General features: G+C 43.5%; 1 pseudogene; it reads right to left on the bottom strand.

The window, feature by feature from the left end:
- Positions 1-32,201: 32,201 nt before the first annotated feature.
- On the bottom strand, positions 32,202-45,150 carry LOC138637668 (piggyBac transposable element-derived protein 4-like; annotated as a pseudogene).
- Positions 45,151-72,089: the final 26,939 nt, after the last annotated feature.

Here is a 72,089-nt window from a genome sequence, read left to right as displayed (position 1 = left end):
TATTAAAACTTTTACAGCTTTCCTACAGCTTATTAAGCAAAGCAGCTGGATATAATTGGATTTTAATGAAGGCAGACGATAGGAAAGGGGGAACAGGGGTGAATATTGGGTAATTGCTAAGGGCCCCATCCACAAAGTGGTCCAAGGCAAATACTTACACAGTTGCAAGATTTATGTGTAACATACAATATGTGTGTGTAATGGTGTGTGTGTGTGTAGCATGGTGTGTGTGTGTGTGTGTAGCATGGTGTGTGTGTCACATACGCTATGTGTACAGTGCCTAGATTTAAAATTGCTGGCAGCACAGACAGCAAGTATTTGACTATTTATTGGATAATACCAATAGAATACAAAGTATAAGAATAATTATCAACGCATATAGCAAAAAAAAAAATTAAATAAAGGAGTTGAAGAGCCAGCAGGAGAAGGGAAACCCTGTGTATATCTAGTTATGTTATATTATAGTGTGTCCACTTATTATTAGCATGGTCTTACTTGTGAGGCATTAGTTTTACAGAAGTTTCCCATCTTGTTTTTGCCCTTCTCCTTTGTTTAATTTTTTTGCTATATTATTTTTGCACTTTTGTATTTTATTGGTGATATTCAATAAAGTATATACAGGTGTTTATCACAAAATAAGAATATCATCAAAAGGTTAATTTATTTCAGTGCTTCATCTTCAATACAAAAAGTGAAACTCATATATTATATAGTCATTACAAGCTGAATGATCTATTTCAAGAGTTTATTTCTGTTAATGTTGATGATTATGGCTTACAGTCAATAAAAACCCAAAAGTCATTATCTCAGTAAATTAGAATAATTATCAAAAATCACCTGCAAAGGCTTCCTAAGCATTTAAAAAGGTCCCTTCGTCTGTTTTGGTAGGCTCCACAATCATGGGGAAGACTGCTGACTTGACAGATGTCCGGAAGGCAGTCATTGACACACTCTACAAGGAGGGTAAGCCACAAAAGGTCATTGCTACAGAAGCTGGCTGTTCATAGAGTTCTGTATCCAAGCATATTAATGGAAAGTTGAGTGGAAGAAAAAAGTGTGGTAGAAAAAGGTGCAGAAGCAACCGGGATAGCCGCAGTCTTGAAAGGATTGTTTAGAAAAGACCATTCAAAAATTTTGGGAGAGTTTCACAAGGAGTAGACTGCTGCTGGAGTCATTGCTTTAAGAGCCACCGCACAATGCCTGGTAACAACAGTATCACTGTGCTTGATTGGCCATCAACTCACCTGACCGTAGCCCCATAGAGAACCTATGGAGCATTGTGAAGAGGAAGATGAGAGACACCAGACCCAATAGTGCAGACTAGCTGAAAGCTGCTATCAAAACTACCTGGGCTTCCATAACACCTCAGCAGTGACACAGGCTGATCGCCTCCATGCCACGCCGCATTGATGCAGTAATTGATGCAGAAGGAGCCCTGACCAAGTATTGAGTGCATTTATTGAACATACATTTCAGTAGGCCAACATTTCAGATTTTAAAATCATTTTACAAACTGGTGTTATAAAGTATTCTAATTTACTGAGACAATGACTTTTGGGTTTTGCTTGGCTGTAAGCCATAATCATCAACGTTAGTAGAATGAAAAAAACAGTCAGATAAGCGCTAGGAACTCAAGGACACAGGTGTATTAGATGATTCCAGAACGCGTTTCGACGAGACCCCATCTTCATCCGGTGGAGATAATGAATTTTGGGTTTTCACTGGCTGCAAGCCATAATCATCAACATTAACAGAAATAAACACTTGAAATAGATCACTCTGTTTGTAATGACTCTATATAATATATGAGTTTCACTTTTTGTACTGAAGAATTGAAATAAATAACTTTTTGATGATATTATAATTTTGTGGGAGGCACTGTAGGTTTGCATATCATAGATAGTCTGCATATTCTTGATAATCTTTGTAGGTTTATAGATATGCATGTTCCTCGAGTAGCAGATATTTTTCATTGTTATGAGGTTGTATTGTTTCAATAAGCATTTGACTATGTAAATATGTCAGCAATTGCTCAGTGAATGATCAAAACATTAATTAATCGTGTGATTGCTGAGGTGTAAATAGGTATTAACCACAAGGAAGGCAAAGCACATCTGAATGGACCACTAACCTAGGTAATCATGTTTCCAACTATAGTGACACACTTTACTCGTAGTCGGTAAATGGGAACCTCTGCAGGTGACCATGCTGATATGGAAAAAAAAAATCATAATGCAAAGATCAAGACCAATATTACTACCATAAAATGTCAGTATAGTTGTAGATAACAGTCCTATAGGACATATTGAAATGTTACAGCCGACATAGACTGGCCCCAGGATAGCAGGTGAATCTCTAAGAGGGTCGCTGTGAAGGAGAGGGTTCCTCACCAACCAATATGAGCAGTACACAATACACTTGATTCACTATCTATAGATCAAGGCAGCATATTAAGAGTCATTTAACAAGTTGCCTAATTTATTGTTACTGTATATAGAAACATAGGGAAATTTGTGAATGAGGGTAATACTGAATAATATTTGCATGAAACTGAACAATGGTATCCCAGAATCAATGTTACTGGTGGGTTCTTGGCATGGCGGTACGACGCTAGATTACAATTATACAGTAGATAGTGACTGGCAGGTGAGTTGGGATGGCTTTTACGCTTTTTTGGTCAAAACAATGTTAATTAATTACCCTTTGTTATTTACATGTACTATTACATGACCTCCTTGGTCAGGCTAGTGTATAGGTAACAAAAAAAAACAAATTTATCAGCACAGTGTGTTGAACCCCAAACAAATGTGATCTTAAAAAGTAGATATTATCTTTAGGTTGTTCGGAATTTCCAGAAATAACTGTGCCTATTCTGCATCTTCAAGAAAAAAATTTCTTGATTTTCTTTTACAGTATCTCACATTTATCCAGGATATTAAGGGTTATTTAATAGTGTCGGTATAACCAGCCCTGTGGAGCACAGTTTGACTTTTTGCTTTTTTTCTGTGCAGGTAAGAGTTGATTTCCGGAAACAGGTTCAAAACAGTATTGATCGTTCTCTCCGAGGGAGGGATGTGCAATGCAGTACAGCAAAAAAAGTGTATGACTGAGAGGCTTGTCGAAAGATTCACGCCATAGAAAAACTTGACACTCTAGTACTATTAGTATATACTATTACCTGGATTATAAATATGAAGGAACATTAGAATAATGTACTCTAGATTGTGAATAACAGTCAATGGATTGATTAAGAAGAATACGAATTTATAATACTCTGACCACAGTCCTTGTGTGAAGAGCAGTCTTAGAGCAGTGAGCACTTTAAGGTTATGTGCACATGATGGCATTATCAGGCACATTTTACCTGGAACCCAACGGAAAAATTGTTAAAAAAAATGCCGTAAAGAATGAACATGTACACAGTAATATCAAAACGACTTGCTGTGCATATGTTATTATTATTATTATTTATTGTTATAGCGCCATTTATTCCATGGCGCTTTACATGTGAGGAGGGGTATACATAATAAAAACAAGTACAATAATCTTAAGCAATACAAGTCATAACTGGTACAGGAGGAGTGAGGACCCTGCCCGCGAGGGCTCACAATCTACAAGGGATGGGTGAGAATACAGCAGGCGAGGATAGAGCTTGTCATGCAGCGGTTTGGTCGATAGGTGGTCACTGCAGGTTGTTCCATGTTTTGTCACTTCTTTTAACGAAAGTCATGAAGCAGCTAAAACAAATGACTGGTCCATTTTTCTTGTGGCTTGGAAGTCATTACCATGTTACATACACATAGACAATTGAAAAGTTGTCAGAAAAGAAGCTTCAGGGAAAACAATGCAGGTGTTTTTCTTAAGTGACTTCTGCTTCAGAAAACAATGATGGTACAACAGCGTCTAAAAGATACCATGTGCACATGACCTTAGCTCAGAGAGTTTTTCAGAAATAACTAGTCCTGGATTTAAACAATAGATATTATAAATGCAACTTTAGTTTTGGGTAGGATTAGTTCCGGTTCCGTGCATTTGAAAACTGTACAATGTAATTGTGTAATTTCACATATTCAGGAAGTAATGGATTTGCTATATTCTATTTCTTATAACATTTTATGTCATAGCTGTAGAAGAAAAGACGTGGACCATTCATTTACTTGGTGTTGGTGCTGTGTAGTGGTCATTTCCGCTGTGATTATGTGCCTGTGGGGTGGTGTGGCTTGGAGCCATGGTGGCTTTGCCTTACAGCATGGATGCTATCGGGTCCTGGATCACTCTCCCTGATGGTGCCTTGTCGTATCGGCAGTCGTGAGCGCATGGCACTGCACCATTTGGGCTAGGAACCTACTGACAGTTTCACCGTGACTTGGTAGTGGGCTTCAGACAGTCTGATCAGAATATTAAACTAAGAACCTCATGTTCAGCTTTGCAAATTTTTGCAGAACAGTATGTACGAATATAGCACATGTAAGTAAGATGAGGTGTTCCCCACCCCCCTTTGAAGATAAGTGATCTAAAACAGTATGATGTTTGTATGCTTAATTTCTATTGCTAGTGATAGAATTGTGCTCTGCCCTGCCACAGTTAATTGACAGAGATAGCTAGAGTTAATAACTGGGACTAGCCCAGAGGGGTGGAGCTAAGTAGGGCACAACAGAGAGCTTCCAAGAAGGATGACAGATAGAGATAGAGTCGGCAGTAGTAGCATAGTAGCTTACCTCAGTTCTGACTAGTCAGCAGTGCTGCATGCAGTGGGTGTTTTTGTGGCAAGACGGAGACCGACAGAACCAGGTAGTACACTCCTACCAGAGAAGCGACAATGAGAAGGAATTGAGTAGTGTCTGGAGTAGGTCCAGAGGAAAAGAAAGAAAAGGAAGAAGTATCAGGGCCTGGGGCTAAAAGACTAGCAGAATGGTACAGAGTACAGTTGAGCGACCTTGACCTTTTTAGAGTCGAGCCGGGTTTTGCGAAACCCGACTATGTCCAAAGTCGGGTCGAGTGAAATCGGCCGATTATGACGTAAAGTCGGGATCGACCGAAACACGAAACCCAATGCAAGTCAATGGGGCAGCATAGTCGGCAGTGAGTGGGGGCCAGGAAAACACCTAGAGTGCCCATTTTAATGTCAAAACCATCCATTCTTCTTAATGAAGCTTGTCAAGCGTAATTTACCTTAAAATAATTGGAAGGCATTTGAAATTGGGGGTCATTTGGCTAAAGTTGTGGGGGGTAGGGCTGGTTCAAGTAATTAGTGGGCCCAGTAAATCTGGACCACGTCACGGCAGTGGAGCAGGGAGAGGTAAGTATTTCAACTTTGCAAGTGCTGTGATCCTGAGCAAGCAGGGGGGGCCCACTCGTTGGCATTGGCACTGGCACAGGGCCCCTCAAAGTACAGCGGTGTGTTTGCACGGCGGGGGCGCCTCCCACCGGCAGCAACACTTTTGCGTACTATGAGAGGCCCTGTGCCAGTGACGTCGCCAACTAGTATTCCTCCCCCCACCTGATGAAGGAACCTGCACTTTCATCTGCACCTTCCTCTTTGTCCCCGTGTAAGGTGGTATGGTATGCGGGAAGAGCAACCTGACTTTCAGCAGGGTCACAATGTTGTTGTGTAGCGTGCACGGGGAATGTTGCGTTATGGGTCAATGTACCAGCAGACTCATCTATCACTGGCTGGGCAATGGGCACGATGAAGTGGAAACACAGATATAGGCCCAAAGAAGAAAGTGGGCTAAATGCAGTTCAAAATTGGTAACACAGGAATAACCAGGGGGCATTGCAGTGGAGGACAACTGGAATGAGAGGCTGACACAGAGAGTAGGGCCAAATCAGTAAGTAGTCGAAATGCAGTTCAAAATTGGCAACCGTAGTAAACAGGCGGCACAGCTTTGTTCAGTGGAGGAGAACAGCAAGGAGTGGCAGACACCGATAGTAGGCCCCAACCCAACTAGTAGGCCAAATGCAGTCTAACATTAACAACTACTTAACGAGAGGCTGAAAATGGAATTTCAGGACAGGAAACCAGGAGAACAGCAAGGAGTGGCAGACACCGATAGTAGGCCCCAAACCAACTAGTACGCCAAATGCAGTTGTTCCATTTAACCACAATTTAATGAGAGCCTGAAGATAGAAGCTCAGGAAAGGCAACCTGGGGAACACCTTGGAGTGTAACACACCATCTCTCTCCACCCCATACCCATTTTGTAGGCCTAATGCTGTGTACTTTTCTACAACTACTAAACGAGAGTCGGAAGACCGAAGCAATGGCAAGGAAACCTGGGGAACACCTTGGAGTGTAACACACCATCTCTCTCCACCCCATTCCCCATTTTTTAGGCCTAATGCAGCCTACTTTCCGACACCTACTAAACGAGAGCATGAAGATCGAAGCTCAGGAAAGGCAACCTGGGGAACACCTTGGAGTATAACACACCATCTCTCTCCACCCCATACCCATTTTGTAGGCCTAATGCTGTGTACTTTTCTACAACTACTAAACGAGAGTCGGAAGACCGAAGCAATGGCAAGGAAACCTGGGGAACACCTTGGAGTGTAACACACCATCTCTCTCCACCCCATACCCAATTTGTAGGCCTAATGCAGCCTACTTTCCGACACCTACTAAACGAGAGCATGAAGATCGAAGCTCAGGAAAGGCAACCTGGTGAAAACCTTGGAGTGTAACACAACCTGTCTCTACACCCCATACACAATTAGTAGGCCTAATGCAGCGTAGTTTCCAACAGCTACTAAACGAGAGCCGGAAGATCGAAGCTCAGGAAAGGCAACCTGGGGAACACCTTGGAGTGTAACACAACCTCTCTCTACACCACGGAAGGGCTGATTCTTAGGAAGGAAGGCTGTTGTAAATAAGCATTGCGCGTCCGAGGGTGATTATATTCTTATTCGGTATCTACTCACCCTCGGACGCGCCATGCTTCTTGATTTGTAATTAATGTTTATTTGCAATGTGCTTTTGACTTACTCAATTATTTTTTTAATTATTGATTTTATTAAATTAATAGTTTAACATCTTATTGGAAATAATTTAAAGGAGACGCGACAGGACAACACTCGGTGGATGCCATATCTGTGTTAACAACTCCAAAAAACTTTCAGTTAACTTCTTGCAGGAGAAAGAAATTGTAGCTGTTGGACCTTTGTAGTACAGTTCCAGATATTTGTTGTGTGTTTGTTTTGATTGTTAAAATGTCTGCATTTGAGATCTCAACACGATCTTATTTTTTATAATCAAATTAATTTTTTAAATATTTTATTAGGTTGGTTCAAGGGGTACACGGGCCGCAGTAGACAGGTCAGTGGAGGCCTAGTGGAAGGAGGGACCGCAGATGCGCCACTGTTTCACCCATACACAATTAGTAGGCCTAATGCAGCGTAGTTTCCAACAGCTACTAAACGAGAGCCGGAAGATCGAAGCTCAGGAAAGGCAACCTGGGGAACACCTTGGAGTGTAACAACAACCTCTCTCTACACCACGGAAGGGCTGATTCTTAGGAAGGAAGGCTGTTGTAAATAAGCATTGCGCGTCCGAGGGTGATTATATTCTTATTCGGTATCTACTCACCCTCGGACGCGCCATGCTTCTTGATTTGTAATTAATGTTTATTTGCAATGTGCTTTTGACTTACTCAATTATTTTTTTAATTATTGATTTTATTAAATTAATAGTTTAACATCTTATTGGAAATAATTTAAAGGAGACGCGACAGGACAACACTCGGTGGATGCCATATCTGTGTTAACAACTCCAAAAAACTTTCAGTTAACTTCTTGCAGGAGAAAGAAATTGTAGCTGTTGGACCTTTGTAGTACAGTTCCAGATATTTGTTGTGTGTTTGTTTTGATTGTTAAAATGTCTGCATTTGAGATCTCAACACGATCTTATTTTTTATAATCAAATTAATTTTTTAAATATTTTATTAGGTTGGTTCAAGGGGTACACGGGCCGCAGTAGACAGGTCAGTGGAGGCCTAGTGGAAGGAGGGACCACAGACAGGCATCGAAGGCATAAAATAATAACACATGGCTGTAGGCAATTTTAAATTGGTTCCAGGGGTACACGGGCAGCAGTGCCCTGGTCAGTGTAGTAGTAGTTGAAAGAATGGACCGCAGACAGGCATCGAAGGCCTAAAATAAAAAAATTGGGCTGGCTGTAGGCAATTTTAAATTGGTTCCAGGGGTACACGGGCAGCAGTGGTGTGGTCAGTGGAGGCCTAGTGGAAGGAGTGACCGCAGACAGGCATCGAAGGCCTAAAATATTAACACATGGCTGTAGTCAATTTTAAATTGGTTCCAGGGGTACTTGGGCAGCAGTGCCCTGGTCAGTGTAGTAGTAGTTGAAAGAATGGACCGCAGACAGGCATCGAAGGCCTAAAATAAAAAAATTGGGCTGGCTGTAGGCAATTTTAAATTGGTTCCAGGGGTACACGGGCAGCAGTGGTGTGGTCAGTGGAGGCCTAGTGGAAGGAGTGACCGCAGACAGGCATCGAAGGCCTAAAATAATCACACATGGCTGTAGGCAATTTTAAATTGGTTCCAGGGGTACACGGGCAGCAGTGGTGTGGTCAGTGGAGGCCTAGTGGAAGAAGTGACCGCAGACAGGCATCGAAGGCCTAAAATAATAACACATGGCTGTAGGCAATTTTAAATTGGTTCCAGGGGTACACGGGCAGCAGTGGTGTGGTCAGTGGAGGCCTAGTGGAAGGAGTGACCGCAGACAGGCATCGAAGGCCTAAAATAATAACACATGGCTGTAGGCAATTTTAAATTGGTTCCAGGGGTACACGGGCAGCAGTGCCCTGGTCAGTGTAATAGTAGTTGAAAGAATGGACCGCAGACAGGCATCGAAGGCCTAAAATAAAAAAATTGGGCTGGCTGTAGGCAATTTTAAATTGGTTCCAGGGGTACACGGGCAGCAGTGGTGTGGTCAGTGGAGGCCTAGTGGAAGGAGTGACCGCAGACAGGCATCAAAGGCCTAAAATAATAACACATGGCTGTAGGCAATTTTAAATTGGTTCCAGGGTTACACGGGCAGCAGTGGTGTGGTCAGTGGAGGCCTAGTGGAAGGAGTGACCGCAGACAGGCATCGAAGGCCTAAAATAATCACACATGGCTGTAGGCAATTTTAAATTGGTTCCAGGGGTACACGGGCAGCAGTGGTGTGGTCAGTGGAGGCCTAGTGGAAGGAGTGACCACAGACAGGCATCGAAGGCCTAAAATATTAACACATGGCTGTAGTCAATTTTAAATTGGTTCCAGGGGTACTTGGGCAGCAGTGCCCTGGTCAGTGTAGTAGTAGTTGAAAGAATGGACCGCAGACAGGCATCGAAGGCCTAAAATAAAAAAATTGGGCTGGCTGTAGGCAATTTTAAATTGGTTCCAGGGGTACACGGGCAGCAGTGGTGTGGTCAGTGGAGGCCTAGTGGAAGGAGTGACCGCAGACAGGCATCGAAGGCCTAAAATAATAACACATGGCTGTAGGCAATTTTAAATTGGTTCCAGGGTTACACGGGCAGCAGTGGTGTGGTCAGTGGAGGCCTAGTGGAAGGAGTGACCGCAGACAGGCATCGAAGGCCTAAAATAATCACACATGGCTGTAGGCAATTTTAAATTGGTTCCAGGGGTACACGGGCAGCAGTGGTGTGGTCAGTGGAGGCCTAGTGGAAGGAGTGACCACAGACAGGCATCGAAGGCCTAAAATATTAACACATGGCTGTAGTCAATTTTAAATTGGTTCCAGGGGTACTTGGGCAGCAGTGCCCTGGTCAGTGTAGTAGTAGTTGAAAGAATGGACTGCAGACAGGCATCGAAGGCCTAAAATAAAAAAATTGGGCTGGCTGTAGGCAATTTTAAATTGGTTCCAGGGGTACACGGGCAGCAGTGGTGTGGTCAGTGGAGGCCTAGTGGAAGGAGTGACCGCAGACAGGCATCGAAGGCCTAAAATAATAAAACATGGCTGTAGGCAATTTTAAATTGGTTCCAGGGGTACACGGGCAGCAGTGGTGTGGTCAGTGGAGGCCTAGTGGAAGGAGTGACCACAGACAGGCATCGAAGGCCTAAAATATTAACACATGGCTGTAGTCAATTTTAAATTGGTTCCAGGGGTACTTGGGCAGCAGTGCCCTGGTCAGTGTAGTAGTAGTTGAAAGAATGGACCGCAGACAGGCATCGAAGGCCTAAAATAAAAAAATTGGGCTGGCTGTAGGCAATTTTAAATTGGTTCCAGGGGTACACGGGCAGCAGTGGTGTGGTCAGTGGAGGCCTAGTGGAAGGAGTGACCGCAGACAGGCATCGAAGGCCTAAAATAATCACACATGGCTGTAGGCAATTTTAAATTGGTTCCAGGGGTACACGGGCAGCAGTGGTGTGGTCAGTGGAGGCCTAGTGGAAGGAGTGACCGCAGACAGGCTTCGAAGGCCTAACATAATAACATAGGGCTGGCTGTAGGCACTTTTAAATTGGTTCCAGGGGTACACGGGCAGCAGTGGTCTGGTCAGTGGAAGTCTAGTGGAAGGAGTGACCGCAGACAGGCTTCCAAGGCCTAACATAACAAACTTGGGCTGGCTGTAGGCACTTTTAAATTGGTTCCAGGGGTACACGGGCAGCAGTGGTCTGGTCAGTGGAAGTCTAGTGGAAGGAGTGACCGCAGACAGGCTTCGAAGGCCTAACATAACAAACTTGGGCTGGCTGTAGGCACTTTTAAATTGGTTCCAGGGGTACATGGGCAGCAGTGTATGGTCAGTGGAAGTCTAGTGGAAGGAGTGACCGCAGACAGGCTTCCAAGGCCTAACATAACAAACTTGGGCTGGCTGTAGGCACTTTTAAATTGGTTCCAGGGGTACACGGGCAGCAGTGGTCTGGTCAGTGGAAGTCTAGTGGAAGGAGTGACCGCAGACAGGCTTCCAAGGCCTAACATAACAAACTTGGGCTGGCTGTAGGCACTTTTAAATTGGTTCCAGGGGTACACGGGCAGCAGTGGTCTGGTCAGTGGAAGTCTAGTGGAAGGAGTGACCGCAGACAGGCTTCCAAGGCCTAACATAACAAAATTGGGCTGGCTGTAGGCACTTTAAATTGGTTCCAGGGGTACATGGGCAGCAGTGTATGGTCAGTGGAAGTCTAGTGGAAGGAGTGACGGCAGACAGTCTTCGAAGGCCTAACATAACAAAATTGGGCTGACTGTAGGCACTTTTAAATTGGTTCCAGGGTAACACGGCCAGCAGTGGCCTGGTCAGTGTAGTAGTTGTAGAAAGAAGGGACCGCAGACAGGCTTCGAAGGCCTAACATAACAAAAATGTCAAAACAATGGTATTGTCAGTGCCAGGCATTGAAGGATGTCAGCGCCTAGACTACACATTGGTGAAGCTGTGAGAGATAATTTTGCTAGTGGTAGAGCACTGTTTGAGCTGGGGGGGGGAACTGGCTTGTGGCCGGCGGTACAGGCACAGGGCCCCTCATATTACAACGGTGTGTCTGACGTTGGGTGCGCACCACCACCGCCAGAGACACTTTATTGTACTATGAGGGACCCAGTGGCAGTGCCGTCGACCAAAAGCGGCCACACCCACCTCTTCAGACAAACAGCACTCTCAAGGGTCAAAGCGCAAAGTGGCGATAGCACGGCCCCGTGTGGGGAGTTTGGCCATTTCGTGAGGTGGAAACATGTCGTATGCTGGACAATCAGGTGAAGAAAATTACGAGATTGGAAAAGTCATTCAGAATAGTCCACAGGCAAGACCTTTTCATAGGAAAGCTAGGTGTCAGCCGGGCAGGGTGGGGCAAAAGATTTTGAAATCCAGTTGTGGTTCATTTTAATGAAGGTTAGATCATCTACATTTTGGGTAGCCAGACGAGTCCTTTTTTCTGTTAGTATTGAACCTGCAGCACTGAATACTCTTTCTGATAGGACACTAGCTGCCGGGCAAGCAAGCTCCTGCAATGCATATTCTGCCAATTCTGGCCAGGTGTCTAATTTGGATGCCCAGTAATCAAATGGGAATGACGGTTGAGGGAGAACGTCGATAAGGGATGAAAAATAGTTTGTAACCATACTGGACAAATGTTGTCTCCTGTCACTTTGAATTGATGCTGCAGTACCTGTCCTGTCTGCGGTCATAGAAAAATCACTCCACAACCTGGTCAGAAAACCCCTCTGGCCAACGCCACTTCTGATTTCTGCCCCTCTAACACCTCTGGTCTGCTGGCCCCTGGAGCTCGTGTGAGAACGATCACGGGCGCTGTGTGCAGGGAATGCCAGAAGCAAACGGTCAACAAGAGTTGATTGTTTTGTTGCTAATATTAGTTCGAAGTTCTCATGTGGCATAATATTTTGCAATTTGCCTTTATAGCGAGGATCAAGGAGGCAGGCCAACCAGTAATCGTCATCGTTCATCATTTTTGTAATGCGTGTGTCCCTTTTGAGGATACGCAAGGCATAATCCGCCATGTGGGCCAAAGTTCCCGTTGTCAAATCTGCGGTTGTGCTTGGTTGAGGGGCAGTTGCAGGCAAATCTACGTCACTTGTGTCCCTCAAAAAACCAGAACCCGGCCTTGCCACGCCACCAATTTCCCGTGCCCCCGGGAAAGCTTCCTCATTAAAAATATACTCATCCCCATCATCCTCCTCATCCTCCACCTCCTCTTCGCCCGGTACCTCGTCATGTACACTGCCCTGACCAGACAATCGCTGACTGTCATCAAGGCTTTCCTCTTCCTCTGGTGCAGACGCCTGATCCTTTATGTGCGTCAAACTTTGCATCAGCAGACGCATTAGGGGGATGCTCATGCTTATTATGGCGTTGTCTGCACTAACCAGCCGTGTGCATTCCTCAAAACACTGAAGGACTTGACACATGTCTTGAATCTTCGACCACTGCACACCTGACAACTCCATGTCTGCCATCCTACTGCCTGCCCGTGTATGTGTATCCTCCCACAAAAACATAACAGCCCGCCTCTGTTCGCACAGTCTCTGAAGCATGTGCAGTGTTGAGTTCCACCTTGTTGCAACGTCTATGATTAGGCGATGCTGGGGAAGGTTCAAAGAACGCTGATAGGTCTGCATACGGCTGGAGTGTACAGGCGAACGGCGGATATGTGCGCAAAGTCCACGCACTTTGAGGAGCAGGTCGGATAACCCCGGATAACTTTTCAGGAAGCACTGCACCACCAGGTTTAAGGTGTGAGCCAGGCAAGGAATGTGTTTCAGTTGGGAAAGGGAGATGGCAGCCATGAAATTCCTTCCGTTATCACTCACTACCTTGCCTGCCTCAAGATCTACAGTGCCCAGCCACGACTGCGTTTCTTGCTGCAAGAACTCGGACAGAACTTCCGCGGTGTGTCTATTGTCGCCCAAACACTTCATAGCCAATACAGCCTGCTGACGTATGCCAGTAGCTGCCCCATAATGGGAGACCTGGTGTGCAACAGTGGCAGGTGCGGATGGAGTGTTTGTGCGACTGCGGTCTGTGGACGAGCTCTTGCTTCTGCAGGAGGACGAGGAGGAGGAGGAGGGGGTGCGAACGGCTACAGACAACTGTTTACTAGACCGTGGGCTAGGCAGAACTGTCCCAAACTTGCTGTCCCCTGTGGACCCTGAATCCACCACATTTACCCAGTGTGCCGTGATGGACACGTAACGTCCCTGGCCATGCCTACTGGTCCATGCATCTGTTGTCAGGTGCACCTTTGTGCTCACAGATTGCCTGAGTGCATGGACGATGCGCTCTTTAACATGCTGGTGGAGGGCTGGGATGGCTTTTCTGGAAAAAAAGTGTCGACTGGGTAGCTCGTAGCGTGGTACAGCGTAGTCCATCAGGTCTTTGAAAGCTTCGCTTTCAACTAACCGGTAGGGCATCATCTCTAACGAGATTAGTCTAGCTATGTGGGCGTTCAAACCCTGTGTACGCGGATGCGAGGCTAAGTACTTCCTTTTTCTAACCATAGTCTCATGTAGGGTGAGCTGGACTGGAGAGATGGAGATCGTGGAACTAGCGGGGGTGCCGGTGGACATGGCAGACTGAGAGACGGTGGGAGATGGTATTGTTGCCGCCGGTGCCCTAGATGCAGTGTTTCCTACTACGAAACTGGTGATTCCCTGACCCTGACTGCTTTGGCCTGGCAAAGATACCTGCACAGATACAGCAGGTGGTGCGCTAAATGGTGGTCCTACACTGCCGGAAGGGATGTTGCGTTGATGACTAGCTTCATTGGCCGAGGGTGCAACAACCTTAAGGGACGTTTGGTAGTTAGTCCAAGCTTTCAAATGCATGGTGGTTAAATGTCTATGCATGCAACTAGTATTGAGACTTTTCAGATTCTGACCTCTGCTTAAGGAAGTAGAACATTTTTGACAGATGACTTTGCGCTGATCAATTGGATGTTGTTTAAAAAAATGCCAGACTGCACTCTTTCTAGCATCGGATACCTTTTCAGGCATTGCAGACTGAGCTTTAACCGGATGGCCACGCTGTCCTCCACCAGGTTTTGGCTTTGCCACGCGTTTTGGGCAAGATACGGGCCCGGCAGATGGAACCTGTGGCGATGTTGATGCCTGCTGCGGCCCCTCCTCCTCCTCTGCTTCAGAACTGCTGCCGCCTGCACCCTGTTCCCCCAATGGCTGCCAATCGGGGTCAAGAACTGGGTCATCTAATAACTCTTTTTGTACCTCCTGCGCAACTTCGTCTGTGTCACCGTGTCGTTCGGTGGTATAGCGTTCGTGATGGGGCAACATAGTCTCATCAGGGTCTGATTCTTGATCAGCACCCTGCGAGGGCAATGTTGTGGTCTGAGTCAAAGGACCAGCATAGTAGTCTGGCTGTGGCTGTGCATCAGTGCACTCCATGTCAGATTCAATTTGTAATGGGCATGGACTGTTAACTGCTTCACTTTCTAAGCCAGGGACGGTATGTGTAAAGAGCTCCATGGAGTAACCCGTTGTGTCGCCTGCTGCATTCTTCTCTGTTGTTGTTTTTGCTGAAGAGGACAAGGAAGTGACTTGTCCCTGACCGTGAACATCCACTAACGACGCGCTGCTTTTACTTTTACCAGTTTCACGAGAGGAGGCAAAAGAGCTAGAGGCTGAGTCAGCAAGATAAGCCAAAACTTGCTCTTGCTGCTCCGGCTTTAAAAGCGGTTTTCCTAATCCCAGAAAAGGGAGCGTTCGAGGCCTTGTGTAGCCGGACGACGAACCTGGCTCCACAGCTCCAGACTTAGGTGCAATATTTTTTTCCCCACGACCACCTGATGCTCCACCACTACCACTACCCTCATTACCAGCTGACAATGAACGCCCCCGGCCACGACCTCTTCCACTAGACTTCCTCATTGTTTTAAAAACGTAACCAAACTAACGTTATTTGTTGCAGTCACACAACTTACACGGTGAGCTATAACTTCAGTATGATTTAGCTACCCCTTTACAGGTTGGTGAGACCACAGCGAAAATCAGGCCCAATGTTACACACTCTTTTTTTGGTGGCTGCAAATTAGAGAGATGCCCCACACGCAGGACTGTCACTGAAGCACAAATGTTAATATTAATGTCACACTATTATTTTTTTTTTTTTTTTTTTTTTTTCAGCAACACTTTAGAAACCCCCCCAAAAAAAAAACATTGATTTTTGCAGGGAGAATTTAGAAAACAAATGTAACAAACTATATGCTTTCTATGGGCCACTGAGTGAGAGATGACGCACACAGGAATCAGGAGTGGCACACAAGCCCAGAGGCCAATATTTTTCTACCAATGATTGATGGAGTTATTTTCTCTGGTAGATTTTGGAACCCAAATCAAGGAAAAAAAATATAGGCTTTCTATGGACCACAATTGGAGAGAGAGAGAGAGAGAGAGAGATGGCACACCCAGGAGTCAAGACTGGCACACAAGCAGAAAGGCCAATATTAATCTCCCACTGTTTTTTTTTTTTTTTTTTTTTTTTCAGGGAGACTTTAGAAAAAAAAATAATAAAAAAAATATGATTTTATCAGGAAGAATTTAGAAACCAAATAAAATAAAATGATTTTTTCAGGGAGAATTTATAAAACAAATAAAACCAAAAATAGGCGTTCTATGGCCCACTGACTGAGAGATGACGCACCCAGGAGTCAAGACTGGCACACAAGCAGAAAGGCCAATATTAATCTCCCACTGTTTTTTTTTTTTTTTTTTTTTTTTTCAGGGAGACTTTAGAAAAAAAAATAATAAAAAAAATATGATTTTATCAGGAAGAATTTAGAAACCAAATAAAATAAAATGATTTTTTCAGGGAGAATTTATAAAACAAATAAAACCAAAAATAGGCGTTCTATGGCCCACTGACTGAGAGATGACGCACACAGGAATCAGGAGTGGCACACAAGCCCAGAGGCCAATATTTTTCTACCAATGATTGATGGAGTTATTTTCTCTGGTAGATTTTGGAACCCAAATCAAGGAAAAAAAATATAGGCTTTCTATGGACCACAATTGGAGAGAGAGAGAGAGAGAGAGAGAGAGAGAGAGAGATGGCACACCCAGGAGTCAAGACTGGCACACAAGCAGAAAGGCCAATATTAATCTCCCACTGTTTTTTTTGGTTGATTTTTTTTTTTTTTTTTCAGGGAGACTTTAGAAAAAAAAATAATAAAAAAAATATGATTTTATCAGGAAGAATTTAGAAACCAAATAAAATAAAATGATTTTTTCAGGGAGAATTTATAAAACAAATAAAACCAAAAATAGGCGTTCTATGGCCCACTGACTGAGATGACGCACACAGGAATCAGGAGTGGCACACAAGCCCAGAGGCCAATATTTTTCTACCAATGATTGATGGAGTTATTTTCTCTGGTAGATTTTGGAACCCAAATCAAGGAAAAAAAATATAGGCTTTCTATGGACCACAATTGGAGAGAGAGAGAGAGAGAGAGAGAGAGATGGCACACCCAGGAGTCAAGACTGGCACACAAGCAGAAAGGCCAATATTAATCTCCCACTGTTTTTTTTGGTTGTTTTTTTTTTTTTTTTTTCAGGGAGACTTTAGAAAAAAAAATAATAAAAAAAATATGATTTTATCAGGAAGAATTTAGAAACCAAATAAAATAAAATGATTTTTTCAGGGAGAATTTATAAAACAAATAAAACCAAAAATAGGCGTTCTATGGCCCACTGACTGAGAGATGACGCACCCAGGAGTCAAGACTGGCACACAAGCAGAAAGGCCAATATTAATCTCCCACTGTTTTTTTTTTTTTTTTTTTTTTTTTTCAGGGAGACTTTAGAAAAAAAAATAATAAAAAAAATATGATTTTATCAGGAAGAATTTAGAAACCAAATAAAATAAAATGATTTTTTCAGGGAGAATTTAGAAAACAAATAAAACCAAAAATAGGCGTTCTATGGCCCACTGACTAAGAGAGAGAGAGAGAGATGGAACGCTTAGTACTGGCACACAAGCCCAAAGGGCAATATTAATCTCCCTTTTTTTTTCCAGGGAGAATTTCTAAAACCCCCAAAAAAAAAAAATTAGGCTTTCTATGGCCCACTATTTGTGAGAGAGATGGGACGCTCAGGACTGGCACAGATGGCACGCTCAGGACTGGCACAGAAGCCCAGAGGCCAATATTAATCTCCCTTTTTTTCTGGGAGAATTTATAAAACCAAAAAAATATTTAAATAGGCTTTCTATGGGCCACTATTTGTGAGAGAGATGGCACGCTCAGGACTGGCACAGATGGCACGCTCACAACTGGCACACAAGCCCAGAGGCCAATATTAATCTCCCTTTTTTCAGGGAAAATTTATAAAACCAAAAAAAAAATTAAATAGGCTTTCTATGGCCCACTATTTGTGAGAGAGATGGCACGCTCAGGACTGGCACAGATGGCACGCTCACAACTGGCACACAAGCCCAGAGGCCAATATTAATCTCCCTTTTTTCAGGGAAAATTTATAAAACCAAAAAAAAAATTAAATAGGCTTTCTATGGCCCACTATTTGTGAGAGAGATGGCACGCTCAGGACTGGCACAGATGGCACGCTCACAACTGGCACACAAGCCCAGAGGCCAATATTAATCTCCCTTTTTTTCAGGGAGAATTTATAAAACCAAAAAAAAAATTAAATAGGCTTTCTATGGCCCACTATTTGTGAGAGAGATGGCACGCTCAGGGCTGGCACAGATGGCACGCTCAGGACTGGCACACAAGCCCAGAGGCCAATATTAATCTCCCTTTTTTTCAGGGAGAATTTATAAAACCCAAAAAAAAATAAAATAGGCTTTCTATGGCCCACTATTTGTGAGAGAGATGGCACACTCAGGACTGGCACACAAGCCCAAAGGCCAATATTAATCTCCCACTGTATTTTTATCAGGGAGAATTTATACACCCCACAAAAAAAAATACAGAAAAATGAAAAGGCTTTCTATGGCCCACTATGTGAGAGAGATGGCACACACAGGGATGGCACTCTAGCAGAAATGCCAAATTGCCAATCTTAATCTCCCACCAAAAAAAAAAAAAAAAAAACAGGGAATGTCCTACAATTACTATCTCCCTGCCTGCAGTAATCTCAGCCAGGTATGGCAGGCAGCTACTATCTCCCTGCCTGCAGTAATCTCAGCCAGGTATGGCAGGCAGCAATAAGGAGTGGACTGATGCACAAATGAAATAAAAAGTGTGGACAAACAAAAAAGATAGCTGTGCAGAAAGGAAGGAACAAGAGGATTTGTGCTTTGAAAAAAGCAGTTGGTTTGCACAGCGGCGTACACACAGCAATGCAGCTATCAGGGAGCCTTCTAGGGCAGCCCAATGAGCTACAGCGCTGAGGGGAAAAAAAAAAAAAAAAAACTTCCACTGTCCCTGCACACCGAGGGTGGTGTTGGACAGTGCAAATCGCTGCAGCACAAGCGGTTTTGTGGTTAATGGACCCTGCCTAACGCTATCCCTGCTTCTGACAAAGCGGCAGCAACCTCTCCCTAAGCTCAGATCAGCAGCAGTAAGATGGCGGTCGGCGGGAACGCCTCTTTATAGCCCCTGTGACGTCGCAGACAGCAAGCCAATCACTGCAATGCCCTTCTCTAAGATGGTGGGGACCAGGACCTATGTCATCACGCTGCCCACACTCTGCGTTTACCTTCATTGGCTGAGAAATGGCGCTTTTCGCGTCATTGAAACGCGACTTTGGCGCGAAAGTCGCGTACCGCATGGCCGACCCCGCACAGGGGTCGGATCGGGTTTCATGAAACCCCGACTTAGCCAAAAGTCGGCGACTTTTGAAAATGTTCGACCCGTTTCGCTCAACCCTAGTACAGAGTTGTCTGTCAGTTGGGTAACGGCACAAAGTAGGAATAATAAGCAAGTCAAAGTGGAAAGCTAAGTAGCTGGCATATTGGTAGAGAAAATTCACCTAAGGGGAGAAGTACGTGAAACCGCGATGGAAGTGTAGGACTCTTGCTTGCTGGACTGTAGTGCCGTTATTGTGGACGAAGAATCTCACGGAATAGTGTCTTGGGCTGTGTTGAGGCAGATGAGCTAAGTGGAGTAGAAAATGAAGGTGACTCAAGGAAAAAGAAGGTAAAGTGTGTGATGCTTTCCATGTCAAAACAGAAATATCCATAAAGTTGAATGCCTACTATCTGCTGTACATAGTTCCTCATAAATTATTCTTCAGTAAAAAATATTTTTATATATGAACTATGGTCTCCCTCATGGAATTTGGTAAGATCAGGTCCTCACCAGTTGAATGCAATGACATCATGCGGTCTGCAAGGGTACATCGCCATCAAAGCTAAAGTCCACACACCTAGTCAGGACCCCCATTTCCATGCAGCATGTTGGGGCATGGAGCATGAGTACTTTGCCCACGGTTATCGCCTCACATCACATTACACACACACAACACACGCTGGCCATACTGTATGCAACACATGGCACACCACTGGACATACTATATAACACACATAGCACACACACTGGCCATAATGTATATTGTATACAACACTCACACACTGGCCATATACCATACATGGCACACACCCACACTAGACATACTGTAAACCACACACACTGTCAATAGTGGATGCCGCACTTGGCACACACACACACACACCAGGCATGCTATATACTGCACATGACAAACACACTGAACATACTGTATATCCCACATAGCACTCACACTCTGGACATACATGGCACACACTGAACATACTGTATACCGCATATGACACTCACACACCGCACATGGCTATGTACCATACACGGCACACTGGACATACTGTATACTGCACACGGCACTCACGCACTTACCACATGCCACACAAAGCACCCACACACTTGCCATATACCCCACACAGCCTATACACACTGGACATTTACCACACATCGCACTCACACACTAGCCATGTACTACAAATCCCTCTCGCGCATTAGCTGTATACCCCACCCAGCACTCATCACATAACATGCACTCCACTCACATACTGGCCATATCATGCACACAGCACACACTGGCTGAATACCATACATGGCACTCACACTTTGGCTGTATACTGTACTGCACTTGACACCTTATAACTGGCAATATACTGCTCACAGCACTCACACACTGACAGGACACTTTACACAGCCCTCGCACACTGGACATACTGTATACCAAACACAGCCCTCACACACTGACTGTTTTCTGCACACAGCCCTCACACACTGGACATACTGTATACCACACACAGCCCTCACACACTGACTGTGAGTCACCCACCAGGGCCTTGAAATACTCGTTACCGGGTCCGGTATTTAAAGGGGATGTCACGGTGGCTGTGACCCGGTCCGCGGCCCTGGTCACCCAAGTAAAAGGGGAAAGGCCTTTAAAGGGTTTTTAGGAATAAATTTTGTGTTCGTGACACCACCTGTGGTTCTTGGTCAGAGAGGACCGGCGCTGCTTAAAGGGGTCCTCTGGGGCGATGTTACTGCAGCAAAGATGGTGACGCTTCCCACCGGTGAAGCGGGGTCTCCAGGGCTCCCGAGGTGCTGGGCAGGGATGGTGTATGCCAGCAAATAAATGGAGGACACAGAGTTGTAACGTCTTTATCTGGTTTACTGGTTGTAAGCAGCCACAGTCCAGGGTACCAGGAACAGGTGGTGATATGGTCCGGCTGGCCTGGAGGCAATGGTGGATCCCTCTTCCAGGTGAGGTCCATAAGCCTTCCTACTAGAATGCGAGCTCCTTGCTGCTTTTGGCTTGCTGATAAAGTCCTCTGTCTCCTGTCCTGGGACAGTTACCAGTATGATGGACAGTGCAAGTCTTTTTATAGGGTCTCTATCATGACCCGGGCTCCTAGTGTACTGCTTCACCTCCAGGTGTGTGTGCGAACAAATTACATAAAGTCCTTTGCCCACTGGTTCTTCTGTGCAACCTGGAGTACAACATAGCCTTGGGCTCCCGGTGCCCGGTCCTGCGCTTCAGCTCAGAGGGTGCCCGGTCATAGTTCCCCTCCAAGCCCCTTTCCTTCTCCTGTGCTCCTTTCCTCAGATGCTCACTAGCATGCAAACCTTCAGGTTATCTTCCTTTCCTGGAGCTGCAGCTCACACGTGGCTGCACGGCCCCACTGTCTTCTCTCAGTTCTCACTCCTCCACTGCTCTCCAGACTGATATCTGGTCTCCTTGGACCAACTGACCAACTCCTCCTCCAGACCAGAATACATAAAGTTGGGGAAGCTCCCCTGAATCTGGGTTCCGAGCTCCCCCTTCTGGCCTGGATTCAGAATGTGTTGTATGTAGTAGGTGCTTTACCTGGTGAAGGGAATCCTCCTTGCCTCCAAGCATGATATCACCCTCCCCAAAAGGAAGGCAACATCACTGTAACAACCGGTTACCTGGGGTGTTACAACTGTATTCCGCACACAGCCCTCACACTCTGGACATACTGTATTCCGCACACAGCCCTCACACACTGGACATACTGTATACCACACACAGATCTCCCACACTGACTGTATTCCGCACACAGCCCTCACACACTGGACATACTGTATTCTGCACACAGCTCTCACACACTGGACATACTGTATACCACACACAGATATCCCACACTGACTGTATTCCGCACACAGCCCTCACACACTGGACATACTGTATTCCGCACACAGCCATCACACACTGGATATACTGTATACTACACACAGACCTCTCACACTGACTATTTTCCGCACACAGACCTCACACACTGGACATACTGTAACCACACCCAGCAATCACACACTGACTGTATACAGTGTATACAGTTTATACTGACAACAATATAATCATGATCATTGCAATCACCATATTCTGATAAGTCACTCTTTTGTTTTAAAGGGAATGTATGACCAGGTTTCTGCTAGCCCATCTGAGAGCAGCATGATGTAGGTGCAGAGAGAAAGAGCACATGAGACAAAAGAAGACCAAACGGAAATGGAAAATGAGGAGGAATTGATGGTATAATTTTATTGTGAATTTATTTATTCAGTGTTCTTTTTATCAATTTTTACAAATTAACACAAAATAGTGTGACAAATAATTTCAAATTCTAACTGCTCTTATAGTAAAGATCCTCTTCTATGATGATATAGAAACCAGAGATGATTGGAGTGATCAATGGATGATCAATTTTGAGTAGAATTTCCTAAAATTTGCTGGTTCAGGCAAATTTGAACACTTTAAGGATTCAACTTCGGTTCACAATAAAAAAAAAACTTATTTGGCACCATTTCACACACTGCTGAAGGGTTGGAGAGCAGGCAACGGCAACGTGAGTCCTCCTATAAAATGAACATCCAGCAGATTATCACACCTTGTACAGTGGTGGTCATTACCTGGGCCATTACAAATCAGCAGTTCTCAGTTTGTACAGCAGTCATTTTCCATCTCCAAAGTCACTCTCTCCTGTAGAGTGTAAATGCTCATGATCAGTGGGGTCCTTTCTCTCCTTTACAGTGTAAACTCATGGGTTTTTCGCTCTCTCTCCCTCACATGCAATTACAAGCTTTTCAGTATTGAGGTTCATGCAAATTATTTCTGTACAAATCAAATTTTGGGGAAATTCCACAAAGTTAGCAAATTCAAATTTCACAATATCTGTTCATCTCTATTAGAAAACTTATATCCTCTAAATGTAGACAATACTTCCTTAAATGTAGTAGACTACTCTTTTGCCTAGCTGAAAATAAGTACGGTAGGTTTTCTAGGTGTATGTACCAAATATCCTCCACAATTTTTGTAAGAAAATTTTAAAAATTAAAGCTTATTTATAAATGAAAGCTAATATATGAACTTGTCTTGTTTCCTTAACCTTCGTCAGGCTGCATAATTTTACAACATTAACAGGCTGCAGAGGTACAATTGTACCTTCATATATATTTTATTGAAATTTGGCCAATATATTCTGGACCAAAACTGCAGAGATGTCACGAAATGTCAGCCCTCTACGGCTTTTCGGAAAAAAAAGTTATTGCAGCCGGACGAAGGTTAAGCAGCTAATCAGATGGTCCAAACTGGGCCCATAAATGAGTATTATGATGTTGAGTAACATCTGGCACTTTTTTTGCTGTGCGACGTCTGTGGGAAATGCCTTTATTTTTTTATTTTATGATTTTCCATTTAGCTTTTAACAAAATTATCATGATACTTGAGTTCGATGAATGTCCATATTAACAGCTAAACGCCTTTTAAATACAATAGAGGGAGATATCAAATGGAGACAAGTGTTGCATTTTTGGGCTACAGCACTCAAGCTGAAAACTACAATGAATTATGATGAAAATAGCCTGGAAACAATTTATAAAATATATAGCAGAGAAGCCGTTCTTTATAATACATTTTTAATGTACTTAAAAGGAGTCTTGAAACTGTGAAGCAGACTACATAATAACATGATAGCATAACATAATCCAATTGAAAGGCAGACATTTGCATTTTAATGTTTTCCTTTTTTCTTGTGTCTGGGTCTTCAAGATGCATTTACGTGTTTGAATATTATTCTCTTGTCAACAGGTAATTACTTATTTACAATCTCGCTGTAATGCTATGTGCAGACCAGATGACAGCAAAGATCAGTCTGGAATCAGCTCTATGGATAAATTACTCTTTATCCTTGTAAGCAACATCCATCTTCTATTTACAACTTGCTGGACAATTTCACAAATGCTCAAAAATGTTTTAGCTATCAACAGAGGGGCATCTAAAAACCTTTGGGCACCAATGCAAAATCTATATTAGGAACCCTCATGAAACATCTGTAACAGGTCAACCTACTGTATTCAATAAATTTGGAATTTTAAAAAATAATTTTATTTTGCGCCAACCACAGTATTTTTGCTGCGAAACTAGTCTGGTTTACCAGACACGACCCAACATCAAAAGTAACACTGCTCTAAAAATAAATATAAATATATATATATATAGATATATATATATATATCTATATATATATATACTGTAGATTGCAGAAAGGAAGGTGGTCTCAGAGATATGTCTCAGTTGTTTTGAAGCCGCTCCTTTGTAATTTTAGCTGTGTGCTTAGGGTCATTGTCTTGTTGGAAGGTGTACCTTCGGCCAAGTCTGAGGTCGAGAGCACTCTGAAAGAGGTTTTCATCCAGGATATCTCAGTACTTGGCCACATTCATGTTTCCTTCAATGACAATCAGTCGTCCTGTCCCTGCATCTGAAAAACACTGCTGCCACCACCATGTTTCACTGTTGGGATTGTATTGGGCAGGTGATGAGCAGTACATGGTTTTCTCCACACATACCGCTTAGAATTATTATCAAAAAGGTCTATCTTCGTCTCATCAGACCAGAGAATCTTATTTCTCATAGTATGGGGGTCCTTCATATGTTTTTTAGCAAACTCTATGCAGGCTTTCATATGTCTTGCACTGAAAAGAGGCTTCCGTTGGGCCACTCTGCCATAAACTCATATTGATTGTTTAATCACTGCTGTTACACTTTATTTGACCCAAAAATTACTCAACTTTTTCCATTTGAAGGCAATAAAATTCATAAACTGCATTGTGTAACAGTGTGTCACATTTTTGCTGCAGTTCTATTCACAAAGCATCAATTCTTTTCTTCATTACTTTACCTATAGTATATTCCATTGCAAGTAATATCCTTAAAGTTAATATTCTCTATTGGCAGCCACCCAGCATCAGACACAAAAATGGCGCTGTATGTTTCCCTTTTATTGCATATAGACAATAAGAGAAGCTTCCTTGTCATATTTCTTATCTTGTATATACTATACAATATATAAAATCTGCCCAGCGCCATTACACATTTTAATTTACAAACACTTCAGGTTTTGGTGCAAAATATGCATTATTTTGCTAGAAAGTTTTGTATTAAATGTCCTGTTCGTAGTTTAGTTTGATTTTATTTCACAGCAGGGAACAGTAAAGAGAGTTGCATTAAATAGCATTGCTGTGAAGGAAAAATCACTGGGTACATGCTGAGTGATATTTGAGCTCCATTTATCACTTAAATAGTAATAACAGTGTCAGTTCTATGCCAATAGAGTTTTTTTTCACCCCAGTAGAGTGACAATATTCTCGGTGATGGAAACCTTGGGAAAAATAACGACATGTCGAAGGCAAGATGTCATTAGCAGGAGATACATTTTGACAGTACGATCATTGTTCTTATGCAAATAAATCTGACATTGTTTATGGATTATTTACATATTGATTTTTATAATATTAAAATATGCTGTCATTCAATGATGAAGAACATTTGGCGTAGACCTATTGCGCAATAAAATACTTGACATTCAATGAATTAATCAGGTCATTTACATAAAACGTCTTGAAGCCCACCTAAAACCTTGTTTTTAGCTGCTTTTTAAAAAGAGTTAGACATTATATGCCCAAGAGACTTCTGAAAAGAAGAAGACCTGAAAGAATAGGCTTTCTATTCAGGTATATTGGTGCTTTATTGACAGCAGCAGGTAACTTGTCCGCATTGGTAAATTGGCACCTGCTACTGTGTAACATAAAGGGATAAACACCAATTCCTATTTCCCACAATGGACCACAAGCAAGAATATGGCCACCCCAATGAGTGCGCTGCAGTTCTCATTAGCTTGAGGACCCTTTGATGGCATTTTACGGGGACAGTTTTATGGCATCATTGTGGATGGCATAAATATTAATTCACAAATTTTTAACTGTAGCACAAATATTTATGCAAGCGCCTATACAGATTGTGAGGAGATAGACCGGACCTCGGGTACCTGCATGCCGGGTCAGGAACTAGAAATGCTGCATTCTCTGTTCCCAGGGGGAAGTCTGAGTGGGGCGGACCTTCCCCTGCTGCATGAGGAAAGCATGAGAGAGAGACAGGGCTTACTGGTGACAGGAGGGGGAGGAGAGTGCCAGAAAAGGGTGCGCAGCAACAGGGAGATAAAAAGAGAGAGCGCGAAGCAGAGAAGTTTGGCGCAAGAATAGAGAAGCGCGCAGAATGGTGAGTGGCACGCTCTGCTTCTCTTGCCCCCTGCACAGAGTACCGATGCTGCGAGGAGTAGAAAGAGCCCCATCGCCTGCAGAGCCAAGCGTGTACAGTAGCACACTAGAGAGAGCGACCGTTGCGAAGCAGTGCTATGCGGAGCGAAGCTGTGTACATTGAGCTGAAACATGCAGAGTAGAGCTGAGCCAGCCATTCACACATAGAGAGAGAAGTGCCAGGCCCTGAGAACATTGGCAGGTTGCAAGCTAGTTCCAGATGTCGCCCGTCCTCAACAGCGCGGACCAGAGAGAAAGGGATGTACAGTGTGAGTCCAGTGGCTGTCAGAAAGCAAGGCACAGAATGCTTTGTCTCTGTGAGTATAACACATGTTCCCCATACGAGTGACCGAGTACAGGACAGACCCTTGCACCCTGACCCTGCCGTTAAACAGCTTCTGAGCCACGTGGGGCCTGTACCAGATTGTGATCCCTTTTACCATCATTCACTTTGGGCTCGCTTGACTGAGACTGTGAGGAGAGTTGTGCAGGAGTCTTGTCGAGCTTAGACAGTACTCGTGGCCCTTACCTTTGTAGGAAACTACAGTATATGGACTAGGGGCAGTGGAAGGTACTAGAGACCAACCACTGTCACCAGAAGATAGGGTATTGTTGTCTGCTTGACCCCATTAAAAAGGACACTGCGTTGGCTGTTGCTGGCACCATTGAGTTTGCAGCAGGAGCTGCAGTATTGACTTCCTCATATGTTTGGTAATATTTGAACCGTTGTATTGTACTGTGCCATTAATACTGTTTAACGCTTTACCTCCCTGCGTGGAGTATTCCCCTGTAAATAAACCTGTTAACCCTTGCTCTGCCTCCTGTCCGTCACTGCATCTCGCATTCCTGCTTCATATCTTACACTGATGTACCCAACAAATAAATACAACAGACCCCAAGGTACTTTGTGTGAAGCCATGCGGTGCATGTTTGAGCCACAATTTTCCCACTTAATGTAGCATTGATTGTTAAATGGTACCATTTTTTTCTTATGAATGATGTCAGAATCTGTCCCAACCACCTCCTTGAGTTTATTGGGCATACTTGGCAATTTTTCTGGAATGTTCAGAAGGTTTCCAGTAAAAGTTTTCACTTCTCTTTCAGATGTGGCCTTGTTTAACACATGGAGATGTAGAAAATTTAGTGGTTAGGGGCCATCAATATTTAGGTACACTCTGACGTGGTTGGATGGCTTTATTTCATTTTTTAAGCAATTTTAGAGTTCATGTATCCATTAATCACAATGTGCTCACCCATCGTGTATGTATATGTTTGTATATTAACCACAAAGCATTTTTGTGCACCTGTACATTAATTTAATACTAAAATGTGTGCGGGCCCTAATTTATTTTTTTATTTTTTATTTTTCTTACGCATGTCTTATCTACTTGGGATTTTATAAGCGTAAAGATCCAGAACAATTTACATCTGAAAATTTTCATATCAATTTAATATATGTGAATACCTTGTTGACACAGTGATTGCAAGAGACTGAACTAGTGACACTCCTGCCATTTATATATTACTTTTTTCAAAATGAGATCCATATATTTAAGTATTTCTGCCATTTTTATATTTTATTAGAATTTATCTTTCAACATGCCGGTATCTTAAAATTGTTTTAAAATTCAAGCAATCGCATACTTAGGATTATTGAAAAAAAAAATTTAATATAAGTTTGAGAATAAAAATGTAAAGTTTAAACTTTTGTGGTTTCATTGACATCATTTTACAGCAGGCGATAAACAGCAAAAGAGAAAAGTTGTTCTCATCTCTGATCCTGTTTGTTTATGTGCTTTGATATCATTGCTGGTCACTGAACCTGTACCAATCCGATATCTAATACCATGGCAACTATGAGCTCAATCTCTTTAAATATAAATATGCAGGGAAATATGCTCACCTCTTGATAATTTCAGTATATTTTGCTGGAAATAAAAGTGAATATCATGAATATCAACTGTAATCATTTAATTTTGCTGTTTTTAGAAAAAAAAGTTACATTCGGATTGATAAAAGTGTCAACTTTAACACCAGAAAAAAAATATTATACCCAGATTGTTAGGTGTCGAGTTCCCACCGCTGCACAGAGGGAATCTCAAACCATGTCTGCTGCGGTCTCCCATTCTCCTCCAGCCGCAGTGTAGCCTGCTCAGCAGAAACATTGATCCCAGCGTCTGGCTCAAGCTGATACCGTGCAGCTGGTTACTAATGTCCTTCCAGGCTCAGCCATCGTAACCAGTACTGATCAACGGCGAGCAGGCGTTCCTGGGACTAAGTCCTGCTTTTCTTCTTCCGAGCATGCCCAAGGGATGACCTCTCATTGGAGGTCTGGGGTCACGTGCTCAGGTCCTGTAACGGTTCCTATTGGACCACTAGGAAGATCCTGGAGAACTTCCACTATGAAAAGTTTGCATGGCCACACGGCCATGCGCTAGTATAAATCAGTTATTGTGTGTGTGTGTGTGGATGTATGCCTGTTCTGGTGAAAGCTCCGAATCATACCCATCCCTAGTGTTGTTGAATGCTCACGAATGTTGGAGCCAGTTAGTGCAATCCAGCACCAGGCACAATCTAATAGCAGCTATTTGCAGCGTTAGCCAGTGCAGCACCGTGCGCAACCAGTGCGCTTACCTTTCACTAGTTTGGGCGGTTATTGGTGTCCACCAGAGCGGTGCTGCGTGCACCCAGTGCGCTAAATCTATTTTGTGTTTATTTTCCCTGGCACAGCAGGTCCGGTGCTGAGCGCAAGTGGTCTAGAGGGACTCTAACCTCGCGTCTTGGGGCAGAATTCTGTGACTCTATACTTGCGCTTCGTCTGTGGAATTGTGATCCTGTGACGCAACAGGGTTCGCTTCTTTCATACCAGGTGTAGCTAACCTGTGTGTGTTTTCATTATGCCACCATTTACTGTCCGCCATTACGTAACAGCAGGTGTTATCTCTGCACAGTGGACCGCGTGCTGCGAAAGCACCTTATTCCATCTTTATAATTATTTGGTGCGTTCTGCCAGCCCTAACACAGATATATATATATATATATATATATATATATATATATAATGGATCCTAAAAAGATATTTAAAAAGTGGAATTTTCATTTTTTTATAGAGTTTAAAGCAACATCATGATAAAATGTGTAAAACTAAGAAATTTCTCTTTTTTCATGTAGATGGATCGCCCCCAGACACCGGGCCACAGGATACTCGGTACCGGTCCTCTCTATCTCAGTTCTGGGGTTGTCACGGTGGCTGGACCCAGTCCATGACCCTGCTAAGGGGCATCCAATAAAGGGTGATAGGAGTTTGTCAAGGTTTCGTGACACCACCTGTGGCGCTTGGCCAGGATGACCGACGCTGCTTGGGGTCCGCTGGGGTGATGGAATGGCAGCTAGATGGTACACATTCCCACAGATGAAGTACGTCCCCAGGGCATCCCAGTGATGTAGATGGCGATGGTGTGAGGTGCAGACAATAACGAGGACACAAGGTTGCAGTCTCTTTACCTCTTTACTGAAGACTTCAGGATCCGCAATCCAGAGCACGTTTAACAGGGCTTTCTGAGACCGGCCAGTCCGATGGGCACATCCAGAGTTCCCTTTGCAGGTGGAAATCAGTGCCTACCACTAGCGCCTGTGTGTTCTAGTGCTACCCTGCTGAGCATTCGGAATAGTCCTCACAACTTCTGTTCTCGTTCATTCGTTCTTTCTAATTCTCTCTCTCTCTTGTTCTAGATGTTACTAGTTTCTCATCCCCCAGGTATGTTATGGCTAGGACGCACCCGTATGACGGGAAGGCTCGGAGGTCTTCCGGAACCCTAGAGATGCTCCTCTCCACGCGTTGCCCCCTATGTCTTCGTAGGAAATTTAAGGTAGACAGCCAACCTATAATTAACTGTCCTGCAGAGTTCGAAGTAAGGCCTAGAGTCAGTTACTTCTGCGGTGGTCCGGCCACCGGCTACGCGCCTCAGTAGGATGTTGCCTCGGTCTCACAGCACGACTCCTACTGGCTCTCCTTTGTGCTTGATCTCGTTTCTCACTGTTCCACAATGTTCTTCCCTTCGTGTCTCTTTCTTAGGATACCGCCGCAAGGTAGTGCAGGTGCGGTTCCGTAACGTTCTGCTCTGTTCGCTAGGTACCTGCCAGGTTCCCACGCCCGACAGGGACCCCCCTGTGTCTTCTCCCTGCAACACCCCCTGCCATGGGATGTTGCCTGAATCCAACCCAGTCAGCTTCTGACTAATTTCCTACCCAACCCCTAGTTTTACCAGTGTGAGGAGTGGCCCAATAAATAAAGCCTATTTCTCCCCCTAGTGGCCGGAGTGTGAAGTGTAATGTGTGCTGGTGATACCTGGTCAGTAGAATTCCTTCAGTGCCATCAGACGTACCATCACTCCCCTTAGTGGCAGAGTGTCATACTGCAACGACCAGATCTCTGGGGCGCTGCATAGACGATTTGAGCAATTTCACTCAATTTATTTTTAAAATTCTGTAATTTTTCTGTAGGAACACTGATAGACCCGAAGGATCACATAAATCTTCTAAAGCTTTTCTTTTGATATTAAGTTGTAATAAAAAGTGCTTGTATAAGATTAGAAAAATTGGGTGTTTTTTATTTCCACAAATCTATATATATAATTGTCTAAGGGGTAATTCCGTCTTTCTGTCTGAAACTTCTGTAACGGAAATCCCACGTCGCTGATTGGTCTCGCTAGCTGCCTGTCATGGCTGCCATGACCAATCAGCGACAGGCACAGTCCGATTAGTTCGTCCCTACTCCCCTTCGGTCAGTACCCGGTGCCCGCATGCTCCCCTCCAGTCACCGCAGTCAGTGCCTGGCACCCGCTCCATACTCCCTGCAGTCAGTGCCGGCGCCCACTCCATACTCTCTGCAGTCAGTGCCCAGCACCCGCTCCATACTCCCTGCAGTCAGTGCCCGGCGCCCGCTCCATACTACCCTCCAGTCTCCGCTCACACAGGGTTAATGCCAGCAGTAACGGACCGAGTTATGCGTGGGTCATGCATTCCGTAACCGCTGCTATTAACCCTATGTGTCTCCAACTTTTTACTATTGATGCTGCCTATGCAGCATCTAGAGTATCAAGATGTAATGTTAAAAATAATAAAAAAACAAAAAATATATACTCACCCTCCATAGTCCGTCGAGCAGCACGTGGCCTCCGCCATCTTCCGTTCCCAGAGATACATTGCGAAATTACCCAGAAGACTTAGCAATCTCGCGAGACCGCTAAGTCATCTGGGTAATTTCACAATGCATCCTGGGAATGGAAGATGGCGGAGGCCGCGCGCTCATCGCCTGCACAACAGCTTCACTAGATTGGATCCCAGCAGGTGAGTATATAACTATTTTTTATTTTAATTATTATTATTATTATTAACAAGGATATGGTGTCCACACTTAGCAATAATAATAAAAAGTAGCTTTTCTAAGTCAAACAAACAAACAACAATCAATCAAGCAAATCAAATCAAATCAACAGAAATCAAGTACTAGTTTTTGGATGCATTAGTATTTAGATGCATGTGTGACAAAAAGTGACACTTTTTGTGTGTTCTTTGCAGAGGTATTTTTTGCAGGCGAAGCACGATGTGTTTGTCTTTCTGTCCTTATTACTAGGGCAGACCTGACACCTATTTCTTTTAGAATCAGGTGGTCACACTGGGGTTGTGGCTGTTGTGGTTGATGTTGAGGCAGGCCTGGTTGAGGAGGATGCTGGTGATGATGCTCTTTGTGTTGCTGTGGGTGTGGATGAAGCACTTGTTGAGCTCTGAAGTTGTCGGACCAAGGCTGCAGTGGCTGGGTCTTGGGGCACTCGTTCCCTTTGGTCAATGTGCGCCTTGACAAGGGATCTTCCTAGTTCCTCAAGAAACATCCTCCGCTTGTTTTTTTTCTTTGAATTCCATCCTTGGTGAATGTGGGTCCATAACACAAATGAATTGCATGCTGACACATCAAGGATGTTGTAAAATACAACCATTGGCCATCTTCTAGTCATTCGCTGGCAAGTGTAGGTGGCAGTCAGCTTGTCCAGGTTGTCCACTCCTCCTTTGTTAGTCCAGGGCTTTTTGTAACTTCCTGATGACACAGCTGCATCTTTGTGAAGTGTGGATATCAGTACCACATTCTGTCGTTTTTGGGGGCAGTATGAAACAGCAGTGGTGTCTGTAAAAACAAACTTTGAGGAAAGTGGAGCCCTGTCCATCATCTGCAACAATTCAGCGGGCAGCTCAGGTTTGTTTTTTTCACTGTGCCCACCATGATGATTTTCCTCCTGAGAAGTTCTTGTCCAAGGTCATAGCTGGTGAAAAGTAATGTTGTGACCCTGCAGTCCAGTAGTCATATCGAGGACTACACGTTTTCCTTGTTTTTTTTCAGGGATGCCGCTTGCAGACTTGCCTGTGTAAATCTGTAGATTCCATGCATAGCTAGTTTTTACATCACAGGCTGCCCAGATTTTTATGCCGTATTTGCCTGGCTTACTTGGCATGTATTGCTGGAAGGGGCATTTTCCACGGAAAGGGAGAAAATGTTCGTCTACTGTCACCTCTGGCCCTGGGTTGAACATCAGTGGAAGGAGCTGCACCCATTTCTCCCAAACATCCCTGATGGGAGCAAGTATGTCAGATTTTGTTCTGTTGTCAAATTTGAGGACTCTTGATATCATTTGAAACTTTTGAAGTGACATTGTTGCCCGGAAAATATTCCTGCCTGTAGATGCGTCCCAGAGATCAGTGGCCTCATTGCAGAATTTGTACACTCCAGCAAGGAGAAGAACACCAATGTAGGCATCCAGGACATCATAATGAAAGTCATTCCACATGTTGCCGTGGACTTTTTTTATTTCAAGGTTTGTCATAGCAATAGTGACTTCTTTTATTGACAATGGCATAAACAGATCAAAACATGCCTTGATGTCACTTACTCTTGTCACAGTAAACCTTGTGATCCCAGGTGTCTTTTTTATGACATTTGCAGCATCTGCCCTGCCATGTACATCTGGAGGTACTGAGCTCCAACTGATCTTGCCACTTTTGGATTTGAATCTTTCAGCGGGAGCAGCTTCAGCACCAGTGACCTCCTCATCAGACTGATCAGAACTGTCTGTGTTTTCCGGTTGATACTCCACATTATCTTCCTCCTCAGAAACCTGTTCATCTGTATCAGTTTGCTGCTGTGTGTCCTCTGATTCATTATCATATAAGATATAATCCAGAATTTGGCTTACATCAAATCTTCTCCTCATTGTTGCATGTGTAAACTGGAGATGTATACTCTGCAAAGTACCAACTCTAAGCTGATTTGGCCATACATGCCTGGACATGTCCTTAAGGCCGGAGTCACACTACAGCGAGATACGTCCGAGTCTCGCAGGTTAAAAACAAGCTCTGGCATCGGCACTCCGGAGCGGAGCGTGCGGCTCCATGTATTGATATGCAGCTGCACGGCCGCTCTGGAGTGCCGGTGCCAGAGCTTGGTTTTAACCTGCGAGACTCGGCCGTATCTCGCTGTGTGTGATCCCGGCCTTACTCAAGTTGTTGGAGGCAGAGCTGGCTGTGGGCTGTTGTTTGTTTTTTGTTTATGAGTTTTGTTTATGAGTTTTGTTTATGAGTTTTGTTTGTGTTTATGAGTTCAGTTTTGGGACTTATTATTGTTTTTTTACTCTTTTATTAGACCTGGGTCGAAATTGACCCCAAAAACACAAATGTTATAATTTTAATAAGAGCATTTTACAATTTAGCAAAATAGTTTTATTTTATTGTATTTTGTTTAACAATAAGTTCCTGAAAAAGTAAAAAAATTTTGATGCAATAAACAAATGTTTGTAGAATTTGTATGCATTTCAAACCTAAAACGGGTTGGTCACGACCCTAACACTAGAGGAAGGTTAAAACCAAGCACATCATTGTTTTTCTTGTGAAATTCTCAATACATTTAATGTGTCACATGACCCTCTTCCCATTGAAAAAAATAAAGTTGGATCCAAAATGGCTGACTTCAAAATGGCCACCATGGTCAAAACCCATCTTGAAAGTTTCCCCACTCCCATATACTAATGTGCCACAAATAGGAAGTTGATATAACCAACCATTCCCATTTTATTCAGGTGTATCCATATAAATGCCCCACCCTGTAGATGAGCATCACTGTACACTGTGATAGATCTCACTGCGCACTATCAGATGTACAAGATCCTATGTCCAAAAGTTATATAATAACGTGCTAGTGCATCACGTCGTGGATACGTATGTTATAGAAGTAAATGTGCATCACTGCACATGGTGTAGTGGCTGATCTGTTTCAGAACTATGTTAGTGCATCATTTTATATGGAGTGCAAATCATACATAATATTCTTTGTTAGTCGGAAGCATAAAGTGCTAGTGCAGCATCTTATGTAGGTGCAAATTATACTCACTATTGTTAGTATATGGATTCCCACTCCTGAATGGCAACCGCCCCTGTTTAATGTGTGTGTTTAGGGTTGAGCGACCTTTACTTTTATAGGATCGGGTCGGGTTTCACGAAACCCGACTTTTTCAAAAGTCGGGTCAAGTGAAATCGGCCGATCCTATAAAAAAGTCGGGGTCGGGGTCGGCCAAAACTCGAAACCCAATGCAGTGCATTGGGTTTTCAATGGTTCCCAGGGTCTGAAGGAGCAGAAACTCTCCTTCAGGCCCTGGGATCCATATTTAAGTGTAAAATAAAGAATTAAAATAAAAAATATCGCTATACTTACCCTCTGACGCGCCCTGGTACTAACCGGGAACCTTCCTTCCTTCGAATCAGCGCTTCCAGGACCTTGTGTGACGTCGCGGTGACGTCGCGGCTTGTGATTGGTCGCGCGGCCGCCCATGTGACCGCTCGCGCGACCAATCACAAGCCGCGACGTCACCGCGAAGTCACGCAAAGTCCTGCAAGCGCTGATTCTTAGGAAGGAAGGCTGCCGGAAAGAAGCAGGGCGCGTCTGAGGGTGAGTATATTCCTATTAGGCATATACTCACCCTCGGACGCGCCCTGCTTCTTTCCGGCAGACTTCCTTCCTAAGAATCAGCGCTTGCAGGACCTTGCGTGATGTCGCGGTGACGTCGCGGCTTGTGATTGGTCGCGCGAGCGGTCACATGGGCGGCCGCACGACCAATCACAAGCCGCGACGTCACCGCGACGTCACGCAAGGTCCTGGAAGCGCTGATTCGAAGGAAGGAAGGTTCCCGGTTAGTACCAGGGCGCGTCAGAGGGTAAGTATAGCAATAGTTTTTATTTTAATTCTTTATTTTACATTAAATATGGATTCCGATACCGATTTCCGATATTGCAAACATATCGGAAATCAGGATCGGAATTCCGATACCACATTCAGAAGATCGCCGACTTCATGGCCGACCCCACACAGGGGTCGGGTCGGGTTTCATGAAACCCGACTTTGCCAAAAGTCGGCGACTTCTGAAAGTGGCCAACCCGTTTCGCTCAACCCTATGTGTTTTCCCTGTTTTGACCTTGGCTTGTTTTTTGACTTGGGCCCTCTTGGTTTTAACCCTGCTACAAGACCACTCTCTTGTCCTAGTTTGCTCTTCCTGACAGCAACCCTCCTGTGTAGAAATCCTGTGGACCACATTATAAGACCAAATCCCTGTACAAGGGTTAAAGAGTGAAGGCCATGGATTCCTCTGATATCTGTCAGACGGAGTGGCTTACATCTAGTCTGTCCAAGGCAGCCTTTTTGACACTGTGACCTTTGAAAGATGTTACAATTAGTGTTGTGCATCCCTACTCTAGTTTTTGGTAATAAGGGCACAACATATTTTATGTTTGGCTGAAAGGGATATGACAAGGATAATTTTGGTTTAAGACAGCACATTTTATTGAAGCCTCTGGGAAACCAGAAGATACCTTTTTAACACAGTGAGTACAAAATTTAATTTTCTCCTTATATCTGTGCCTCCATCATTCCAAGCTTATTGTGTTCTCACAATACAAGAACCACAGCAAAATTGATTATTTGAGGAGAAGCAAAAAAGGAAATCGGTACAAAATAAATGAAGACTTATGGCGTCCTATGCAGAATAAAGATGTTTTCAAATATTTCTAAAATATGATATTGTTGATGTTTCATAGAATTGAGCCATATATGTTATTCTTATCCTCTGCATGACTGGAGAAAAAGTAGAACTGTGCTATACTCTAAATGTCACATATAATTCCCTTTGCTGCTAGATAACGTCAGCTCTGCTGGAGAATTTATCTTTAGAATTAAAATAAAAGTTTGCTCCGTCTGGAAAATAGATATGACTTCCAGTAAATTAATGTGGTAAATGGGAAATCTTTCCAAGTAGATAGTAATACCTGGCAAATCCCATTAAAACTGGGGTATTATTACAGTTTTATAGTTATTATAGTTCTATCTATATAAAATATCAGCATATCAGATGTATATGTTCATTACTTTTCCATTTGCTTTGATATCATATTCCTTTCAAGGATTTTGTGAAAGTAAAAAAAATATATTTTATGATGCATATAAGAATATGTAACCCCAAATAGGTCATCCCGAATGAGATTCCGACAAACAGCAATGATCAGTTGTCATAGCAACTTATGGAAAGTATTAACAGTGGAACTGGATTGAAGTAGATCAATGATGTCAAAAACATCTGAAGATGCAAAAACAATGGAATTAAAAAATGAGCCTAGTGATGCAAATATCAAAACAGAAATGAAGCAATTTTGCAAATATTCCTATTTTTTACAGTATACAGCTCCTACTCAGAAAACTACTGTATGTATATCCATGCTAAGAGGCAAAAAAATTAAATATTGTAGGTAGATCCTGCAGCCCAGCAGTCATAATTATTTTTGTGTCTACACATGATTTTCTGACTACACATGATTTGTTTGTAGTCTGTTACCATGGAGAAATACGTTGCATTGGAGCATAGCAATAATAAAATATTAGTGACATTTTTGCAAAGTTTATTCATTGGATGCATTGGAGCAACAGAATATAATTAATTTTGCTGCCGCCTCAGGGAAACAACCACCGGTATTTTGGGGGAAAACTCAGTGCTGGTGTCTAAATGACACCTTATGCATGTAACTCAAAAATGAAGCCACATGAGTTTTCTTGTACTGTAAGGCTGTGTGCACACGTTGCTGATTTTTCGTGTTTTTTTTCGTGTTTTTTCATGATAAAAATACTTTAAAACCGCAAAAAAAAAAGCATACAATATGCATCCCATCACTTTGAATGAATTTTGCATTTTTTGTGAACCTGATGCGTATTTTTCCGCGAAAAAAACCCATCGCGATAAAAATGCAGCATGTTCATTAGTTTTGCAGTTTTTTGGCGGATTTCTCACTATTAAATGCATTGGGAAATGTCCGGAAAAAAACGCATCAAAAACGCACCAAAAACGCATCAAAAACGTGGCAAAAATGTGCAAAAAATGCATGCAGATTTCTTGCAGAAAATTTCAGGAATTTTCTGCAAGAATTCCTGAATGTGTGCACATAGCCTTAAACTACTTGGAGGATTTTGAGGAAATTTAAATTTTTTTAAAGCAGATGAGGGTAAAAAAAATCCACAAAAATCACCAAAAATGTCTCCAAGCTACTGTGCTATTTATAAGAGTAGTTCTCTGAGCATTTTTTTCAACTTCAGGTTTTCAAATGTCTGGTGGAAAAAAAAAGAGTGCATGTCACTTCTTTGAAGAATATGAAATCCAAATTAAGCTCTGTCAAATCAAAAGACTTAAATGTTTCCAAAACAGTTAAAAACTCTTGAAAACTGCTGCAGGAAATAGTTCAGTAAAAGAAAAATTTCTCCAAAAACTTCCCGAAAAAAGGAGCATTGCCTAAAATGGATTTCGCTTGAAAAGCTTGCCTCCAAAATCTCTGCCAGAACATAGCCTTACCATGTTTGTGTTACTTTTCTCTGGATACTGTTGCTTTCTCTAAAACTTCCAAAATGTATAGGTTTTTATTAAATTGGCACTGGTGTGTGAGATAATAAAATTAGATTAGTCCAAAGTAGCTAGCATATGACATGGACAGCTATCATTTTTATTTTATTAAAGTGCACATAGGAATTACTGCTTTGTAGAGATGACCGAATCGATTGAATGCAAATCGAAATCATGTTGGAAGCCCTACAGTATTGCAACTCACAGTGGATCGATTCTGAACAAATTTTGCAGAAAAGTTCGTCAAACTTGACAAATTTAAATTTTGAAAGATTTAATCATTTCTTCTGACACTGACTTTTTGGGGATGCAGTATTTGAATGTTAACTTTTATAGGAGAAGGTTTGAGATGCTTGGGGAATCTAATAGGCATCCAAAAATGATATGTGAATCCAAAAATGCATTTTTAGTCCAACCACATGGAAAGAGACTAAAATCTTCTTTATTGTAACATTATAAAATGAGGTGCAGAGACTACGCATTTCTAGCAGTTAACCTATTAATCATGGCACCATTTTATGATGTTACTATGTTACAATAAAAAAAGATTTTATGCTCGGATGTGGCTGGATTAGAGATCAATTTTTGGATTTTCATCGGAATGCTACACTCGAGCATATTCTGTGCCTTTTATTAAGCCTATCTACACTTAGTGAAGAAGGTACACTTTTTGCTTTTTTTGCTTTTTAGACTAAATAAATATGTGCCTTACTTTAGAGAAATTCCTAACACATTACAAAAATAAAAGTAAGTCTACATGACAGCGTATAATTTCCCGTGGAAATTAGCACTTAAACTTTGCAGTTACCCATACAGTTAGACATCCAGAAATGTTATCAGTTCATAAATTATCCCTGAAATCTGTTTTCGGAACACCAACGGTATATAACCATACACACACACTAGTAATCAAAATGTTTCAACTTTAATTGCAAATTAGATTTATTAGCTAAATTTACAATAAAAAAATAAATAAAATAGCTAAAAATAAGTAATCTAACAAGTGGTTTCTCAAAAATTCAACACATAATACAAAGAAAAGGACATTGTATCAGAAAAACATATCTCTGACCCATGTAAAAAAAAAGTTTCCTTCCTTTTAGATTAATTAAATATAAGTACATTTTCCTGCTAAAAACTATTTTTTTACCCATGCACCTTCCTAAATCTCCAAAAATGTCTATTTCCATCTACCCTGGTTTTGCCCTCTTAAATGTGGAAACCAAATTTTATAAATTTTATTTCATTTATTTTCCCCTGTGAATCACATTTTTTTCTAGTCTTTATCTTATTGTTTCTTGGATATTTTTTTTCTTTCTGAATTAGTTGTTGATACTTTCTTGATGTAATTTCAACAAGCCTATTACTCTTAGGCAGCCGTCACACTAGCAGTATTTGGTCAGTATTTTACATCAGTATTTGTAAGCCAAAACCAGGAGTGGGTGATAAATGCAGAAGTGGTGCAGATGTTTCTATTATACTTTTCCTCTAATTGTTCCACTCCTGGTTTTGGCTTACAAATACTGATGTAAAATACTGACCAAATACTTCTAGTGTGACAGCAGCCTTAGAAATATTCCATGTTGTTTCAGGTCTTCTCAATTTTCTAATAATAATGATAAGCAAATTGATTTGATACAAATTTTTGGAAAGTTGTTGGACCAGATAAAGTTGAACATGTTTATTTGTTTTCACAAAAATTGCCAAAATGTCCACCTCCACTTTATACAACAAAGAAGATTGCATGAACCAGAGAAGTCATAGATGGCCTTGGGCATGGCTATGTGGGGTTCCTCATAATACCTTACTGTCATCACATTATATGTTTTGTAGCACAGCTAATCAGGAGAGACTGTGATATCCTGTATAAAAGCAGAGGAAGGGAATGCAGCAGCCTTTTGGGGTTGAATCTGGTTAGTGAGAGGATGCCACAGATCACAGTTTAAAAAAAAGATATAGGGAGAGAAAGCCATAAAATAGTGAACAAATTGTACAGATTGTGTGTGACAGCACAGCAATAAAGAGTGACTACCATCTGTACCATAGCCATATATTTTAAGGTCACTCTGATATTACTTCGGTTGTGAAGAGAAGAGATGAGCGAACCTTTCAAGGTTTGGTTTGGATCCGTGAACATCCCAGTGTTCGCCGAAAAGCTCACCGAACGGTTCGGCAAACATATCCAAACCCCATTGACTTCAATGGGAGGCAAAACCAAACACATAGAAAACACCTTTAGAGGGTTGCAAAAAGCTACCAAAACAACCCAAATTAGGGGCAGACAGCAGGAAAAATGGCATTGATTGACCCAGAATAGAAATAGTATAATTATGCAGCATGGATGCATGGAAAAGGGCCTGGGACAGGGCTTGGATCAGCATTTCCAGCTTAAACATTGATCAGTAACAGGTGGATGAGTGACAGGTGCAGGCCTGGTGCTCTGAGAGCCCTGCCAAATTCAGGCAACACACATGAAAGAGATCCAACTTGGAGTCCAAACATCTCACCAGGAAAAGTGGCGTCAATTGACCCATAGTGGAAATTTGATAATTGCACAGCAGCAGTCAGCCATGGGCCATGCTTGAGGTATCATCAACAGCATTTACAGCATTGAAATTAAGTTTAAATTAAAATGAGGTGGGTGAGTGACTGGTGTAGGTCTGCTGTGCTGGCAGCCCTGATACCTCATGCAACAGCTCAAATTGTTTTTTTGCTCAGCCACACTCAGCAGGCACAAAAATCAGCTTGGTAGACCACTAGTGTTACGTGTCAAGATCCCATGTCTGCACAGGTGGAATCTCAAACCATCTCTGCTGCGGTCTCCCATTCTTCTCCAGCCGCAGTGAAGTCTGCTCATCGGAGACATCAGTCCCAGCATATAGCTCAGGCTGATACTGGACAACTGGTTATTGCTGCCTTTCCAGCTTCTACCATTGCAGCCAGTACTGGGCAGCGGCGAGCAGACGTGTTTGGGACTAAGTCCTGCTCTTCCCTTTCTGAGCATGCCCAGGGCAAGATCTCTAGTTGGAGATCAAGGGTCACATGCTTAGATACTGCAGCAAATCCCATTGGTCCTTTAGGAAGGTCCTGAAGGTGTTCTTCTTCTGTGGCTGACTCCCATTGGTACTTCTGGGAAGGTCTTGTTCTTGCTGCAGCTATAAAAGGTTTGCATGGCCGCACGGTCATGCGCTAGTGTACATTTGGAATCATGTATGTGTTGATGAGTGCAAGTCGTTCTTTAAAATCTCCTCCCTTGTGTATGACTGTTCGCAAAAGGTGGATGCTTGCTGTCTAGTGCCCAACTAGGCTGTCAACTTAAAGACACATGCCAGTGCGGCGCCATGCGCTTTCCTATCCCAAGTCTGGGTGGTTAGTGCTGTCCGCCAAAGCGGCACAGTATGCACTCTTGTGCTTTAAGTTATATTTTCTGTTACTTTGACACCCCAGTTGCGGTGTCGAGCGCAAGTGGTCTGATCGTACTCTAATCCTGTGTCTTGGGATAGAGTCCTGAGACTCCTTGATTGCGCTCTTGGTACCGCGGCCCTGTGATGCAACAGGGCTTGCTACCTTCACACAGGGTGAAGTTAACCCGTGTGTATCCACATTGTACCGCCATATAGTCCTTCATTACTCAGCAGCAGGTTCCATCTCTGCACGGTGGACCCCGGGCTCTGAACGCACCTTATACCATCTCTCTTATAAATTGGTGCGATCTGCTAGCCCTAACAACTAGCATTTGAAAAAATTAAGGATAGTAAGGACTCATTCCCATTTGCAATGAAATCTTTTCAATTTCTGAGCAAGCATGCTTGGGTGGTCTCTGAGTATTTTCGGTGCGCTTGGAGATTATGTTTGAGTCACCACAGCTGTATTATTTGCGGTTTCTATACAGCCTGAATACATGTGGGGATTCCTTCACAAGCAGGCAACCTCCCACATGTATTCAGGCTGTCTAGCAGCCATAAATCATGCAGCTACGGCACCTCAAACATAATATCTGAGCATTTCCAAAATACTCAGACCCCACCCGAGCATTCTCGGAAAACCTGAGTACCTAGCACACTCACGCATCACTAATTCAGACCAATGTTATTCTATCATCGTGTGTTCATCTGCATTTTTTTTCCAGCTGGGATCGGATCACGATCGGATTAGAAAATAATTGCCGCATGGTGTGATTGTAATAAAAAATCAGATCATATTCAGCAATAGAAGTCAAAGGGTGAAAGAAATAAATAGCACAGCACTCAGAGCATTGAGTTACATTCGATTTTTACACACTGATATCCATTGAAAGCAGGCAATTCATCTGCCGCTTACAGTAAAATTGCAGCATGAATCGACTGTAGAATATATACACATAGAATAGATAGGCATAAAAATGTCAGTCACAAAAATGTCAGTCACATATATAATTAGTACAGTGCTTGTGTAGCTTATTGTATATATTTTTTTACGTACTAAAATATTTTCTGAAAAAATGGCATGGGATCCCCCAATATTTTATTAGGCTGGGTTCCCATTGCGTTATGGGACCGCGTTAAACGGACAGTGTTGCACGGCGAAATTAATGCCGTGCAACGCGGCCGTTAACGCGCCCATTGAAGGCAATGGGAACGAGCTTCACTAGCGCGTGCCATGTTCGGCACGCGCTAGCGACGCGCCAGTGATTCCTGGCGTGCCGTGGACGCTGCTTGCAGCGTCCGAGGTGCACCCGCGGTCCGTTCCCCGCTCTCGCAGATCGGGGATCTGCGAGAGCGGGGACGTTACCGCGACCCCGACCGCAGCCCCATAGAAAACATTGCGTTAGCGCAATCCGCTAGCGCTAGCGCTAAACGGATTGCACTAACGCAATGTGACCCTAGCCTTAACCAGCAGAGGGAAAGCTGACAGCATGGGGCGGATGTTTATAGCCTTGGAAGGGGCTAATAGCCATAGAGCTTCCTATGCTATTAATGTCAGCTCACAAATGTATACTTAGCCTCTTCTGATTATTAAAATGGGGGAACCCCAAAAATGTATGTGGGAGTGCTCCCCTATAATTAATTACCAGCAAAGGCTAGGTATTCAGTTGAGGTCTGATTTTAATAACCTATGAAAGAGCTAAGGTTTTTGGCCCCCTCCCAGAGCAAAAAAAAGCTTTCAGCCTCCCCAGAAATGGAGCATCCATAAGATGCACCAAATCTGGCACTTAACCTTACTCTTCCCACTTGCCCTGGTGCAGTGGCAGGTGTGGTGAAAGTTATGGAAGTTGATGTCACCTTTGTATTGTCAGGTGACATCAAGCCCAGAGGTTAATAATAGAGAGGCATTTAGAAGACACCCCTCTTACCCCATGTCATAATGCATAAAAAAAACACACACCTGGAATAAAGTCCTTTAATTAAAACAATGACACAGACTCCTTTAATGAATCCGAATTAAACATTGCTCACATAATCGCTCAGTCCACTGAAGCCAAGGTCCCATGTAACAGAATTGAAATAATAAACAACAATATTCCTCACATGTTCACCGAGAAGATAAAAATCAGTTTGTCCCACAATGTGTTTGGATCTGCTACATCTAGATGACATGCTGCATTGTTGTAAGATGTGACTATACAGTCTGCCATCCAGTATAGACACTGAGCTGTGCATGCCTGCTCAGCTCAGTACCTCACGGTGAACTCCTGTCACCTCACTGACATCACCACGAGCATGAGAAAGTTCGCATGCTCACAATGCTGTCCTGGGAGTTCACAGCCAATGAACTAAGTTCAACACATTGACATCTGTGCAAGCAAAAGTTAAAAGTTATAATGGCTAAAAGTAAGTGCAAGCCTGCTGGGCTGGGAGCCCAACTGCCACACACATGAAGGAGACCAAACTTGGAATCCAAACATTTCCAAAAGTTATTGCCACACACTACGAATGTGGTATCAATTTTCCCACAGTAGAAATATTATAATGGGGCTCTGACACCCCCCTCCACTACAGGCAACCCACCAGATGAAGACCTAACTTGGAGTCTTCACATTTCAAAAAATTGTTTGTAACATCAGCAACAGTAGCAACATCAGGCAAAAGGTGTCACAGACTGCAATAACATGAGATCAATGCAGCACACAAAAAACTACACCATCGCCTAGTCTGCCCAGTCTGTGATTGGGGTGAAAACGTAATTTGTGGACTGTTTATTTTAATGAAATTTAGGCGGTCTACACTTTCAGGGGACAGCCAGATGCGCTTATCCTGCAGGACACTGCAGCGCTGATGACACATTCTGAGAAATGCTGGCTGCTGGGCATGAATAAAACTCCAAGGCATGACAGGCAAGCTCAGGCCACTCTTTCATTTTTGAAGACCAAAATGCAATAGGATCCAAACCCCCTGCTGGCATTGATATTGAGCTTGAGATGCTCCTTCACCATCCTTTCTAGTCATTCACAATGTGTCAGACTTGCACTCTGTTCTGCTCATGCACAAGCTGATCTAAAAAAATGTGTGAAACGACTCACAGAAATTGCTTCTGCCACTTACACTGCTGCTACTTCTACTAATGTTTTTGCATTGATGACTCGATGTTCCAGGGGTTGGAAGTCTATAACTGTGATACACACTGTGTGCCTCACTGCTGTCTCACCCTTAAGTTTGTCTACAAGCATGTTTCGATACTCCAGCATGCGCATGTCCCTTTCCAGGAGGGGAAGCATCTGGCAAAATTTACTCTTGTGCCATGGATCTAACAGAGTGGCAACCCAGTAGTCCACACTACAGTATTTCTAACCCTAAGAATATGGGCATAATGTTACAGATAGTGAAGCAAGAAGGCGCTCATGTGTTGGCCGCTTTCATGAGGTCCAAGTCCATGATGCGTTAATGGTGAAGTAACACTCGTCTTTGCTCTTTGGTTCAGTCTTGGTCACATCTTTTTATCACTTCTGCGAGTGCTAAATCCCCAGGCATCTTCACGCTAGATGGTGGGGACTTTCAACACTGATGTTTCCCAGGATGGCTGTGTGCAAGTGCACATAAGGCAACAACAATGAAATGTAATCACATGCGCCGTGACCTTGCGTACATGCACAGAACTGTTCTTGGCTTCATCAAAGCTGGAATTCCCAGACTGATGTGAAGATACCCAAGAATTCAGCGCATGTAGCAGTTATAAGAAAATGCAATGAGGGCCAGTTGGGTGATGGTGAGAAACAGAAGGATCAGAGAGGTGAACGGTGAAGTGTACATAAAGATTTTGGCCAACGGTGAATGTGGATTTTTGTAATATTCAAGTAGGAGTCAATTAAATCTAAATACATTTACTCCTCTCTTGTAAGCAGTAGAATGTGATTGCATGCTGTTATTGAAAAGAAATCTCTAGAATTGCCAATACCAGTGTAAGCTCTAAGCAGGATCATTTAACCTCTTAGATATAACAGTCACTATTGACTGCGGCACTCAAATAGTTGACAGTAGAAGAGGCTCCTTCTGTAATCGATTGACCCACATGATGTGAACATGTGTTGCTGATGGTTGGTATGGTAATTGTAGGCCTTCAGGTCTGCAATGAAGAAAAGCCTGTTTGGCTGTGCCAGTTCCATAGTGAAACTGAAAAAAATAGTAGATAAAAAACTAGATTTTTTTTAGGACACATCAGTTTTGTATTTTTGAGCGGTGACTGTACAATGTAACATATAATTGTTTTATTTTCATTAACGATGAGAATATTGTGGTGCTGTAATTTAAAATCAAGCACAACGGATAGACAATTAAGTGTTTTATGATTGTAGTTGTTCTAATGTTAGTATCTCGCATGAAGTTATTGGCTGCTTTGGAGCCTTTAATCAATTCTCAGGAGTGTGTTCTCGGTTGGTTCTCATGCCACATTTTAGCTGAGGTGATGAGAAAATGATTCCAAGGTAACAAATCCTATTTGTTTTTCAAAAAAAAAGCTGATGTTGCACAAAAATGTTAATCAAGGTTTTCTTTCAGCCACCTTTGTAAATGAATTAGATTTGCAACTAATACCAAAAAGGTCATTAGTCTACAAGTAGGAAAGAATGCCTCCCAGACTTGCCTCTCCTGGCATGACATAAGACTTCAGACTGTCAGATCTGCCCTTTACCGAAAGACTTGACCTACTAGAAAACAGGCAGTTCAATCAGTACATTGCAAAGGAACAATTGATGGACAGGTGTGCAAGGCTCCATGGCATTTTATTGCAATCTACATTTAAGGTTTAGATCTCATACAGTTCTAAAGATGTTACTTAAAGGAAACTTCTCATTTTTCATTTAATTTTCATCAGTTATAAATAAATGTATGTAGAAATATTGCATTTTTTATTTCTTTTAAATGTAGCTATCTTTTTATATGTTTAACAACTACCCAGGGGGGCGATCATATTATATTTATATATCCTGTAGGAAAAAGTAGAACAAGGTGAGAGCCATATTTTGCAGAATGGGGGAACAGAGTGAAGTGTTTTACAAAATGCACTCTTCTTAACTGAGTTTGTTTGGCATGGAAACTTGACAAGAGGAGAGCAAGACTGAGTGGGGCCAGTAGAATTAAAGTGTTGCCTTTTGGCCCACTTCCAACATGACCTTTATTGAACTTGGACGTGTCATTTTTCAACCATAACAACTATGACTTAAGGCAGCAGAAAGTTAGCTTTGGTCACAGGCAATCTGTCACCAGGTTTTTGCTACCTCATCTGTAGAGAAAAAGACCCCAATTCCAACAATGCATCGCTTGGTTTACTGGGTACCGCAACTGTGACACAAACAGAGATTTTAGACAGTCCCTATTGGTACACCTTGACATGATGAGATGGCTTTTATGCTTTTGTGATCCAGTTAACGTGAAGTAAGTACTCCATGTTATTCACAGATTTACTTACTGTAGGGTATATGGCCACAGTGGGAACGTGCTCTTACACTTTGCACGTATACCAGTTTATAGTCCAACTCAGTTTTTTTGTTTTTTGTTTTGCAAAGATTTTAGATGTAGCAAGTAGCAGAGCTTAGAAAGCTGTCCCTGTCCAGAACACAGTTTTCTGTGTACATTTCATATTGACAGTGAGCTGCTTATCACAAGAGGTAGCGTGGTCAGATGACTTCGCAAAAGGCAGCTAGTCTATGCAGTGATAATCTCCTGGTTATACAACATTCATTGTATGAAAACAACACAAGGGACACATCCGTGAAATACGTGTCTTAGCCCCTATCTCATGTTGCCCTCAGATTACAAAGCACAAATCTGCTGACAGATTCCCTTTAAGGAGCTTCTAATGTAAAAAGCTATACAAATTGAGCTGTGAGTGGAAAAATCAGCGGAGCCTTTGGAGATTCATGTCTGCATGATCAGGCTCCACAATATACTGTGGGCACCTTATCTATTATCTCCGAGATTAAAGTGTAAGACTACTAAGCCATTGTCATGGCTTGGTTCCAGGACTCAATCCGGTGACCTTTTGCTTTGTGGTCTGTTTCCCTCTCCACAGCCCGATTCAGCTCTGTCCAAATGCTGATGGTTCTTTTGTCCTTAATTTCCTCTTCTTGGTTTGCTTCACTTCAGGTGATTTTGATTTTCTCTTTTGGTTCTGACCTATTGTAACACACAGGTGCTTGGCTACAGCAACACAGATGCGCAGAGCAAGAGTTAACTATTATTTAATTGTTTAACTGCAATGAACTCCTTGCAGGGAGATAACAGGGGAAAAGTGATGAAATATAAACTGTATAACGGTTATTTAACTAAGACAGTCTCTTGTTATCAGATTTACTCATCGTGGCTCCGCTGTCCGTCACTCTCTGCAGGTCTGTCAGGTGATGGGGTGCCGGCGGAGGCCGATGCAGCGTCTTCAGTCATCCCCGCCCAACACAGAGTACCGCTTCTGGTGGAAGCAGGTGGTCACCAGTTTTGCCCACTGAGCCCCTAGACCATTCAACTGCAGAGTAGAAGAGTAGAGCTCTCCACAAGATTCCACTCTGCATGGGTCTCTCTAAGCAGCCGCCATCACCTCAATGGCTGCTCTGCAATGCTATGCCCGGCATGCGCTCCTCTGTGTGCCGGCCAATACCTGAACGTTCGTGCTGCTATGCTCTACCCGGCACACATCTCCCTGCAAACCTGCCGATCTGGGTAAGTCTCTCACGAGGACGCCTTGTCTCTGTGCGCTGCGGCCTATTACTCTCCTCACTACAGCTGCGGTCCGCACCCGTTTAGCGCTCTGGTGGGAAGCCCCCTTCAGTTCCCACGCAACTCCTTTTAATCTCCTTCCCCTGGCTCCGCCCCCTTCACTCAGGTTACCAGCTCACTCATTCTGCAAACTCATTCCCTCCAGCATCAGGTGTTCGGCCCCAGCAGTTCCAGACCAGGTGCTTCAGCAGCATGTGCATCATGGTCCTCTCTTCTACACCATCACATTTTGGGATGGGCTTTATATTATCACTTTTCACTGATTTTCTTTGCTAGCGATACTTTTATGTAGATGGTGTTAGGAGTTCCAGCTCTTCAAATAGGGATAAGCTTGTCTGATTAACCCCTATTGCTTTTCTGTGGTTTGACTGAGTCCTCCTTCCCAACACCCTTCCCATTCTTCAACATTTGGAGATCTGGAAGTTTTATTTTTGGTTTTCAGTTTTTTTCCCTGTCTATCCTGTCTTTTGTTTCTTACCCTGGTGTTATGTTTGCTAATGACAGGTGTTATGAAGGCAATCCAGAAACACAGTGTGCTTAGCGATCAGAGCGCACACAGTGATCTGACAAATATCCAAAAATACAAGAACGAGCTCTGAGACGTGGAAACTCTGTAGACTGCACACCTGATCCTATCCTAAACACAACTAAAAGCGGCTGTGGATTGCGCCTAACAACTACCTAGGCAACTCGGCACAGCCTAAGAAACTAGCTAGCCTGAAGATAGAAAAATAGGCCTGACTTGCCCCAGAGAAATTCCCCAAAGGAAAAGGCAGCCCCCCACATATAATGACTGTGAGTAAGATGAAAAGACAAAACGTAGGGATGAAATAGATTCAGCAAAGTGGGGCCCGATATTCTAGGACAGAGCGAGGACAGTAAAGCGAACTTTGCAGTCTACAAAAAACCCTAAAGCAAAACCACGCAAAGGGGGCAAAAAAAACCCACCGTGCCGAACTAACGGCACGGCGGTACACCCTTTGCGTCTCAGAGCTTCCAGCAAAACAAAAGACAAGCTGGACAGAAAAAAAGCAACAAAAAAGCAAAAAGCACTTAGCTATACAGAGCAGCAGGTCACAGGAACAATCAGGAGAAGCTCAGATCCAACACTGAAACATTGACAAGGAGCAAGGATAGCAGCATCAGGCGGAGTTAAGTAATGAAGCAGTTAACGAGCTCACCAGAACACCTGAGGGAGGAGCTCAGAAGCTGCAGTACCACTTGTGACCACAGGAGTGAATTCAGCCACAGAATTCACAACAGTACCCCCCCTTGGGGAGGGGTCACCGAACCCTCACCAGAGCCCCCAGGCCGACCAGGATGAGCCGCATGAAAGGCACGAACAAGATCGGAAGCATGAACATCAGAGGCAAAAACCCAGGAAATATCTTCCTGAGCATAACCCTTCCATTTAACCAGATACTGGAGTTTCCGTCTAGAAACACGAGAATCCAAAATCTTCTCCACAATATACTCCAATTCCCCCTCCACCAAAACCGGGGCAGGAGGCTCAACAGATGGAACCATAGGTGCCACGTATCTCCGCAACAACGACCTATGGAATACATTATGTATGGAAAAGGAGTCTGGGAGGGTCAAACGAAAAGACACAGGATTGAGAACCTCAGAAATCCTATACGGACCAATAAAACGAGGTTTAAATTTAGGAGAGGAAACCTTCATAGGAATATGACGAGAAGATAACCAAACCAGATCCCCAACACGAAGTCGGGGACCCACACGGCGTCTGCGATTAGCGAAAAGTTGAGCTTTCTCCTGGGACAAGATCAAATTGTCCACTACCTGAGTCCAGATCTGCTGCAACCTATCCACCACAGAATCCACACCAGGACAGTCCGAAGACTCAACCTGTCCTGAAGAGAAACGAGGACGGAACCCAGAATTGCAAAAAAATGGAGAAACCAAGGTAGCCGAGCTGGCCCGATTATTAAGGGCGAACTCAGCCAACGGCAAAAAGGACACCCAATCATCCTGGTCTGCAGAAACAAAACATCTCAGATATGTTTCCAAGGTCTGATTGGTTCGTTCGGTCTGGCCATTAGTCTGAGGATGGAAAGCCGAGGAAAAGGATAGGTCAATGCCCATCCTACCACAAAAGGCTCGCCAAAACCTTGAAACAAACTGGGAACCTCTGTCAGAAACAATATTCTCAGGAATGCCATGCAACCGAACCACATGCTGAAAGAACAAAGGTACCAAATCAGAGGAGGAAGGCAATTTAGCCAAGGGCACCAGATGGACCATTTTAGAAAAGCGATCACAGACCACCCAAATGACTGACATCTTTTGAGAAACGGGAAGGTCAGAAATGAAATCCATCGAAATATGTGTCCAAGGCCTCTTTGGGACCGGCAAGGGCAAAAGCAACCCACTGGCACGAGAACAGCAGGGCTTAGCCCTAGCACAAATCCCACAGGACTGCACAAAAGTACGTACATCCCGTGACAGAGATGGCCACCAGAAGGATCTAGCCACTAACTCTCTGGTACCAAAGATTCCAGGATGACCAGCCAACACCGAACAATGAAGTTCAGAGATAAGTTTATTAGTCCACCTATCAGGGACGAACAGTTTCTCTGCTGGACAACGATCAGGTTTATTCGCCTGAAATTTTTGCAGCACCCGCCGCAAATCAGGGGAGATGGCAGACACAATGACTCCTTCCTTGAGGATACCCGCTGGCTCAGATAAACCCGGAAAGTCGGGCACAAAACTCCTAGACAGAGCATCCGCCTTCACATTTTTAGAGCCCGGAAGGTACGAAATCACAAAGTCGAAGCGGGCAAAAAATAACGACCAACGGGCCTGTCTAGGATTCAAGCGCTTGGCAGACTCGAGATAAGTCAAGTTCTTATGATCAGTCAATACCACCACGCGATGCTTAGCTCCTTCAAGCCAATGACGCCACTCCTCGAATGCCCACTTCATGGCCAGCAACTCTCGATTGCCCACATCATAATTACGCTCAGCGGGCGAAAACTTCCTGGAAAAGAAAGCACATGGTTTCATCACTGAGCAATCAGAACCTCTCTGTGACAAAACCGCCCCTGCTCCAATCTCAGAAGCATCAACCTCGACCTGGAACGGAAGAGAAACATCTGGCTGACACAACACAGGGGCAGAACAAAAACGACGCTTCAACTCCTGAAAAGCTTCCACAGCAGCAGAAGACCAATTAACCAAATCAGCACCCTTCTTGGTCAAATCGGTCAATGGTTTGGCAATGCTAGAAAAATTACAGATGAAGCGACGATAAAAATTAGCAAAGCCCAGGAACTTTTGCAGACTTTTCAGAGATGTCGGCTGAATCCAATCCTGGATGGCTTGGACCTTAACTGGATCCATCTCGATAGTAGAAGGGGTAAAGATGAACCCCAAAAATGAAACTTTCTGCACACCGAAGAGACACTTTGATCCCTTCACAAACAAAGAGTTAGCACGCAGGACCTGAAAAACCATTCTGACCTGCTTCACATGAGACTCCCAATCATCTGAGAAGATCAAAATGTCATCCAAGTAAACAATCAGGAATTTATCCAGATACTCACGGAAGATGTCATGCATAAAAGACTGAAACACAGATGGAGCATTGGCAAGTCCGAACGGCATCACTAGATACTCAAAATGACCCTCGGGCGTATTGAATGCAGTTTTCCATTCATCTCCTTGCCTGATTCTCACCAGATTATACGCACCACGAAGATCTATCTTAGTGAACCAACTAGCCCCCTTAATCCGAGCAAACAAGTCAGATAACAATGGCAAGGGATACTGAAATTTAACAGTGATCTTATTAAGAAGGCGGTAATCAATACACGGTCTCAGAGAACCATCCTTCTTGGCTACAAAGAAGAACCCTGCTCCCAGTGGTGATGACGATGGGCGAATATGTCCCTTCTCCAGGGATTCCTTCACATAACTGCGCATAGCGGCGTGTTCGGGCACGGATAAATTAAATAATCGACCTTTAGGGAATTTACTACCAAGAATCAAATTGATAGCACAATCACAATCCCTATGCGGAGGTAGAGCATCGGACTTGGGCTCTTCAAATACATCCTGATAATCAGACAAGAACTCTGGGACCTCAGAAGGGGTGGATGACGAAATCGACAAAAATGGAACATCACCATGTACCCCCTGACAACCCCAGCTGGATACCGACATGGAATTCCAATCCAATACTGGATTATGGGTTTGTAGCCATGGCAACCCCAACACGACCACATCATGCAGATTATGCAACACCAGAAAGCGAATAACTTCCTGATGTGCAGGAGCCATGCACATGGTCAGCTGGGCCCAGTATTGAGGTTTATTCTTGGCCAAAGGTGTAGCATCAATTCCTCTCAATGGAATAGGACACCGCAAAGGCTCCAAGAAAAACCCACAACGTTTAGCATAATCCAAATCCATCAGATTCAGGGCAGCGCCCGAATCCACAAACGCCATGACAGAAAACGACGACAAAGAGCATATCAAGGTAATGGACAGAAGGAATTTGGACTGTACAGTACCAATGACGGCAGACCTAGCAGACCGCTTAGTGCGCTTAGGACAATCAGAAATAGCATGAGTGGAATCACCACAGTAGAAACACAGACCATTCAGACGTCTGTATTCCTGCCTTTCAACTCTAGTCATAGTCCTATCGCACTGCATAGGCTCAGGTTTAACCTCAGGCAGTACCGCCAAATGGTGCACAGATTTACGCTCGCGCAAGCGTCGACCGATCTGAATGGCCAAAGACAAAGACTCATTCAAACCAGCAGGCATAGGAAATCCCACCATAACATCCTTAAGAGCCTCAGAGAGACCCTTTCTGAACAAAGCTGCCAGCGCAGATTCATTCCACTGAGTGAGTACTGACCATTTCCTAAATTTCTGACAATATACTTCTATATCATCCTGACCCTGGCACAAAGCCAGCAAATTTTTCTCAGCCTGATCCACTGAATTAGGCTCCTTGTACTGTTATGTTTGCTAATGACAGGTGTTATGAAGGCAATCCAGAAACACAGTGTGCTTAGCGATCAGAGCGCACACAGTGATCTGACAAATACCCAAAAATACAAGAACGAGCTCTGAGACGTGGAAACTCTGTAGACTGCACACCTGATCCTATCCTAAACACAACTAAAAGCGGCTGTGGATTGCGCCTAACAACTACCTAGGCAACTCGGCACAGCCTAAGAAACTAGCTAGCCTGAAGATAGAAAAATAGGCCTGACTTGCCCCAGAGAAATTCCCCAAAGGAAAAGGCAGCCCCCCACATATAATGACTGTGAGTAAGATGAAAAGACAAAACGTAGGGATGAAATAGATTCAGCAAAGTGGGGCCCGATATTCTAGGACAGAGCGAGGACAGTAAAGCGAACTTTGCAGTCTACAAAAAACCCTAAAGCAAAACCACGCAAAGGGGGCAAAAAAAACCCACCGTGCCGAACTAAGGGCACGGCGGTACACCCTTTGCGTCTCAGAGCTTCCAGCAAAACAAAAGACAAGCTGGACAGAAAAAAAGCAACAAAAAAGCAAAAAGCACTTAGCTATACAGAGCAGCAGGTCACAGGAACAATCAGGAGAAGCTCAGATCCAACACTGAAACATTGACAAGGAGCAAGGATAGCAGCATCAGGCGGAGTTAAGTAATGAAGCAGTTAACGAGCTCACCAGAACACCTGAGGGAGGAGCTCAGAAGCTGCAGTACCACTTGTGACCACAGGAGTGAATTCAGCCACAGAATTCACAACACCCTGGGTTCTCATATCCCGCTACATGCTCTCCTTTTCCTCTGTAGGATTTGTGTTGTGGCCTCATCTCTGGTTCCTAATGAGGTACGAGAAATCCCTCAAACAGCCTTTTAGGGAGCCAGGTCCAAGGAGGTGTTTTTAGTTGTGGGTTTAAAGTCTTTCCTAGTCTGTACAGACAAAAATTGGGTGCAGGTACGGCATCTGTCTTTGCAAGTCTTTACCTTCTATCTTTACCTGTGTGAGTGTGTGAACACATTCATAACAACCATGTTGTGCAAGGACTAATGGGCCAAGATTGTTCAGAATCTATTATTCACTGAAAACAGTCAAAAGACTAAAACATTTTGGGGAAATTTGTAGCAAATTTTATTTTTTTTAGAATCAATTTTCTCATTTCTAATGATCATCATTGGAATAGGTCATCAACATTAGATGCCCAGAACACCCCTTTGAGGGAGCATTCTACATTATTGCTATCCCACCTCATCCAGGTCTCCGCAGTAAAATTAATACTGTCACCCACAGCTTACCATGTCCCAACTTACACAGCAAAGCTGACCAATGAGCTGCAGAAAACATGAAAATAGGCTCATGTGTGGAAACTAAAAAATATTATACATATTGACATATTAATAATATAACAAAAATAGAGAAAATATAAGTTTATAATAAAACTCTAATTAATTAATGTTATTTTCTGATGAGCCCCGTAACATGAATGTAATCAATGCAAGTATAAAATAAATAAAAATTCAAGAAATACTGTATATATTATTTTACTATCAATGAAATTATATTACAGATATTTTTTACTTTTAAAGGGGGCTTGTCACTTTGGACAATTCTATTTTTTGTCACCCATCGGGGACATATATGACCTATTAATATGGGCATACAGGTAATAGAAATGTTAAACTAGTCCTACCTGTATGCCTCATATTAATGATCTTGTTGCTGAGAAATGTTATATTATTATGTCTTTATGTTAATGATTTCTTCCAGTCTTCTGGGCATGCGGTGCCTGGAAGAAATCCCTGCCTCCTCTCCTCATTACAATACTGCTCCCTCCCATGCACGTCAGTTACAGCCCCGGAATCCCGCGCCTGCGCCCTGCACTCCCTCAGAAATAAATACCTCATCCTCCCTTCTATGAGCACTGCATTCAGGGATCTTCTGTGAATCTCATCAGATCACTCATCTCTAGTGTACATGCTTATATGGAGTGCATACATATGTATACTTATGTGTATGCATATATATATACAGTATATACATGCAGTTGTGATATCTAGTGGAATATCATACCTTATACAGAGGTGGTCAGTACCTTCTTTGGTTAGCCTGGATGTCTATTTAAGATAGTTGACATTCCATATTTGTTATATTCTTGTATCACTTTTGCTACAGTATTCTGACTAATAAGTAAATCCTTGCTAATATTTTTGTAGCCTTCAACTTTCTTGTGTAAAATTATTTTATTTTTTTCTTTTCTTGTGACATATCTCATCCATTGTGGTGCCATTGTTAACAGCATAAAATGGGAACGGCTTTTCTTTGTTGAGTAATGGCCTCTTATAGCCAACTGTCTGCTGGATATCTGTTTAATTAATATTTAAACTTACATGAGGTTGATTTCTTGTTAATTAGAATTTTGTATCCTGAACTTTAGCTTTGCTCCTAAGACTTTCATTGGCGTGTACTGATTTTTGCATCATGGTTGAGAATTAATTTGTTAGGAAAACTACTTTTTTGGATGTGCAAAACAGCAAACTTTGTTGGCAATCAATAGTCCACATTTGTTGGAGTATTTTATAGTATTGTATCCAATAGAAAACATTGATTGTGAAAGGAAACAAAAGATTTTCTGACATATTTGTTGAGGAAGTAATCATTTCTGCTGAGGACTGTATATACTCAAGCTGGACACAAATAACCCCCTTCTTGCATTGTTCTGTTACTTATCTGCATCTGGATGTTCTGTTTTGTAGGCACCATTTTTCTCCTTTCACCTGTACTATTAGACAGCAAGAGAAGGACACATTCAGTAATCATGAGGGTTTCAAGCAGCCTTCTTGAGGCTCTCATAAGAGCTGAACGCTGATAACGTTTATAGGGTTCTCGTGTCAAGAAACTGGAGAGCCAGACTGCTGAGTAAGGCTGGTTTCACACTTGCGTTTTGATCTGCAGCGTTTTAAACGCAAACGCATTTAAACGCATTTGGTGCAAAAACGCGTTTAAACCCGTTTAAATGCTGTGTTTTTAAGGCGCATGCGTTTTTGCATGTTTTAACGCAAACGCGGTGTTTTGACGCGTTTACAAGCGTTTATTCCTACGTTTGCGTTTTTGAAATGCATGATGAGAAGTGTGTGACAGCTGCCAATCATCAAAATCAACTAGAAAACCCACTATAAACAGAAATACCTAGGGTTAGGGTTAGTGTTAGGACCCCTAGTAACCCTAGGGATCCTAACCCTAACCCTAACCCTAAAACACAAACTCTAACCCTAACCCTAACCCTAAAACACAAACTCTAACCCTAACCCAAACTCTAACCCTAATCCTAACACAAACTCTAACAAACTCTAACACAAACTCTAACCCTAAACCTAACCCTAAAACACAAACTCTAACCCTAACCCTAAAACACAAACTCTAACCCTAACCCTAACCCTAACACAAACTCTAACAAACTCTAACACAAACTCTAACCCTAACCCTAACCCTAAAACACAAACTCTAACCCTAACCCTAAAACACAAACTCTAACCCTAACTCTAACCCTAACCCAAACTCTAACCCTAACCCTAACACAAACTCTAACAAACTCTAACACAAACTCTAACCCTAACCTTAACCCTAAAACACAAACTCTAACGCTAACCCTAAAACACAAACTCTAACCCTAACCCTAACCCAAACTCTAACCCTAACCCTAACACAAACTCTAACAAACTCTAACACAAACTCTAACCCTAACCCTAACCCTAAAACACAAACTCTAACCCTAACCCTAAAACACAAACTCTAACCCTAACCCTAACCCAAACTCTAACCCAAACTCTAACACAAACTCTAACACAAACCCTAACACAAACCCTAACCCTAACCCAAACTATAACCCAAACTCTAACACAAACCCTAACACAAACCATAACCCTAACCCTAACCCAAACTCTAACACAAACACTAACACAAACTCTAACACAAACCCTAACACAAACCCTAACCCTAACACAAACTCTAACACAAACTCTAACACAAACCCTAATACAAACTCTAACCCTAACCCTAACCCAAACTCTAACCCAAACTCTAACCCTAACCCTAACCCAAACTCTAACCCAAACTCTAACACAAACTCTAACACAAACCCTAACACAAACCCTAACCCAAACTCTAACCCAAACTCTAACACAAACCCTAACACAAACCATAACCCTAACCCTATCCCAAACTCTAACACAAACACTAACACAAACTCTAACACAAACCCTAACACAAACCCTAACACAAACTCTAACACAAACTCTAACACAAACCCTAATACAAACTCTAACCCTAACCCTAACCCTAACCCAAACTCTAACCCAAACTCTAACACAAACTCTAACACAAACCCTAACACAAACCCTAACACAAACTCTAACACAAACTCTAACACAAACCCTAACACAAACCCTAACCCAAACTCTAACCCTAACCCTAGCCCTAACCCTAACCCTAGGGATCCTAACACTAACCCTAACCCTAGGGATCCTAACCCTAACCCTTAGGGTTAGGGGTAGGGTTAGGATCCCTTAGGGTTAGGGTTAGGGTTTGTGTTATGGTTTGTTTTAGAGTTTGGGTTAGAGTTTGGGTTAGAGATTGGGTTAGGGTTTGTGTTAGGGTTAGAGTTAGGGTTTGTGTTAGAGTTTGTGTTAGAGTTTGTGTTAGGGTTTGTGTTAGGGTTTATGTTAGGGTTTGTGTTCGAGTTTGTGTTCGAGTTTGTGTTAGGGTTTGTGTTAGGGTTAGGGTTTGTGTTAGAGTTTGTGTTAGAGTTTGTGTTTGGGTTTGTTTTAGGGTTTGTGTTAGGGTTAGGGTTTGTGTTAGAGTTTGGGTTAGAGTTTTGGTTAGGGTTAGGGTTAGGGTTTGTGTTAGGGTTAGGGTTAGAGTTTGGGTTAGGGTGTTTTCTTGTGTTTTTCTATAAAAACGCATGCGCTTAAAAACGCATGCGTTTACATAGACATCAATACGTTTTTTTGCCGCAAAAAAACGCATGCTTTTTTAGCGGCAAAAAAACGCCGCAAAAATTACTACATGTTGCATTTCTGCAACACAACGCATGCAGAGAAAAACGCATGCGTTGCAAAAACGCGTCAAAACGCATGCAAAAAAACGCATGCGTTTTTAATGTTAAATATAGGGAAAAAACGCATGCGTTTTTTTTTGCGTTTTTTACCGCAAAAACGCAAAAAAAAAAAAACGCAAATGTGAAACCAGCCTAACTGCTTCATATCAGAAACTGCTCATTATCTCAACAGCTGTTGAAATATCTTGCTCTGTATCAAGTTCAGACATTCTCTTTTTGCCCTCTCCTTCATATGCAACTAGATTTTATTATAACCTGGAAGCAGCATCTTACTGCCTCTTGCATCCTGCCACCCTAAACACGTGCTTTTGTGTGCCAAATTGAAGATAAACGTCACTATTAGGCAGAATATACCAGTGAGAAAAAAATGATTTTTCCAGCTCAGCAAAAATTATAGTTCAGTCTGCACATAAAACACAATCCAACCAGTTGTGAATAGTGTTGAGCATTCCGATACCGCAAGTATCGGGTATCGGCCGATAATTGCGGTATCGGAATTCCGATACCGAATTCCGATACTTCCCGCGTATCGGATACCGGAATCGGAAGTTCCCAGAATTCAAACTGAACGCAGCAGCCAATGAGGAATGATTGGAAGTGTGGGCACATCCTGTTTAGCATGGTGGGCATGTAAGTACTGGCAAGGCTGTGATTGGCTGCTGAAATGATGTCACTCTTCACTATAAAAAACGCTGCCGCCATTTTGCGCTCACTCTGCTGTGATTTCAGTTAGGGACAGGACGCTGTGTTCTAACTGAGGGCCAGTTGAGCTAGCTAATTGCTTTATTTTCCTTTCCAAAGGCTAATTTAGCAAAACGCTGTGTGTTCTTCACTGTTCACCTTGCTCTTGCCTTGCAGCGCTGTTTTAACAGCGTTCTGCAAGGTCTCTGTGTGTGTGTGTGTGCAGCTCACTCTGTAGTCTGTGTGCAGCCATATACCCGGTTGTATTCAGCTCAGGGGGGGTTCACAATGCCTCACACAGTTGTCCTTTTTTGCTCATAGTGCAGCCTGCTGCACATTTTTTCTCAAATTTCCTATTAGTGTTTTTCCACCAGTCTCCAGCTAAATTGTGGAAAAACACTACATAGGATAACCTAGAGGGGGTTTTTTGGGCCTTGCAGTGCCGTTTACGGCTGTCTGTCAAACCAGGGATTCAAGCTTGAGGAGGCTAATTTGCATATTCCAGGTGCCTTCTGGGAAAAGCGAAGTCTCCCTAAGCTAGAAGATCGTTGAGTACAGCCGGGACCAGCTGCTTGGAAAGCATCGCCAAACCAGGGATTCAAGCTTGAGGAGGCTAATTTGCATATTCCAGGTGCCTTCTGGGAAAAGCGAAGTCTCCCTAAGCTAGAAGATCGTTGGGTACAGCCGGGACCAGCTGCTTGGAAAGCATCGCCAAACCGCGCGCCGTAAGAATTTTTGCCTGTAGGATATTATTGCAAGAGAGCTTGGCTGAGTAGATTACACAAGAAGGAAAACACACAGCAAGTCAGCAGGATCTAGGAGCAACATGGCAGATGTGACAACCTACATGGTGAGCTGCAGCATGTGCTACATGTTCACAGACCGACCAGAAGAAGAATCAAATTTCACCTGTCAGAAGTGTAGACTAGTGGCCCTTTTAGAAGAAATGGTGCGGGGTCTGGAAGAAAGAATAGCAACTTTGAAACTCATCAAAGAGAATGAAGACTTTCTAGACAGAACAGAAGCATCTCTACTGGTCACAGAAGGTGAAAAAAGTGTCAGAGAACCTCCAAAAGCAGATGAGTGGAAGCATGTGACCAAAAGAAGCAAGAAGACCATGGAGAAATCACCAACCACACAACTGAAGAACCGATATCAAATCTTTGTAGAGGATGAAGATGGCACACCTAAGGATGAAGCAATACCAGCAAGCAAAAAAGAAAAGGGCACACAGCAACAAGTGACAGCAAAAAGTACAGCCAAGAAGCAACGAAGAGTGGTGGTGGTGGGAGATTCACTACTGAGAGGCACAGAAGCAGCCATCTGCAGACCGGACATAACTGCAAGAGAAGTATGCTGCCTTCCAGGTGCGATGATCAAGGATGTGACCGATAGGATACCAAAGCTCTTCAGCTCCAAGGACGTCCACCCATTTCTTCTGATACATGTTGGCACCAATGACACGGCAAGGAAAGACCTACCGACAATCTGCAAAGACTTTGAAGAGTTGGGGAAGAAAGTAAAGGAACTGGATGCACATGTAGTTTTTTCTTCTATCCTTCCAGTAGACGGGCATGGCACCAGGAGATGGAACAGGATCCTTGATGCAAACAACTGGCTAAGACGATGGTGCAGACAACAAGGATTCGGATTCCTGGACCACGGTGTGAATTACTGGTACGATGGACTCCTCGCCAGAGATGGACTACACCTCAACAAACCTGGGAAACACACATTCGCCAGAAGACTCGCTACACTCATCAGGAGGGCGTTAAACTAGAAGAAGAGGGGACGGGAAGAAAAACATTAGACTTGAACAAAGAAGACCCAGGAAAACATACTCAGATGGGAGGTAAGAACATTTCTATAGCAATCCACAGCGAGGAGATTGGAACAAAACAAAATCCTCTAAACTGCATGCTCGCAAACGCCAGAAGCCTGACAAACAAGATGGAAGAACTAGAAGCAGAAATATCTACAGGTAGCTTTGACATAGTGGGAATAACCGAGACATGGTTAGATGAAAGCTATGACTGGGCAGTTAACTTACAGGGTTACAGTCTGTTTAGAAAGGATCGTAAAAATCGGAGAGGAGGAGGGGTTTGTCTCTATGTAAAGTCTTGTCTAAAGTCCACTTTAAGGGAGGATATTAGTGAAGGAAATGAGGATGTCGAGTCCATATGGGTCGAAATTCATGGAGGGAAAAATGGTAACAAAATTCTCATTGGGGTCTGTTACAAACCCCCAAATATAACAGAAACCATGGAAAGTCTACTTCTAAAGCAGATAGATGAAGCTGCAACCCATAATGAGGTCCTGGTTATGGGGGACTTTAACTACCCGGATATTAACTGGGAAAGTGAAACCTGTGAAACCCATAAAGGCAATAGGTTTCTGCTAATAACCAAGAAAAATTATCTTTCACAATTGGTGCAGAATCCAACCAGAGGAGCAGCACTTTTAGACCTAATACTATCTAATAGACCTGACAGAATAACAAATCTGCAGGTGGTTGGGCATCTAGGAAATAGCGACCACAATATTGTACAGTTTCACCTGTCTTTCACTAGGGGGACTTGTCAGGGAGTCACAAAAACACTGAACTTTAGGAAGGCAAAGTTTGACCAGCTTAGAGATGCCCTTAATCTGGTAGACTGGGACAATATCCTCAGAAATAAGAATACAGATAATAAATGGGAAATGTTTAAGAACATCCTAAATAGGCAGTGTAAGCGGTTTATACCTTGTGGGAATAAAAGGACTAGAAATAGGAAAAACCCAATGTGGCTAAACAAAGAAGTAAGACAGGCAATTAACAGTAAAAAGAAAGCATTTGCACTACTAAAGCAGGATGGCACCATTGAAGCTCTAAAAAACTATAGGGAGAAAAATACTTTATCTAAAAAACTAATTAAAGCTGCCAAAAAGGAAACAGAGAAGCACATTGCTAAGGAGAGTAAAACTAATCCCAAACTGTTCTTCAACTATATCAATAGTAAAAGAATAAAAACTGAAAATGTAGGCCCCTTAAAAAATAGTGAGGAAAGAATGGTTGTAGATGACGAGGAAAAAGCTAACATATTAAACACCTTCTTCTCCACGGTATTCACGGTGGAAAATGAAATGCTAGGTGAAATCCCAAGAAACAATGAAAACCCTATATTAACCCCTTCAAGACCCAGCCTATTTTGACCTTAAAGACCTTGCCGTTTTTTGCAATTCTGACCAGTGTCCCTTTATGAGGTAATAACTCAGGAACGCTTCAACGGATCCTAGCGGTTCTGAGATTGTTTTTTCGTGACATATTGGGCTTCATGTTAGTGGTAAATTTAGGTCAATAAATTCTGCATTTATTTGTGATAAACACGGAAATTTGGCGAAAATTTTGAAAATTTCGCAATTTTCACATTTTGAATTTTTATTCTGTTAAACCAGAGAGATATGTGACACAAAATAGTTAATAAATAACATTTCCCACATGTTTACTTTACATCAGCACAATTTTGGAAACAAAATTTTTTTTTGTTAGGAAGTTATAAAGGTTAAAATTCGACCAGCGATTTGTCATTTTTACAACGAAATTTACAAAACCATTTTTTTTAGGGACCACCTCACATTTGAAGTCAGTTTGAGGGGTCTATATGGCTGAAAATACCCAAAAGTGACACCATTCTAAAAACTGCACCCCTCAAGGTACTCAAAACCACATTCAAGAAGTTTATTAACCCTTCAGGTGCTTCACAGAAGCAGAAGCAACATGGAAGGAAAAAATGAACATTTAACTTTTTAGTCACAAAAATTATCTTTTAGCAACAATTTTTTTATTTTTCCAATGGTAAAAGGAGAAACTGAACCACGAAAGTTGTTGTCCAATTTGTCCTGAGTACGCTGATACCTCATATGTGGGGGTAAACCACTGTTTTGGCGCACGGCAGGGCTTGGAAGGGAAGGAGCGCCATTTGACTTTTTGAATCAAAAATTGGCTCCACTCTTTAGCGGACACCATGTCACGTTTGGAGAGCCCCCGTGTGCCTAAAAATTGGAGCTCCCCCACAAGTGACCCCATTTTGGAAACTAGACGCCCCAAGGAACTTATCTAGATGCATAGTGAGCACTTTGAACCCCCAGGTGCTTCACAAATTGATCCGTAAAAATGAAAAAGTACTTTTTTTTCGCAAAAAAATTCTTTTAGCCTCAATTTTTTCATTTTCACATGGGCAACAGGATAAAATGGATCCTAAAATGTGTTGGGCAATTTCTCCTGAGTACACCAATACCTCACATGTGGAGGTAAACCACTGTTTGGGCACATGGTAAGGCTCGGAAGGGAAGGAGCGCCATTTGACTTTTTGAATGAAAAATTATTTCCATCGTTAGCGGACACCATGTCGCGTTTGGATAGCTCCTGTGTGCCTAAACATTGGCGCTCCCCCACAAGTGACCCCATTTTGGAAACTAGACCCCCCAAGGAACTAATTTAGATGCCTAGTGAGCACTTTAAACCCTCAGGTGCTTCACAAATTGATCTGTAAAAATGAAAAAGTAATTTTTTTTCACAAAAAAATTCTTTTCGCCTCAATTTTTTCATTTTCACATGGGCAGTAGGATAAAATGGATCATAAAATTTGTTGGGCAATTTCTCCCGACTACGCCGATACCTCATATGTGGGGGTAAACCACTGTTTGGGCACTCGGCAGGGCTCGGAAGAGAAGGCGCGCCATTTGACTTTTTGAATGGAAAATTAGCTCCAATTATTAGCGGACACCATGTCGCGTTTGGAGAGCCCCTGTGTGCCTAAACATTGGAGCTCCCCCACAAGTGACCCCATTTTGGAAACTAGACCCCCCAAGGAACTTATCTAGATGCATATTGAGCACTTTAAACCCCCAGGTGCTTCATAGAAGTTTATAACGCAGAGCCATGAAAATAAAAAATAATTTTTCTTTCCTCAAAAATGATTTTTTAGCCTGGAATTTCCTATTTTGCCAAGGATAATAGGAGAAATTGGACCCCAAATATTGTTGTCCAGTTTGTCCTGAGTACGCTGATACCCCATATGTGGGGGTAAACCACTGTTTGGGCGCACGGCAGGGCTCGGAAGGGATGGCACGCCATTTGGCTTTTTAAATGGAAAATTAGCTCCAATCATTAGCGGACACCATGTCACGTTTGGAGAGCCCCTGTGTGCCTAAACATTGGAGATCCCCCAGAAATGACACCATTTTAGAAACTAGACCCACAAAGGAACTAATCTAGATGTATGGTGAGGACTTTGAACCCCCAAATGCTTCACAGAAGTTTATAACGCAGAGCCATGAAAAAAAAAAAAATTATTTTCTCAAAAATGATCTTTTAGCCTGCAATTTTTTATTTTCCCAAGGGTAACAGGAGAAATTTGACCCCAAAAGTTGTTGTCCAGTTTCTCCTGAGTACGCTGATACCCCATATGTGGGGGTAAATCACTGTTTGGGCACATGCCGGGGCTCGGAAGTGAAGTAGTGACGTTTTGAAATGCAGACTTTGATGGAATGCTCTGTGGGCGTCACGTTGCGTTTGCAGAGCCCCTGATGTGGCTTAACAGTAGAAACCCCCCACAAGTGACCCCATTTTGGAAACTAGACCCCCAAAGGAACTTATCTAGATGTGTGGTGAGCACTTTGAACCCCCAAGTGCTTCATAGAAGTTTATAATGCAGAGCCGTGAAAATAATAAATACGTTTTCTTTCCTCAAAAATAATTATTTAGCCCAGAATTTTTTAATTTTCCCAAGGGAAACAGGAGAAATTTGACCCCAATATTTGTTGTCCAGTTTCTCCTGAGTACGGTGATACCCCATATGTGGGGGTAAACTACTGTTTGGGCACATGCCGGGGCTTGGAATTGAAGTAGTGACGTTTTGAAATGCAGACTTTGATGGAATGCTCTGCGGGCGTCACGTTGCGTTTGCAGAGCCCCTGATGTGCCTAAACAGTAGAAACCCCCCACAAGTGACCCCATTTTGGAAACTAGACCCTGAAAGGAACTTATCTAGATGTGTGGTGAGCACTTTGAACCCCCAAGTGCTTCATAGAAGTTTATAATGCAGAGCCGTGAAAATAATAAATACGTTTTCTTTCCTCAAAAATAATTATTTAGCCCAGAATTTTTTATTTTCCCAAGGGTTACAGGAGAAATTGGACCCCAAAAGTTGTTGTCCAGTTTCTCCTGAGTACGCTGATACCCCATATGTGGGGGTAAACCACTGTTTGGGCACACGTCGGGGCTCAGAAGGGAAGTAGTGACTTTTGAAATGCAGACTTTGATGGAATGGTCTGCGGGTGTCACGTTGCGTTTGCAGAGCCCCTGGTGTGCCTAAACAGTAGAAACCCCCCACAATTGACCCCATTTTAGAAACTAGACCCCCCAAGGAACTTATCTAGATATGTGGTGAGCACTTTGAACCCCCAAGTGCTTCACAGACGTTTACAACGCAGAGCCGTGAAAATAAAAAATCATTTTTCTTTCCTCAAAAATTATGTTTTAGCAAGCATTTTTTTAGATTCACAAGGGTAACAGGAGAAATTGGACCCCAGTAATTGTTGCGCAGTTTGTCCTGAGTATGCTGGTACCCCATATGTGGGGGTAAACCACTGTTTGGGCACACGTCAGGGCTCGGAAGTGAGGGAGCACCATTTGACTTTTTGAATACGAGATTGGCTGGAATCAATGGTGGCGCCATGTTGCGTTTGGAGACCCCTGATGTGCCTAAACAGTGGAAACCCCTCAATTCTAACTCCAACACTAACCCCAACACACCCCTAACCCTAATCCCAACTGTAGCCATAATCCTAATCACAACCCTAACCCCAACACACCCCTAACCACAACACTAACCCCAACACACCCCTAACCCTAACCACAACCCTAATTCCAACCCTAACCCTAAGGCTATGTGCCCACGTTGCGGATTCGTGTGAGATATTTCCGCACCATTTTTGAAAAATCTGCGGGTAAAAGGCACTGTGTTTTACCTGCGGATTTTCCGCGGATTTCCAGTGTTTTTTGTGCGGATTTCACCTGCGGATTCCTATTGAGGAACAGGTGTAAAACGCTGCGGAATCCGCACAAAGAATTGACATGCTGCGGAAAATACAACGCAGCGTTTCCGCGCGGTATTTTCCGCACCATGGGCACAGCGGATTTGGTTTTTCATATGTTTACATGGTACTGTAAACCTGATGGAACACTGCTGCGAATCCGCAGCCAAATCCGCACCGTGTGCACATGGCCTAATTCTAAAGGTATGTGCACACGCTGCGGAAAACGCTGCGGATCCGCAGCAGTTTCCCATGAGTGTACAGTTCAATGTAAACCTATGGGAAACAAAAATCGCTGTACACATGCTGCGGAAAAACTGCACGGAAACGCAGCGGTTTACATTCCGCAGCATGTCACTTCTTTGTGCGGATTCCGCAGCGGTTTTACAACTGCTCCAATAGAAAATCGCAATTGTAAAACCGCAGTGAAATGCGCAGAAAAAAACGCGGTAAATCCGCCATAAATCCGCAGCGGTTTAGCACTGCGGATTTATCAAATCCGCAGCGGAAAAATCCACAGAGGACCAGAATACGTGTGCACATTCCTAACCCTAACCCTAGCCCTAACCCTAGCCCTAACCCTAGCCCTAACCCTACCCCTAACCCTAACCCTACCCCTAACCCTACCCCTAACGCTAACCCTACCCTACCCCTAACCCTACCCCTAACCCTAACCCTAACCCTACCCCTAACCCTAACCCTATTCTAACAGTGGAAAAAAAAAATTTCTTTATTTTTTTATTGTCCCTACCTATGAAGGTGACAAAGGGGGGGGGGTCATTTATTATTTTTTTTTATTTTGATCACTGAGATAGATTATATCTCAGTGATCAAAATGCACTTTGGAACGAATCTGCCGGCCGGCAGATTCGGCGGGCGCACTGCGCATGCGCCCGCCATGTTGGAAGATGGCGGCGCCCGGGAGAAGACGGACGGGACCACGGCTGGATCGGTAAGTATGATAGGGGGGGGATCGGAGCACGGGGGGGGGAATCGGAGCGCGGGAGGGGTGGAACGGAGCACGGGGGGCGTGGAACGGAGCACGGGGGGCTGGAATGGAGCACGGGGGGGTGGAACGGAGCACGGGGGGGGGTGGATCGGAGTGCAGGGGGGGTGATTGGAGCACGGGGGGGTGATTGGAGCACGGGGGGAGCGGACACGAGCACGGGGGGGAGCGGAGCACAGGGCTGAGGGGAGCCGAAGCAGTGTACCGGCCAGATCGGGGGGGTTGGGGGGGTGATCGGAGGGGTGGGGTGGGGGCACACTAGTATTTCCAGCCATGGCAGATGATATTTCAGCATCGGCCATGGCTGGATTGTAATATTTCACCCGTTATAATGGGTGAAATATTACAAATCACTCTGATTGGCAGTTTCACTTTCAACAGCCAATCAGAGCGATCGTAGCCACGAGGGGGTGAAGCCACCCCCCCTGGGCTAAACTACCACTCCCCCTGTCCCTGCAGATCGGGTGAAATGGGAGTTAACCCTTTCACCCGATCTGCAGGGACGCGATCTTTCCATGACGCCGCATAGGCGTCATGGGTCGGAATGGCACCGACTTTCATGACGCCTACGTGGCGTCATGGGTCGGGAAGGGGTTAAGGGTCACCAATCTAACCCAAGAAGAGGTGCGAAATCGGCTAAATAAGATTAAAATAGATAAATCTCCGGGTCCGGATGGCATACACCCACGAGTACTAAGGGAACTAAGTAATGTAATAGATAAACCATTATTTCTTATTTTTAGGGACTCTATAGCGACAGGATCTGTTCCGCAGGACTGGCGCATAGCAAATGTGGTGCCAATATTCAAAAAGGGCTCTAAAAGTGAACCTGGAAATTATAGGCCAGTAAGTCTAACCTCTATTGTTGGTAAAATATTTGAAGGGTTTCTGAGGGATGTTATTCTGGATTATCTCAATGAGAATAACTGTTTAACTCCATATCAGCATGGGTTTATGAGAAATCGCTCCTGTCAAACCAATCTAATCAGTTTTTATGAAGAGGTAAGCTATAGGCTGGACCACGGTGAGTCATTGGACGTGGTCTATCTCGATTTTTCCAAAGCGTTTGATACCGTGCCGCACAAGAGGTTGGTACACAAAATGAGAATGCTTGGTCTGGGGGAAAATGTGTGTAAATGGGTTAGTAACTGGCTTAGTGATAGAAAGCAGAGGGTGGTTATAAATGGTATAGTCTCTAACTGGGTCGCTGTGACCAGTGGGGTTCCGCAGGGGTCGGTATTGGGACCTGTTCTCTTCAACATATTCATTAATGATCTGGTAGAGGGTTTACACAGTAAAATATCGATATTTGCAGATGATACAAAACTATGTAAAGCAGTTAATACAAGAGAAGATAGTATTCTGCTACAGATGGATCTGGATAAGTTGGAAACTTGGGCTGAAAGGTGGCAGATGAGGTTTAACAATGATAAATGTAAGGTTATACACATGGGAAGAAGGAATCAATATCACCATTACACACTGAATGGGAAACCACTGGGTAAATCTGACAGGGAGAAGGACTTGGGGATCCTAGTTAATGATAAACTTATCTGGAGCAGCCAGTGCCAGGCAGCAGCTGCCAAGGCAAACAGGATCATGGGGTGCATTAAAAGAGGTCTGGATACACATGATGAGAGCATTATACTGCCTCTGCACAAATCCCTAGTTAGACCGCACATGGAGTACTGTGTCCAGTTTTGGGCACCGGTGCTCATGAAGGATATAATGGAACTAGAGAGAGTACAAAGGAGGGCAACAAAATTAATAAAGGGGATGGGAGAACTACAATACCCAGATAGATTAGCGAAATTAGGATTATTTAGTCTAGAAAAAAGACGACTGAGGGGCGATCTAATAACCATGTATAAGTATATAAGGGGACAATACAAATATCTCGCTGAGGATCTGTTTATACCAAGGAAGGTGACGGGCACAAGGGGGCATTCTTTGCGTCTGGAGGAGAGAAGGTTTTTCCACCAACATAGAAGAGGATTCTTTACTGTTAGGGCAGTGAGAATCTGGAATTGCTTGCCTGAGGAGGTGGTGATGGCGAACTCAGTCGAGGGGTTCAAGAGAGGCCTGGATGTTTTTTAAAAAAATTCCCTATTAGTGTTTTTCCACTCGTCTCCAGCTAAATTGTGGAAAAACACTACATAGGATAACCTAGAGGGGGGTTTTTGGGCCTTGCAGCGCTGTTTACGGCTGTCTGCATGGTCTCCGTGTGAGCCCAGCTCGCCCTGTAGTCTGTGTGCAGCCATAGCCGGTTGGATTCAGCTCAGGGTTCGTTACTGGCTCATACCTTGAGAAAAATTTTCCTTTTTTTCAAATAGTGCAGCCTGTTTAAAAATTTTAAAAAAAATTCCCTATTAGTGTTTTTCCACCCGTCTCCAGCTAAATTGTGGAAAAACACTACATAGGATAACCTAGAGGGGGGTTTTTGGGCCTTGCAGCGCCGTTTACGGCTGTCTGCACGGTCTCCGTGTGAGCCCAGCTCGCCCTGTAGTCTGTGTGCAGCCATAGCCGGTTGGATTCAGCTCAGGGTTCGTTACTGGCTCATACCTTGAGAAAAATTTTCCTTTTTTTCAAATAGTGCAGCCTGTTTAAAATTTAAAAAAAAAAAATTCCTATTAGTGTTTTTCCACCCGTCTCCAGCTAAATAGTGGAAAAACACTACATAGGATAACCTAGAGGGGGTTTATTGGGCCTTGCAGCGCCGTTTACGGCTGTCTGCACGGTCTCTGTGTGAGCACAGCTCGCCCTGTAGTCTGTGTGCAGCTATAGCCGGTTGGATTCAGCTCAGGGTGCGTTACTGCCTCATACCTTGAAAAACAATTTCCTTTTTTCCAAATAGTGCAGCCTGTTTAAAATTAAAAAAAAAAATTCCTTTTAGTGTCTTTCCACCCGTCTCCAGCTAAATAGTGGAAAAACACTACATAGGATAACCTAGAGGAGGGTTTTTTGGCCTTGCAGCGCCGTTTACGGCTGTCTGCACGGTCTCCGTGTGATTTAAACTAGCTCTGTAGCCCGATCTGCAGAAAAAAAAAAGTAAAGTTCACCAAACACAACTTAACACTTGTGTAGGCCACATTTGAAAAATAATAAAGTTTAGTCCACACTTTACAACATTAGTGTTTCTTACACCTGTTAGGAGGAGCATTTCAGGAATAAGCACACTAAGGCCTTAGTACTTTTCTGCTTATCTTTATCTGTCAACCAAGATGAAGAGGGCAGGGAGTAAGGCACGTGGGCGTGGGCGCGGAGCAGGGAGAGGAGCAGGGAGAGGACGTGGTGATTCTGTGCCTGCTGCGGGCGCCGGTGACTCGTCGTCACTCAGTTTCAGCAGGGAACAGTCCTTCATACGCAGCTTTGTCGGAGAGCGCCGTGCACCGCTGCTGCGTGAAGACCAAATTGAAGCCGTTGTCGGGTGGATGGCAGCTAACGCCTCGGCATCGACTTCAGTTAGTGCCACATCTTCTCAGGCACAGAGCACTGGAGAGCAGCCATCTGTCTCTTCACCACCTGCCAAATTGGCTAGGCAGTCAGAGAGCCCAGGACAGGAGCCGTCTCTACTTCTGTTCTCTGAATCTCTTGGCTTGGAAACAGGGGGCCAGCCAAGCAGCATTGGAGAAATGGAAGAAGAGGCAGTGTGCAGTGATGCCCAACAGCTTTTTCTCTCTGACTCTGAAGAGGCAGGTGGGCCAGTGCCTCCGGTGACCACAGCACAGTACGCATCTGATGATGAAACTCAGGTGCCGCTTTCTGGTGCGTACTGTGCTGCCGAGACTACCCAGGAGGAGCAGTTGGTGGCAGAGGGTAGTGGAGATGATGAGGTCCTTGACCCATCGTGGCGTGAGGAACAGGAAGGTGGTGGGAGCAGCTCTGAGGAAGAGCTTCCCCTTACGGGCCAAAGAGGGAGAGGGAGGGGGAAGACTGCGGAGCCTGTAGCCTTCACTTTGGCACCCGTTAGGAGCCTGTCTCTTTCCAAAGCCAAAAAGGGCGCTCCCAAGACTTGCAGTGCCTGGTCCTTTTTTGACACAGTTGCAGATGACATTTGTTTTGTCAAATGCAAGCTGTGTCATCAGAAAGTAAAAAGAGGGAAAAATGTCAGCAACCTCAATACCACAAATATGTGGAAACATGTGCGGACCAGGCACGCGGTGGAGTTACAGAAACAGACTGAAGATGTAGGCCAACCAACAGTGGCAGCTACCACCTCTTCAGCTCGTGTTGCCTCTTCTTCCAGCTCACGCACAGCTGGTTTGGCTTCCTCCCAGGATCGCCATGGAAGAACCTCTGGCACTGTTGTCCAGAGACCTTGTGTAATTCCACCCACAGCACCACCTTCCCAGTCATCCTCACACTCCCAGTCTACTCTACAGCCATCGGTAGTACAGGCATGGGAGAAAAGGCGGGCATTCTCGGCCAACCACCCCCGAGCACAGGCTCTGAATGCAGGCATTGCCAAACTGTTGTCCCTGGAAATGCTCTCGTTCAGGCTGGTGGAGACTGACAGCTTCC

This window comes from Ranitomeya imitator, chromosome 5 (assembly GCF_032444005.1).
Source record: "Ranitomeya imitator isolate aRanImi1 chromosome 5, aRanImi1.pri, whole genome shotgun sequence".
Taxonomy (NCBI): domain Eukaryota; kingdom Metazoa; phylum Chordata; class Amphibia; order Anura; family Dendrobatidae; genus Ranitomeya; species Ranitomeya imitator.
The sequence above is the reverse complement of the archived record's forward strand: the minus strand, read 5'-3'. Positions and strand labels throughout refer to the sequence as shown.